Genomic DNA, 60,948 nt, shown 5'->3' on the forward strand with positions numbered 1-60,948 from the left:
GTCATTTTGTGGTTTAAATGAGGTATAAATTAAATACTTACTGGCTCCTACTGATTCTATAGACACAGCAGAACTAGAATGGCCCAAAAGTCGCCTTAAATTGAATCAAGCTGCACCAAATTTCATACATTCATCGATATCAGTTCCCTAAATGTGGCTAATTTATTTAATCAAGATCCATTCATTATTTTCCAAGAAAGAGGGCAAATGAATAAAAAAGGAAAAATTATGAAAAACGCCCTATCTCACAATGTTAAAGAAAGCAATAAAATTGAAAATGGGTTTCCCTGACCCAGGCCACGTCCTTTTACTGAGTTTCGTGGAAATCAATCCAGTGGTTTTTGCATAATCCTGGTTCCAAACAAACGAACAGGGGTGAAAACATAACCTCCTTGGCAGAGTAATAAGGGAGTAACAACATTATTACATTACAGGAAAGGACAACTAAGTTCTACTCAAAGCATTTTTGTTAATACTTATAGAACAGACGTTTGTGAAAAACTGTGTTAAAAACCTTGTTCCTAATATAATTAAAAGAGGAGAAGAGTAAGGAGGATGAAATATACATTTAAATACATTATTATTAAATATTATTTGTTTAACTACTTCCAACTAGAAAGTTATTTAAAAAAAGGTTGCAACAAAATGGGAGTAACAGAGAATGAATGATATCTCCCAGAGTAGACAGAAGTATCAGCAGTAAAATGTTTATATGACAATATTAAGTAAATAAGAGCTATTGTTTAAAATAGATAATAAAGTATAATAATTCAACCTCATTTAAGGCCAAGTGAAATAGGTTTGCTGGGGAATATGTGGTTAAACATGTTGTCAGGCACTATATTGAACAATGCTTAATGAGATGCAAAACCACCACGGGCTATATTACATGACTTTCGTTAAAACCTGAACTCTGCAATCCTCGGTAACCACAACACGACATTGTGGGGCGCACTTCGACACCTCTGACACTAAACAAATAGCAGAACAAGCACTGAGACAATACAGACGATAACCTCTTCACCTTTCTCCCGGCTGCACCCACCTTCAATATCAGAAACATCTACCAACGCCCAAGGAGTGACTAATTCACAGTCATCGCTCCTGTACGCACTGCCAAGTGTCTGATGAGTCAAAGCGTGGACAACGTCCAGGCGAATGCAGTGAGAGTGAGTCTGTGAGCCATTACAGGGGTGGATGCATCACCTAAAGAAAACAGAAAGTGTGTTGTTCAGACAAAAAAGAAAGGTGGGGAGAGAAATGTTTCATTAGAGAACAGATACGTTTTCCATTTGATTTCAACAATTGAAAGTATATTAAGAAATAAAACAGAGAGAGTTTATCCATCTATGTATCTATCTATCTATCTATCTATCTATCTATCTATCTATCTATCTATCTATCTATCTATCTATCTATCTATCTATCTATCTATCTATCTATCCATCTATCTACCTACCTTCCTAACTACGTATCTGCCTTCCTACCTTCCTACCTATCTTCCTACCTTTCTACCTGCCTTCCTACCTACCTTCCTTCCTACCTACCTTTCTACCCTCCTACCTTCCTACCTTCATATCCCTACCTACCTGCCTGCCTTCCTACCTATACCTACCTGCCGATACCTACCTACCTACCTATCTTTAGGTTTCGTAGACTAGTCCATATGTATGATGTACAGATGTGTATAATCTTGATAATATATTGACAGCAAGTCCTCCTGGGAAAAAGAAAAGCAATGAGAAGCCTGTTAACCAGTCAAAGTGAGACACGTTTCTTTAGTAATGCTCTGATCTCGTCTGAAACATGCTCTTACAGCTCCCTTTACTTCTCCAACATACACAGATCAGCTGACAGTGTGACTGTCAAGACAAGTCAAATACAGTCAGTGTCACAGCTTTATGAATGTGAGTGATCGATGGCTTATAATATCTCATGTTCTTCTCTCATAGAGGGGAATGGGTTCAACCAGCTATGGCAAACATCCAACAGTAGATGTCACTATATAACACAAAATAAATTCATATGAAACGCTTGAACTTGCAATTAATACAGAGTGAAAATGATCATAGTTTAGTGCGTGCGTGACATCGAGTCATTATTGTTCATGTCATTAGTAGCTGTAGTATCATTATTCATATTCCAGTTAAATTGGTTTATCGTTTGCTGTATTATCAGTATTGTTTTCAGGTTTTACTCCCTCAGTCTATTTGCAACTTCAGATCTCAGTCAGTCCATCTTTAATGAGGCCAAAAAACAAAATCAAAGTTTCACTGAAAAGTTTGATGCTTTTATTTCATCGGCTCTGCTCTGGTTTGGATCTCCATGCCCACTCCCACACACATAAACCCATGCACGCACACAGAATGAGAAAGAGAAAAAGATTAGCAGACATGCCAATTACTGTGTGGCCACTGGTGATGTGCAGCAGGGCAGAGCTGCACAGCCACAACTGAGGTTTTGATTCGTCTTTATCCATATGAGCCTCTGTCTTTATTCCTCGCTGGTCACTGTAGCACCAGACTGTGTCATCCTCTTCTCATGCACACGCATGTGTTCACTTATGAGTGCAGAAACAAAGGATTGCAAACGACAACAGATGTAAGAAAGATGGCAAAGCCGCCTTTCAACTGTTTCTCTGACTCACATTACATTATCTCCCTCAACAATGACTCATTGAGGGCAACGATTTAGAAAGAGAAGTACGAAATGAAAAAAATGAATGGGCCATTTTCTGCTGTTTTAAAAAAAAATAAAAATAAAGTCGACTTTTCAATTATTAAAAATGTGATTGCTAGTCCTGGTAGGGTCGTCACAACATGTTCTTATGGCTTGATCATTACTGATGATTTTTAAAAAAACAGCACAGCAACAGGCTGTGCAGGGAAAATGACAAGAAAAGTCCTGATCAGCTACTTTCACGTGTCTTTGACTGTTGTTCATCGATTCACAGAGACAAAAAAAACAATAATTCTTCATCACCAAAATGATGTATGGTGTTAGAACAGGTCTGAGAAAATGAGTCTTCCATAACGATCCATAGGAGCGCAGTCGACTGTGAGACAAATGATAATGCTTTACTGGCACCGCTGCACGCCTGACCTAAAAAACACTGAAATAAAGATCTGTACAGACTGCAGTGTCAGGGTCTTCCTTAGATACAATGGAATAAGGTGAGGAAACTCAGTAAATATATTAATTGATACTGAGTCATTGCTCTAAGTGAAGTGTACGATGACACGTCTGACAGTTGATATGTATGAGTTCAACCAAAGGTTAAGATCTGATCTGTCTGGTTGAATAATTCAGATCAGTGATTCCTAATGAGGGCTTCTTGTATCTGCACTGTCTGGTGCATAAAAAGACTGTGTAGAATATGTGTAGAAGAAGATTATGATTTAATTTTGAAAAAATAAATGTATGCCCATAAATTGTGTCTGTTGTAAAACCAGAACACCTGTTGCAAGTGAGAGTCCATTAAAAATAGTTGGCATTACCTAAAAATAGGTTTTGTAGATTCTCCTACATGCTGTTATTCAACTGATTGTAAAATGCAACTTCACCACTAGATGGCACTAAATCCTACAGAGTGAACCTTTAAAATGTCCAGCTTCTGCTGCTCCAAGTGGTCTAAATTAATGTAAATCAAACCAATGAAATCAGTGGTTGCTCAACTATATAAATATGGAACATAAAATGTCCATCAAATAGTATCCAGTTAATATATGGTCACTTTTATCCATTTGCTCTCATTCAAATTTTCTAATCTGTATATTTGTCTCTTTCTTTCTTCTCTCTGTTTATTATTTTACGGTCAAATTAAAGACTAAAAGACAAGATATTATTCTAAGAGACTCACAGAAACAATATAGCACATATATTTAATTTAATTTGATGTTTTCTCTCGAGACTTAATCAATATAGTAACATATTATATGACCTGTATGAATTATCCTGATTCTGTCTGAGGAAGAGTTGATGCTACATTGCTGTTCGTGTGGAATCCATCACATCCTTTAAATGAGGCGGTGCGCTGCTGCCTCGCCACCGCCTCACACTGAGCCTGGATATCACCAGCACAGACAGTAATGAGCCTGCTCGTGCTCCGTAGCTCGTGATAAATGGCGCGGGGCCGTAACGACTCTGGTCCCAGGCATGTGACTGACAGTACGGCGATGGCAGGACTCGGCCCAGTGATGCTCTGAACACTCAAACACAAAACTAAATGGTGTTTTGATGCAATTGAAAGATACTGATTTCAACCCTCCAATCAGAGCATGATGTTCATGATGTTCTGCGTTGTCATTCATCTTTGCATTTAATTGAACATTTTCCCTCTGTGAGCAATTTAAGCTTTTATTTAAAGACAAAACCATTCGAAATGTCCTTGAGTAAAATTCTGCTGTCACCCTGAAGAGGATCCGCTCTAATAAAAAGTCTCTATTGAGGTGATTACTGTGTAATTTGTGCTTGTTTTGTTTGTTAATCACAGGTTAGGTTTCGGTCTCTGGTGATCCAATGGCCTCCCACTGAAACAGCTCTCATTATGTCGTGAAATCAGAGACTAAAAGCTGGTGGTTTTGCAGCTGAGCCTGCGTTCCTGACCTCACTGAGGAAGAAGTAGCGAGTCTCTTAAGACCGGGGACGAATACGAGCATCAAACCATGACAAGCAACAATGGAGAGAAATCACTGCCAGTGTCTGTGAGGAGGATGGTGTGGATGGTGATTCAGAGGCAGAAAACGTAGCAACAGACAGCGGGGACGTGGAGTGGGGGGGGACGAGTAGAAACCTACAGAGCAGTGGCGGAGGAGAAACTTTGAGGCCATCTGGTTTCCCAAAGAGGAGATGACAACTCCAGCACTGAGGCTCAATGAGTAATGCTCAGAGTGACTTCTCAGTGCTTTTCACCAGCATTTATCATCGGGGGGGGGGCTATTTAACTTCTCACATTTATGAAATACAGTATTTCTGGCCTTTTTCAGGTATTTTCAGTATATTTATTAAGGAATAATCCATGTGCTGCAGACAATCTGAACCAAAATCCCAAATTAACATTTATAGCAGCAGTTTTGATATTAAACGGATGATTTATTGTTGATTATAACTGGTACCACTTTAGAATAAAGTACATTTAAAGGCTTTCAACTGTTAGTAAATCATTCAGTATTGCTTTATAGATCTGTTTCATTTGAATCCCGTGAGCACTGGTGGTGAAGCGATGGAGTATCAGCGTTTACAGCTGCATTCGTGACGATGAATAATCCAAACAATAATCAAAAAGCTGTCAGTGTGAATAATGAGTGTATAAAATCTGATTCAGCATGAGTCACTTCTAACATGGCCTTTTAATTTACAATACAAAAAAACGGAGAAAAAAGCCGGCTGTGCATCTGTTGTTAACGTCTCGCTCACATGTGGGAGCTCTGAACAGTCCAGTGGTGTTGTGTTGTGTAATTACTCTGCCACTAATTAGCAGTTCGGCAGCAGATGCATTCAGCCCACGATGATTGTAAAGATCCTGCTGCACCTACACACTGTGGGCGACCCACATACACGCAGAGAGAGAGAGAGAGAGAGAGAGAGAGAGAGAGAGAGAGAGAGAGAGAGAGAGAGAGAGAGAGAGTGAGAGTGTGTGTGTGTGTGTGTGTGTGTGTGTGTGTGTGTGTGTGTGTGTGTGTGTGTGTGTGTGTGTGTGTGTGTGTGTGTGTGTGTGTGTGTGTGTGTGTGTGTGTGTGTGTGTGTGTGTGTGTGTGTGCGTGCTCGTTTTTTGTTACCTCTTCAGGACCTTTTTTTAGCATCAACACTCACCCTGTCAGGACCAGTAGACCTCACAGGGACCAAAGCCTGGTCCTAATGAGGCATAACTTCATTTCTGAGCTGCTGGTGAAGGTCATGGAGACATGCTGACTGTCTAAACAGTCACATCATGGGGACTTGTCTTCCTTATGGGGACTTAAAGCAAGTCCTCTGTGACATAAATCACTACATCTCAGGTGAAGACATGGTATAAGGTTAGGTTTAGATTTAGGCAAGGTTTAGGTAAAGGGCTTAAGACGAAGCACCCCAAATGAGTGTTACGGGTTAAGGTTCAGGTTAAGGTTAGGGGCTGGGGAATGCATTATGTCCTCACAACTATAGAGAGACGTGCATGTGTGTGCGTGTGCGTGCGTGCCTGCGCGTGTGATTGTGTTGCAGACACACGCACACACACAGAGAGACAGCAGAGCATCTCTTCTTCTTCTCTCGCATCAGCAGCATCACGGAGTATCATCGCTCCTTCTCCATCACAGAGGCGTGGGAGGCGTCTGTCAAACCTGTGGAGCGTCTTTCTGTCTGTGTGTCTGTGTCTCTCTCTGTGTGTGTGTGTCTCCCTCTGTCTCCCTCTGTGTGTGTTTAGAGGACATCACACACACACACACACACACCCTCTGTAGTAGTTTGGTGACAATAAACCGGTTGTGCAGCTCCTCAGGGTGAGAATCTCCGCTGTCATCCCGGCGCACTCTCGGTCTGCGGGCTCAGAGGAAGTTGAAGCAAACAGGTGCGTGGTTCGTTCTTGTTCCTTCCATTTCTCATCATTTCCTCATTTTTACATCTCTTCGTTCCACAGGATCAGCGGCTGCCGGGTTTTATTTCCCTCGTCGTGATAGGTGCGCTTCTTTTTATAACCTGGATATACTAGTAAATCCATTCATTGGCTGCGGGCTGTACGCACAGTTCCTACAGGTGGATGATCAGAGCAGGGTTCTTACAAACATGTCAGGGCGGTGCCATGCTTTATTTCTGCCATCGTTTTTAACACCGTGAGCGCGTTTTCTATTTCTACTCAGTGCCTCCGTGTGACCGTGCGTGTGTGTGTGCGTGTGCGTGTGTGTGTCTCGAGCAGCCATGGACGCGTTCATGAAGGGTATCTCCAAAGCCAGGGACGGGGTCGCGCTGGCGGCGGAGAAGACCAAGCAGGGAGTGTCCGGAGCGGCTGAGAAGACGAAAGACGGGGTCATGTTCGTCGGTGGGTGCTGGATGTTTATTTGTGATTTTCATTTTTATTTGAAGATTAGACAGAAAGATTTAAAGATGTTGTAATAATATAATGTAATATAACATAATATAATGTAATATGATGTAATATAAATCTATCTATCTATCTATCTATCTATCTATCTATCTATCTATCTATCTATCTATCTATCTATCTATCTATCTATCTATCTATCTATCTATCTATTTATCTATCTATCTATCTGCATAACCACATATCCACCCATCATCCATCCACTGTATTTATCCATCGATCTATCCACCTATACATCCATCTGTCCACCCATCTATCTGTCCATCTATCCACCAATGCATCTATCCATCCATCATCCATTCACTGTATCCATCTATCTATCCACATATGTATTTATCCATCCGTCCACCTATACATCCATCTCTCCATCTCTCCATCTCTCCAACTATCAATCCAACTATCTATCCATCCATCCATACTCTGATTATTATCATGACCTATTGAGTTTGAGTCTGAATGTATCTTGGTGTTTTCAGCTGTTACTGTTGTCTTTTGGAAGCCTATTCATATTTTGGACTAATGAGCTTCGTCTACATTTTCTTTCAGGTACCAAAACAAAGGATGGCGTCACAACAGGTATCAGCATACACACATTAATGCACACCTAAGTGAATCTGTAACATTGGTTCCATTGAGAACTAGAGGGACACTCTATAGAGTGCATACTGTACCTCCGCCAAGGATCCCCTAATGAAAACTAATTTAAATTCACCAGATCCAGATTTTTTGTTTTTGCGTCATCCTGCTAACTATCAAATGAACAAACAAATAAACACAGAGGAAAACATAACCAGCTCGAGGGAGGTAAAAACTAACATGTATTTACATGTACAAGCTCATCTTGTTACCATCCAAGAAATACTTTGACAGTAATAAAGGCAAAAAGAGTATAATCCATGGTTTAACGTCACTGGGTCCTCTGGTGTGCAGTAAGAGAGTTGTATATCGTAACGCTGCAGGTGAGTAAGTGTCATATTTCACCGCCCAACTCAACACGAGCGGTCTAATCCCCCGTGGGCCAGGCAGGGCTCGCCATTCTTCACACATAACAAGCAGAGAAACCAAGGGACACCGCCTGCTGTAGGCATCCAGGGACAGTGCTGTATCCTGGTATCCTATTCATCACTGCAAGTGCAGTCAATGTTTTGGAAACTGGAGTTATGAGACAAACACAGGATGTCTTATTAAAACCTCAAAATAATGGAGAACAGATATCATCTTTTCTCTCAGTGGGACGAATTGGCCCACGTTAGATCCTTGATCTGTCGCTGCTTTCAGGACATAAATTATTATGTGTAACACTGATGGACTCAATTACCTATGTTGAGCATTTCTTACCAACCATTTAGGGTAAAAGAAAATAAAGTAATGTCTTATCATGTCCCCCATATCATCAGTTGTATATATCTACCAATATTTCCAGATGACAAATGTTGAAATATTGTATCAGAGGCTTGAAATTATCGTATTTTGGGGGAAATAATTGTGTGCCAGTTGTATTCAAGAACAATGATAACAACACATGAACAATAAATAAATTATTATTCTTATAAACAAATTATTCTTTTATAAAACAAATAGCAAATGTTAAGAATTGTCTGGGAAGACAACATGTGAGAAGAAATGCAGAAAAAACGCATGATCCACATTCACATACATCATCAAGCGTAGCAGCTGTAAGATCAATATTTCTCAAACTGATTGTTACAACTCCTAACACTATGAGAATTTTGCTATAATTACATCACACAGATGGGGAAGATTATTGTACAAATATTATCTACCAGTCATGAGGACACTTATATTTTATCCAGGATTATTTTGGGCCGACCTGGAGGTTAGTAATCACTGTTGGAGAAGACACCATCACAAGACATCACAGCACAGTAGTTTTTAGCAGAAGCAGAATGTGATAAAGCGCTTGTAAAAGAATCAGAGGAATGCTATGAATGTGAATGTTGATTGACTTCAAGAATCTTATTAACACAACATGAGAAAGTTGACAGCTAAAAATTCACAGTAGACAAATGTAAAACCTGAAATGCAAAACCACACTGGGCATTGTTCATTAGATAATTAAAGGTGGGGTGAAACTGTAGGAGAGTTCTGAAAGTAAAACACCTGCAGGCTGTTACTGGGGTTTCCCAGGTAACTCGATGACATTAGAGCTGATGAACCTGTTTATCGACTCAAACAGGCAAAACAACAACAAACAGTTAAAAGCTCTTTATTGTGTTTTGATATTTCAGATCTATTTTCAAGTGAGGGTATTAAAAAAGAAGAAATACAGATGATTACAGTGTTGACTCATGACGATCTCCAAGTTTTTTTTTTTACTTTAACCATCATAATTTGAAACCCTGTATGAAGACGAGTGTAAAAGAAACACAGAGTAGTAAATAGTCATTTGTATTTCCTGTTAAAAATAAAATCGCTGACAACTTGAAACAAGTCACTAAAGGGCAGCACCACTCAAATTACATTTTCTTCACCGTGGAAACCTGCTAGTCCTCACGGGTATTGAGACTCTGAATTACCTTCCCTCTTTTCTTCTGTTGTTCATTCAGTCGCAGGTAAAACTGTGTCTGGGGTGTCTCAGGTGGGTGGAGCGATGGTTACCGGGGTTACGGCTGTGGCTCAGAAAACTGTGGAGGGAGCAGGCAACATTGTCGCTGCCACAGGATTGGTCAAGAAGGACCCGGCCAAACAGGTAAGAAAGATACCTTTGATTCAAAGTCAAATATTATACATTTTTGTCAGAAGCTTAAATACATGTTTTTACTTGAATTGAAATTTTTTGTGTCAATTAGGAAATTGTCCTATTGTGATAGCACCCCCTAGTGTTCTCTTGTTGACAATAACAGTTTTGATTGGTGCAATATTTTTTGTGGGCAGACATTAATAATAGTTCTTAACTGGCAGGTTTGGCAGCTTGTTATTGTTACCCTTTGCTAATATCGTGTCGGCCTACTTCATAATGAACGTTATTACTTTGTGTAATCTAAATCGCAAGGTCATGCTGCATTCAAGTAGCAGTTATACCTCGTGAAATACAAACAAAAAGCTTATAGTTCCTAAAGAAGAAGCTAAATAAAATGTTATGGTCTAATATCAGCCATTCTGCTAATGCTCACCAAAATTGGAGCCAGGAGGTTATGAACCCTGTCTCCTCCATATTAGCAGATGGGACACAGAACAAACTAAAAAGTCAAAGGAGATGTCAGGCAGATTTTAAGTAGTTCTTTTTATGCTGATGTTTTTTAGTGTTAAGTGTTAATTTTTCTGGTGTGTTTGGTTTTGATTAGTTGTTTATGATATAAGAACGGGGTGAAATGTCATGATTGACGGCTGAGCTTGACTCGTAATTGGTTGAGCGTGTGTATGGGCGGGACCTCAATACCGCGGCGCCACACCACCATCACTACTGCACTCCAAGTGACATCAAATGTGCAAAATGGCGGCACCCATATCTGGGATGTTCTAGCTTCACTTTTGTACGATGGGAGGAAGTGGAGAGGCGTTGTCCATCTTTATATAAAGTCTATGACGTGTTCTATTCAGTAGCATCAACTGACAACGCCAACCCTCAACTGTTGCCATGGTAATGACAACCCAAAGGCTCGATGACTTTTCCCACAAATATATGTTCATAAAAATATTTTGTTCAGATTTAGAAATAGAGATATATGTAGGCGTATACACAAAGGCTGCCGTATCATTATGCTTAATATTAGTTTCTTCCCATAAAGTGTCAAGAATTCAAATTTCAGATTGACTCACAACATGCACACATTCAAAGGCATCTTTACAAAGGGCAGTTTACAGCACAGCGCATCAATCCATTTCATGCCGCTGGCTGCCGGCTGTAACTCTTCACTGTATCAAAATGGCCTCCTGACCTTGAGTCATTTGTCATCACTTCTCGTTTCTGATGTGTGTCTTTCTTCTCTGAAATGAAAGCCATTATATATTGTTAGCTTTTCCTGCATTGTTCATCAGTCAGTCTCGCCTTTGTTTGTCCAAAGGTGGAAAGGAACGCATTTCACCATCGCAAACAATTTACCGATGCGATGCAACACACACACACACACACACACACACACACACACACACACACACACACACACACACACACACGTTTCTATTCCCATCAGGGTCTATTCACGGTCAGGATCTTCAGTTTCTTACTTTTCTGGAAATTTGGGGTTTATACAGTTACAGTCCACAATTTAAAAGAAAATCTAGATTACAGATTAGTTACCTGATAAAATGTAGGGAATCATTATATTTAATATTGTATCTTTAAAATCACAATAACATAAATGTTTTCAACTAAACCACAAATAGTATTGTACATATTAAATAACGTGTGGAGTGGGTTTTCACATTAAAACACTAGGCACAACTAACGTTTAACATCACATGTGCAATAATATTGAACATGTAATTAATTCACATGAAAAACCAAATGTGAAACCTCATATAAAAGTGTTTTTTGAACATGAATTCACAAAGTTTGCAATGGGTAAGGGTACATTTTTAAAACTACTAGTTCAATTTATCTGTGATTATTCTCGGCCATCCAGGTCATAATATCATTAGGAGTTATACAAGTGTACATAGATAACAGGACTTGCTTGTGTTTCTTGAGGATGTTTCACCTCTCATCCAAGAGGCTTCAACAAAATTAAAAATTAAATAAAAGAGTAGAAGTTCCCACAGTTTTAGCATTGTGGAGCAATTATTTTACAAGTAGGTCTACTTTGTTTGTATCTCATGAGCCTACTTGGGGGCACAGATGAGGCGATACACACTGTTCATACTTTTTTGGTGGGAGTAATGCAAGTTTTTCAATATTCACAATAATCTGCCCAATGCTTTATGAGGAAGGAAATGCATTCATGCTTACAAGAAAACCTTGTGGGGCGCCTTTATTTACAACTGGCAGAAAGATCCTCACCTTTGATCCATGCTACAATTGCATTTACAGTATTAACTTGGTACGTGAACTCATCATTCAAACAAGACAAAAAAACGCAGCAATCCCTGTTTTTCTTTTGTCGAACCACACTGCGATACATCCGGATTAATAAAGTGTAATTTGATTTCTGGAATCACCGTCGCCTCTCGTATCGTCCCTGTGAGTCGCAGGAGATAAGTCAATCAAACATTTCCTTTCGGCAGCGTGAACCTCGTTGTCTAATGTTTGTTGTGGTGCTCAATCTCCCGTCCCTTAATTAGAGGTGAAACACGGGGGAATCCATAACAGCAAATTTAGACATCAACCAGCCGCAGCAGCAGCAAGCAGCACACACACACACACACACACACACACACACACACACACACACACACACACACACACACACACACACACACACACACACACACACACACACACACACACACACACACACACACACACACACACACACACACACAGCTCTGTTTTAATTGGCTGAGATCAGGGAAAAGTACCCTAAGACACCAAAGAAATTATATTTTCCACAAACATCGACTCTCTTTGTTGTGTTTTTCTCGACAACTAATCATAGTCCCCCTGAGAGATTAAACAGAGAGGGAGCTCCACCTGTGGATGTGATCAGCCTCATCGTGAGGAATCCTGACAAGCCAAACTGGCAAACACAACAAACAGATGGACAAACAGACACACAGCTGACTGACTGAAAGGAGGATGATGGGCTGACTGATTGAGGAATGAAAATCCTGGCATTCCCAGCGCGAGATTGACGTGCAGACAGCGGCGGATTGACCTCATTTAACCGCCGTCTCCGGGCGGCTCGGTCATTAAACGTCATTAATATTGATTTGGTTTGAAAAATTGATGCCAGGTTGAGAGAGAGCCCATCAAAGATCGTCTCCCACGTCTGACGCACACACATAAACGGTGGATGGTCGGACGCTGAGCCTTGATTAATCCCCTCATCTGGTTGTTTCACTAATTCATCAGCTGCTGGTGACTCACACCCGCAGACACAAAGGCCAGAAAGGTAGAAGGAAAACACAAAGTGGCCTCATACAAACACGTCTTATTGCCCAGGTCTTTTCAGAGACATGCAATAAAAGAGGCCACTGTAACTCACGTCCCCAGGAGGTGATTCCTGCTTGAAAGTTGCTCTCAAACAACACAGTCGTTGTAGGAAGAGGCTCTATTTGATTTTGCTTTGAAGAGATTGTGGTTTACACAGATCTTTATGTTGGATTTGTCTTTAAAAATGGCCGAACAAATCTTAAACTTCTGGCCAAAGTTTAATCGGACCACGGTAAATAGAAATGGCGGCGTTTATTGGCGTCTCACTGGCTCTGCTGAGAGAACAGATGGAGGCGGCGAATGCGACAGCAGGAGGAAAAGGTGCAACAACTGGTTTCAGGTTATGTCGGCCGCCGCATGCACACGTCAGCGCTCTGTGACCGCTCGCCATTAAGGAAGGTCATTTCAATGGCACGGTGTAATCAAGGCATCCTTTGTGCTAGACACGGGAGACGTCGCCTCGCCACCGCCCTTCATTAGCGCCTCGTTTCTTCCACAGCAGCCCACTCACTCAATATGACCAATAATCATAATGACTGCAATGAAAACGAGTGCAAGAGCTGGGGGGGATCCTGTGCATTGTTTAGATTACGTCTTCTTCTGTCGCTCCGACATATGTTGTCCTTCTGCACGCTCTTCTGAACGTTTTCTCTCAAGTATGACAAAAGAAAGCATCCAAACCAGTCCCACGTTACAGATACTGTGCACACTTTTTGTCTTTTTCCAGAGTGATGAGGCCTCAGCAGCACAGAACATGGCAGAGTCACCGGTGGATACCGACCCTGCTGACGCTACAGAGGTGAGATGGTGATCTCAAGCTGCAGGAACAGTTGATAGACTGAGCCGATTGTCAAATAGTTTATGCAACATTCAGTTGGTTATTTATCAGACCACCTTAAATCCCCTTTAGCTTCTGTATTGTCACATATTTTCACATCAAATGATTATTAGCTGTGGTTTTTTTTGGGGGGGGTGGACGAATTCAAGCAAGGGTTTTTGCAGCTAAATGTTAAATGTTAAACACTAGCTCACGGTGAAGTGCAGTTTTGTGATGTTACTTCAATTCCCATCAGACTGAATCATTTTTAAGATAAATTCATTAAAATGTAATCATCAACAATAAATAGATAATAAATAATTATTAATAAATAATTAAGAGGCATTATGGTGTAAAAAATCTATTTTTTGTGCACAGTAACAATACATAAATGCACAAAGGGATACAGGATTAAAAGTAGGAAAATGTATTTTTCAAACCAATAAAGCATAAAAGGTTCCATACTCATACCTGAAGACCCTGGTTTTGTTCTGGTTTAGCCTTAAACTGAACAACTGTACAAAGGTTAAGGATTAAGGGGAATAGAGGAACATTAATATTTAAATTACTTCAAACTGTTTAAACGTTTAAAAAATATATAAGCAATAACATCTTAAAGGTTGTTTTGACATTATTTGGTTGATACAGTTTCTGAGGTTTCTATCATTACGCTGTCTGGAGATGTTTGATTCAAGGTTAAACTGCTCCCATCACAGGACGGTGAACTCACAGCCCACCTCTTGTCCCTCTTCTCTCTCAGGAGGACTCTGATGACTAAACTGACTGAGAGCTTCACAATCAAAGATCGATAATCAATACATTCCATGTCGCTCTGCCAAGTCCCGTCGTGCCTCGTTTTGGTCCTTTATGGAGTCTGTGCCCAATGTCTGTGTGTGTGTGTTTTGTAACGTATGTCTGTACAGCAGTAAATGTGTAAGTGTTGTAGAGAAAGTGAGATGTTGTGTGTGTGTGTGTGTGTGTGCCTTTTGCACATCAGTCCTGAGACGGAGCTCGAGTGGGTGTCGTCTGTGACCAGCTGTCATTAACAGTGAATCCCTCCCACTGAGAAGGCCACCTGGTCAGTGTGTGTGTGTGTGTGTCTGTGTGTGTGCGTGTGATTGTGTGTGTGTGTGTTTTCCGTCAACTGTGTGGTCAATAACTCAAACATGGAAATATACCACGACGTACCACTTCAAGCACCTAAGTGTCTCTATATGAATCAATGACTTGCAGTGATGTGGTTGAGATGAAAGCATAATGATATCCTCTATTTTTGCCTGTCACTGTTTTTTGCGGTGGACTTTAAAGTGCTGAGCTATTTGTGCATTCGTATCTTTTAGTTTATTGCTGCTATAACAAGTATATCTCATACTGAATGGACTTTTGAAAACCAAGAGCATGTAAACTATTGTTCCGCTTCATCGCTGTGATATGAATTTATTTGGGTTTTAAATGTGGAATAAAATACGTGGAAAGTGGTTGTTTTTGTCATGTATCATGTGTGTTAACATGTTTTTAATCCATCGCTTTGAGGAGCAATGACGACAAACGTGTATTTATCGACCAAAGGATGTTAATGGAATGAGGTAAAACAAATGATCATGGATTAAGTTTTATCACATAATAATAGCAACAACAAAAACATTAACTCGCATGGAAATAGCAAATAGGACTAAAGTCGCCCTGAGGCAATGGAAACTGTTTTCATCCCTCATACCCCATGCCACTCAGCCATGTTGTAAACTCTTACACATTAAAATATAATGACATGTTTCTGCTGAGTCGAGTGAGGAGAAGAAGCCTGTGAATTCTTTCAAGAAGCAAAATCACATGTGGCAAAAAGCCAGAAAAAGATAGATGAGATGATTTATCTCTAAAGAGCCATAATTATTGGTTTAAAGTACGGTGGCCCCTGAGGACAAACCAGCGGTTAAGCAAAAGCACAAACAGAAACATCGCTCCTCTTTCAAAAATGCTTCAAACTGTGAAACATATACGTACAGTGATGTATATGTGGATTAGTGTTGTGTACGTGCAGCCACTTCCTGTTTCCCTTAATGATTGTGTTGTAACCATCGTCTGTGTTTGAGTGTTTGTTGCATTTCCCCCTAATTATTGTGTTTTGAATATTTCTTGTGTTTTACAGTTTGCAGCACTTTTGTCTCTGCCAAGGAAATTATATTTTCACCCCTGGTGGTTTGTTTGTTTGATTGGTATGTGTCCGCAAAGACATGGAAACATTTACTTTGACAATTCTATAACTGGAGACAATAACTTCATTATTTAGCATCTTAGAAACCCATTCGGTTTAATTTGTCTTTTTCAGGGTGGTGTGTGATTGTGGTTTCCTTAAAGTCTGTTAATCTGCACCATGACATAACTCACCGTATATAAATATACAAAGCAACATTTACATAATCTTTTCAGAGTAGTTGCCATGACAACTTTCTATATTTCTAAAATAATTGATTTCTAAAAGAGTGCTACTTATGTTAATAATCAACACAAACTAAGCACCAATAATCTGAGAGCGGTAAGAATTTCATCAAGATATCAATGTATGTACATTTCTGTGTAACCACACTGGTGTTATTTCAGACTTCAGAGGGTTAATGAGTTACAAAATGCACATAATGCTTCAAGTAATTTTCAAACCTTTTCAACACATTCAATCCTCTTTACACAGGACATTCAAACCTCTTCATTCTCTTTGGTATGTATAGAGAATCTTCACTATGATTTCATGATAATTAAAAGAGGTTATTGATGTCACGGAAGGAGCATGTGTTAATGTGTTTTAATTTTCATACACTGTGTCAAACACGGCGAGCAACTCCCCCTAGAATCAACACGAGTAAATGAAGTTGATGTAAACACAGTGACGCCTGAACTCAGTCATCTGATCCTCCTGGTTATTATCTCATGAGCCGGTGGAACAACAGAACCGCCAGTCAATCCCCTGACAACAGCAGCAATAACGTGTGTGTCTGTGTGTGTGTGTCAGTTGTGAAACAATCATCTGGGACACAACAGAAGTGTTTGTGAACCAATCACAAGCTGCTGTTTTCAGGAGTTCATTATGTTACAATGTTTCATAAGAGGAAATGTTTTTAGTATTTGTTGTAAAGGGGAATAATAATCCTGTCTGTAGCCACTAAACCAACCAGTGTTATATTATAATAAAGCATGTTGGCCTTGGCTGAGCGCTGCACCCAGCTGCAGGCTCTACAGTGTGGAACAAGAAAGACAGAGGCAGACATGTTACCAAGGTCCGTCCTCGCAGGCGGCTCTGATTCTTTTCCTCCAGGAGACAGTTCTGCTCCATTAACACCACAACCACTAAATGTGTCTTCTTGAGAAACGTCTGCCTTTTCTTTTAGTCCCATGCACAGCATCTCTGTGGTATGTTGTTTACTGACGTCCCAGAGTTGGTTTGTTTTACCTCCAACAAGACGGTTTATTTTCTGTCCATGTGTTGGTTTGTTGGTTGATTTTTCAGCTACAAAACTACAAAATGGATTTCCACAAAACGTAGTCGTAGGATTGGACATGGGTGAAGAAAAAAAACAATAAATCATAAAAAGATTCATCAAAAAAGATTCAAAAGAAGCATATCTAGGATTTTTTCACTTTCTTTATCATGGTGAGGTTTATGGGGATTATTCATTTTTGGGATCTGTTTCGAGGACTGATATCTTTTGTAGGTTTATGTTTCATCCTGAGTAAGTCGCACAGATCGTTCACCACTGAAAACCAGACCAACCAAACTTTAACCAGCTCTTCCTGTCAGACAAGTCAGACTATAGGTGTGACTAGTGGGAACCAGTCAACCTTTGAGTGACTGCTTCCTGTTTGAATTCTTTGTGTCAGGTGAACAGCAGGTGTGATCACGTGTTTCTCACTGGCATCATCCGGAAGATGAACAGCTAAAGATCGTTTGAGTCATAAACGACTTTAAACACAAAACACTGCTCCTGGTATTCTCTGTTCAGAGCAACTTTAATTTTACACATTCCTGCAATCGTTCGTGTGTGTGTGTGTGTGTGTGTGTGTGTGTGTGTGTGTGTGTGTGTGTGTGTGTGTGTGTATTCTCATTTAAAGTAGGAAAACTCTCTTCTCTCTGTGAGGACACGCACTGAACAAAAACGTTTTTGTGTAACAGAACTACCAGTTTCACATATTGAAACATGTAAGAAGGACAAATGAGGATTTGAACTTAAATGTTCCTTATGTACACAAGTGATGAGGTTTGCATTATTGATTCCTCCTCCACCACGGTATTGGACAGTTACAGTACATATATTTGTATTCCTCTGGGAGAGGGATCCCTCACTTGCGACTCCCAGGTTTTCCCCCTGTTAGAAGGTGTTTCTTAGTTTTTCTTCACTGGTTGAGGGTGAAGGACAGAGGATGTCGCACCTTGTGCAGATTGTTGTTGTTGCCCTAGGATGCGCAATGATTTTGATTTGTGAAATTTGGCTTTACAGATCAAATTGAATCTGGCTTAGAGTGCCTAGCCTTACTCAGCTTGAAGGGAACCCCTTGTTTACTGATACCAAACATAAGACACCATTAAAGATAAGGTTTTATTTTTCCGGTGTAGCAAATTCTAGCGATGGATTCTCGTGCAAATAAAGAGAATAGAAACAAAATAACTGCGGCTTTGTTGAGTGATACTTCCAACAACATCCAACGTCAGAGGACATGTCTTCTTCAGAATATTTGGCAACTCTGTGAGCAATCCGGATTTCTCAAACAGTATAAAATGTGTGTGATAATCAGGTGAATTTGTCCTTATGATAAAAAAAATGGATCTAAACAGTTCAGAGTTCCTGAAATTCAAAACTTGCACACAGGTTATTATGAACAGGAGGCGTCCATATGAACAGGAACTGAAGGTGGAGACTGAAATTCTACACTTCACTTCTTCTTCCTCCTCTTCAGGGCCTTCCACTCTCCCTCCTGAGTGGCCAAGCTGCCAAAGAGTTCCCTCACCTTCCTCTTCCTCTCTGCGTCTCTGGAATTAAAAAAATGTGGAAACGGTTAAGAGGCTTTCACAAGAAACATTTGTTTTTCACTTTCACATGGCGGTTTCAGTTTTATCCGCACCTGGTCATGACTTCGTTGAGCTTCTCTTTGGCCAGGAAACGCGAGTCCTTCCTGATCTCCCTCAAAGCTCCTTTAAACTCCTTCTTGTATTTGTGTATCAGTCGCTCCTTCTCTCGTTCCTCTTTGGTGCCACCACGTTTCTTTCCATAGTCCAGCCTGACAAATTTTTCAAATGCAAGTGAGATGTGTAAATTAGATGCACTACCAGAACATTCGTGTGTTTAATCCTTGCTTCATTCCTGCTTACACTTCAACAATCTTGGGCGTGAGCAGCTTCAGAGGAATCGGTTTCTTCTTGTCAAACACCAGTCGACTGTTGGTCACAGGGGCACTGCTGACGGCCTCCAGGATCATACTGTGGAGCTCCTGCAACAAAAACAACAAATATTACAAACATCAAATTTAATTTAAATAAATTCCTTTAAGGCATTCTTGAGATATCATGTTCACGAAAATGCTGATGTTCCCAAAATATAATACCTCCGGCCACCGTCGCCGGAGCAGAGGTATCGGAGGATTCCGCATGCAATGAGCGAAACTTAGAAACTGAAAGAGAGTGAGAGAGAAACTTTGACACCAACCTGTAGAGGCTCTGGTAACGTTTGGGTTGAGAGGTGTTTGGAAAGCAGCGTTCGGATTGGCTGGAAGATGTTAGGAAATGACGCCAGGTCTTTGTAGAGGAGGCAGCAGCGCTTCACCAAGTCCAGGCAGGTTGACAAACACATCAACCTGTGGAGAGACGCACAAACATGAACTGCTGCTCACTGTTACTGCATGACTCCAAATACATGTACTCATCTTTACACATTTAGACAGCACAGCACTCTGTTCCCTGCTGCATCACCCGGGCGGTAATTAACCACAGCTACTACACTCTTCACACACCCCTGCTGTTGGTGTGTGTGTGTGTCAGCGTGCGGCCTGAAGGAACGCACAGAATTAGAAAATGACTGGGCACCAGGTGTGAGGAGCAGGAGGCACATGCAGCGCTGTGTATGAGACAGTGCGGAGGAGACTGGACTGGATCAGACCACTTCAAGATTATTTACTGAACAATAAATCAATTACAGTAAATATCTGTTACTAAACAGATACAGTAAAACCCAGTCTGAAAACATATGAATTAAAATACTGTGTAATAAGTGCTGCTTTCAAATAAAGACATTAGATAATTTAGGGGGCTTTTAGTCGATGATCAGAGACAGACATTTTTAATAATTCTAAATCTTTTAGCAGATATAAGGTATATAAACATTTAAATGTTGTTAGTTTAATCTTTGTGACTCCTAATTTATTCATTTATATTGAGAAAAATATCAAATAAATGAAAATAGACATTTTCTAGCATTTTTTTTTTTGTTTTATGGTATGTTATGGTATTAATAGTCGGTGAGTAAATGAACAAATAAAATGTACATTTTCCCAAGCTGTGCAGAGCCATGCTCTTCTGCAGCCCGTTTGGAAGCTGAGCTTCGTGCCCACACAGCAGCTGCTGTGTGAAACTGGGCTTGCGACACATCACAACCACACAAGTGATACGTTATCGGCTCCGAGCCACACAATCTGTACAGGTACAGGGTATAGGAGAGGCGTGTGTATTAGTGTGCTTCAGGTCTGCATTTATTTTTTTATAGAAAAATAAATGATCTTGTATTTTCTTAGTTGTGTAAATTAATAAATCTGACTTCTTCTCTTCCTACTTGTCTCGCCGTTTCGTTCTTCATGGTCACTGAACACGAGAGGATCCGCGAAGACAAATGATTTTCTCACACCTCATCTCTTCCTACTGTGCCTATAATTGTTTTCAGGCAAGTGTTTACTCATCTTATTCCCTATTATTAATTTTTTTTACATAGATGGATCTGAGATCTGATGTTTCTGAGGTCAGCTGTATATATAGATACAGACTTCAAGCTTAGGAATCACTTTGGATCAGTGAACTGGTAGTAGTAGTTCTGACAAGTCTGGTTAAAAGATCATAAACCTTTTGTCTGGAGGGTTAGATGAGGAGATGAGGGACAAAAATGTGTTTAAAAAATCAGATGAAGCTAATCTGAAACTAGAGCAGCCTGCAACAAAATATGTTGTGTCTTTTCAGGAGAAAGTTTCTGTGAACATTAATTCATTGCTGAGCTCCAATGCCGGGTAAAACTAGGAAGTGTGAAACGCATTCTACCAAGCATTAGTTAACATACGTGTCATATTTATGGAGGATAAATGAACCGTTTCAATATTGTGGTTAAACAGGGGGGAATGTGTGGGACTATTTCTTGGCTTACATTTTTCCTGGATCAAACAAACAAGATATAATATATTAATTAAAGATTTTATCACTGCAGATGTTTCATGCCCACACTCCGACCTGTGTTGGTCTCTGTCCTGGTCAGTTGTGAGCTCCAGGTGTTGGGTGGCGGACAGCGGCAGGCTCTTCTTGCTCCAGTTCTTGCAGGACTCAGAGTCTGACAACACCAGCAGATCGCTGTTCTTCCCCGATGGTCTAAAAGGCGGCACCATTGTGTAACCTGCAACACAAGCTAGAGTCTGTCAGCGCTGTTTTATGTTGTTTCATGCTGGCATCGAAGCATACATGACACATACATGTGGAAATGTGCATCTACCTAGAGAGGTCTTGTCCTGCACTGCCAGGTGAAGTGTTCCAGCCAGGAAGTTGATGAGCTCGGGGAGGAAGCGCTTTGAGAAAGAGACGTACTCCACTGCCAGACAGCACAGCACCAAACCTGATGTCACGTCCTGTAACGATCTGACTGGACACTGAGGACAGAAACACACAGAGGTGTGATGATGGCAAAGTGAAATACTGAAAACCAAACAGCCACTCGCCCACAGAAGGTTGTGTTATGATTAAATTCACTATCATGAAAACAATGTTTTGTTTCAGCTGCGGCTCTGGGAATTCGGGAAATTCTAAAATTAATAATTAATACTAAACATCTGAGGCGTATATATGAAAACAAAACAAAATAGAATGTAGGATAGGATAATAATAATAGGATGAGGGCTGGACTCTAACAGAAGGAGACATGGTGAAATCCCATAAGAAATAACAATCACACAAATAGGCCTGAACAATCACAGAACAAAATCCTCTCTAACAACACAGACAATAACAATCACACTGAAGGTGCTGTATACCTTGGTGAGAGCCTGGCTAATGTAAAGCAGAGCTGGAGTCGTTACTGGGTGCCTGAAGTCCGAGGTAGGGAACAGCAGGGCCGTCACCTTCAGGTAGATCAGCTTCAGACACATAGGAAAAGAATAAGCAACAGATACCTTTCATGTGATATACAGAAAGCAAGGGGTGGAATTTCCATTGGGGTGAGGGAGAACGGTCACCTCGACAACTATGATGCAACTGTACCAACATCTCTCTAAAAAAAAAAAATAACCCTAACCCATTTACAGTGGATAATCTCAAAAAGAAAAACTGCTAGAATCGAACATCAGACAGTAACGCTCAGTATCTTTGTGATAAGGGAGCAGACATAGAACTATTTATAATTATATAATTATATTAATAAAAAGCAGTGAATGCGTTAGAAAGTCTAAACCCCAGAAATATTTTGTTCACTATCAGGAGTTATAGAAAATTCATGATGATTCTCATATTTGAGAAACAGAAAAAAACAAATACTTAACTCAAACCCCTATAATTGATCAAAATCTAATTAAAATACTTAAGAAATCTCAATTCACTTGATCATTTATACAGTTCATTTTATTCAAAGTAACTATCCATACCATGTCTAGGGCTGGGAAGGTAACATGCCCTTTGACCTCAAGCACCTCCTCCATGCTGTGAGCAGCATCTCCGAGGACTCTCTGCATCGCCTTACAGGCAGCGTCCGGGAAAATCTGACACAGACCGTACAACTCTCTGCAGAGAATAAAAGAAAACAACAAGGAAAGAGGTGAAGAAACAGTTGAATTTAACATTTCTTTTCAGATGTGAGAAAGAAAAGACATTTTGTGAACTCACGGTATGAGTTTATCTACGGTGGTGAGTTCAGGTGGACTCAGAGACGCCAGTTCTCCGATGTGCTCCAGCAGAAAGCCGACCAGTTTCTGAGACAAACACAGATCACAAGTTTAAGTCATACGACAGTGAAAGTACCACAATCATCTGCATAAATGAAGCTCCTTTCATGTTGTACCTGCAGCTTGAGCTTGTTGCCTACAGCCAAGCTTGGGTGGTTGCACTTCTGAGTCCTGGCCACAATGAGGCGCTGGTTGTCAGGGGTGTGGCCATGGAGCAAATCTTTCAGATCACTGTAGCTCTCTGGAGCTGAAGGAAAACATACACATACAATGCTTTGTTGAGGGAGAATGGTGAGAAAATGAAAAATAATCTCTGCTTCATTGATGGTATTTATCTCGCTACGCAGTCTTTATTTCAGATTAAAAACTCTGAAGTAACTCCATTACAAAAGACCTGTTAAGAAATGTATCTGGAAAAGAAACCATCTTCTTTCTTTTTTTAAATCTACTTATGTGTGTATTTACCGGTAAATGTGTATGGCAGCTCTGCTTTAGCTGCCTCCTGCTGGCCCTTCATCTCCTCTTCGCTCAGACTCTTCTTCTGTTCGGCACTGGTCTCTTCATCATCCTGTTCTCTCCCCTCATCCTCGCTTTCTTGCTCAGAGTCCAGGTCCGAGTGGCCTTCTTCTTCGCTGCTGCCGTCCTCCACCTCCACCTCTCCCTCTCCCTCCTCGTCTTCATCTTCACCTTCATTGCCATCATCCTCTTGCTCCTCTTCCTCTGATTCATCCACCTCAGCGCTCTCTCCCTCTTCTTCATCTCCCTCCTCATCTTCCCCAGACTGCTCTCCAATGTTCCATTTTCCATCCTAGGAATACAAAAGATCAATGAAATGAAACACACTCTGTATTCAAGTAAAAATCATTTAAAAAAGCGAAAAAAGTATTCCAGTGAAAAACTAACACACAAACCCCACATGTTGTGTTGTTGTGTTGTCTCGTACCTGATAAGCCAGGGTCTTCTTGTCGTCTTTATCCAGGATGAAGCCGTCGTTGAGGTCATCAGCAGACAAGTGGCTCCGACTCTGCACACTGTCCCCAGCTTCTTCTCCCATCATCCTCCTCAGACGGTCAGCCTGAAGGAAGCAGAGCAAAAGAACTCTAGTATCACACACAGAATTAAAACAACTTATGTTTTATGCAATCATGACAAGAAGATAAAGATTCTCTGTCAACGTACCTCTAGTTTCTGCAGCTTGTCCCTCCCCTCCCTGGCGATCTCCTCTGGAGTTTTCAGCTTCTCTGAGGGCATAGCCTTCATCTCGAAGCCGAGCTCTCTGACCATCATGTCGTACGGGTCCAGCTGGAACCCACAGAGGAAGCAGGAGGAGAACAAGGACATATCAGGCTCTGCCAGTGATGAAAACACAGCAACATTCCGCTAATTGATTGGTGTGTCCCTACCTTGGGCATCTCCTCCGGTCTGTCAGCTTGTTCTGCTTTGGGGGTATTTTTCACCATCAGCGCATGGATGTTCTTCCAGTCCAGATCCAGCTTCTCTGTGAGCTCCTGCGCCTCCTCTCGCTGCACCTGCCGCTCCCGCTGAGAAAGAACCCAAAAGTTAATCACCTGGACCAAACCACCATTTCCTCCACAACATCACTACAATCACGGTCAGTGAGGATCCAAATCCAGGAGACAAAAAAGTCTCCATCAACGGGAGTAAGTGACCAGCTCACCTTCTCCTGCTTGGACTTTTGGATGAGATCTTCAATGAGTTCCTGCCTGGATTTGGCCCTATGGCCTCCCTCCTCTTCATGCTGCTCCCCTGATGTTTTCTTTCGAAGGAGACCCCCTCCTCCGAAGTGAGCCGCTGTCAACTCAGCTAGATGAGGAACAGAAATACTGTCACTATAATGCAACAGATCTACAATATGACTTGTAAAATCCTGCTCAATATTTGGAATAGTTGTACACCCAAGCAAAAAGCCACTGGTTTGCGAAAAATTGTGTTTTGATTATATAAAGTTGGTAAATTTGTGAATTCCACGTTACTTTTCTTTATTTTCTTGTGATCACTCACAAAAGGACTACAAAGTTACCCTGCTCCCGTAAATGTGAGTTGATTTAGGTAAAAACATTGATATCTTTAAACCATGATAAGCTGATAAATCCCAAAGACATGAAAACAGTGTTTTACAAATGAAAGAAACAATCTGAAGTGGCCACATCAATACACATCCATCAAATTAAACATCTGCATGCAAAAACATTAATGTGGCATTTAGATTTGAACAATTCTCACCTGACAGAAGTCCTTTCTCTTCTGTTTCATCATCGCTATTCACCATGTCATTGAATTTCTCCATTTCAGCCAGTGACTGACCATAATGAGTCAACTCTTCTTCCTCGTTCAGGTTGTACATATCCTTCTTGTCATGGACACGCTGAGAGACAATGCAAAGTTTATAATACAAGCTGAGAACTGATCAGAGATTTTAGTGACAGATCAAAATTAACAACCTAATGTCTCAGATTTAAACATTCCCATATGTTTGCTCTTATTTCATAATTTTTACTGAAGTTTGAGTGAAGCAGGATAAACAGAGCATCAGACAGTGATTATAAATTCTGCGTTCATGTCAGGACTTGATGTCTGTTATGCATCATCACACCACTGACCTGTCTTTCCATCGCAAACCTCTGCAGGATTTTGTCTTCTGGTGCAATCTTGTTGTCATACTCTCCAAGTCGTTTGTCAATGAATTTGCTGGACTTGTTCTTCAGTTTGTATTCCTTCAGGAGGGTCTCTTTCCTCTGCAGATCAAACATTAACAACACTGCTTGTGATTCCGGTACAACCCCGATGTCACACAAACCCACACTCACAGAGATCCAACATGATGCAAAAACATTGATTATTTATCAGTTACAGTTATATTTCCTTTGAGTGTAACAAGAGTTACGTTAAGGCTGCTGAACTGATCAATCAAGACCTCTCAACACATCTCATATTTACATACGGTACATACGTAGTCCTAAAATCACAAGATGAATTATAGAGGAAATATTTAGTCGTGTGTGCAGATTCTTCCTGTGTCCTCACTTGAACGTTGCTCATGGTTCTCTCTGTCCTTACAAAGCTGCAAAAAATCTCTCTCACAGTATGATTCTGTGAGCATGAGGCTTCACAGCACAGATAGTGTTAAGTAAGTGGTGAGCTGAGACCCATGGCTGCCAGATATAGTGCAACAGTAGAAGAGCTAATCTCTTGTTTTAGTTTTTCTCATTTCATCAGACTGTATAATCTTTTTTATCTTATTCATGGGCCCATTTTCTTTTCTTTACTCTGCCATATTGCCCAGATTTGCCTCAAGGTTGGTAAGTACCAAGTATGACATTTTCTCTTACCTTAGTATTGGCTTTGGATCGAGACACACCAGGCAGACCCACATCATGCTTGGTTTTTCTCCCCAGAACTTCAAATTTCTTCCTGTTAATTTTCACTTCAAACGGGTTGTTTTTGATCTCAATGGAGGTCTTGGTCTTTCGAACCTTGTCAGCAAGGCTCCTCTTCTTAGGTACCTTCCCCATCTGTGGCAGAGCAACGGACTGATGAGCCAACATCACTATCATAAGAGTGTCACTGTATAATTTGTTATTATGCAAGGACTGATCTGTGTCGGGAGAGGGGACTCCTCTTATATCAGACAGGTTGCTCAATTGGGCTTTCATTCATTGACAAACCTTAAATAACTGCTTGTATATAATGATTCTAGTATATACACTCAGTTGGCAGATGAATGAAAACATATAGATCAAACTTATACGGTCTAATACAACAGTCCGTGGAAGTTAATAATGTTCAGCTTGCCTTATACAGACAGATGTTACTTTGATCACTCAATTTCAATTAAAGATGAGAGAATAAATAACAGAAACAAATCTCTCTGTAATGCACATAGACTGAATAAAACGATGGATGACTGCTCCCAAAAGGAGAAGCCAAAGTGTCTCCATCGCTTGTTAGTACATTGCTATGGTGTTCAATATACAGTCAATTCTCCTTAACATAGATAAACAGTCCTTCATATTACTGTACAAATTTATTAGAATATCCACCTGATTTGCTTTGTACCATGTATAAAGGTTTATTACTATCACTGTATTTTAAGCAAATACTACAGCAGAATTATGACTTAATTTTTAGTCACTAATCCAGTTGTATATGAATATTTAGTGACTGTATATAGTTCATTCTTTAACTGTGTTGTTTGTTACCTCTCTCCTGTGACACTATCATTTCCCTTTGGCATTATAAGGATATATTTATTACAGACACTGGTTAAATAAGTCAGTTTATAATTTAAACCTCTTATTTAAAACAGCATATGAATCAAATGAGCTCTAAATATCAACAATCCTGGCTAATATTAGCCAAGTTAGCATTTTATGAACGGACAAATACTGTAATTATCAAAAACAAAGTACCAAATGTAATGACACATGAGCTACTTCACAGCTAACTACCTTCTCCGAACAGTGTGTAAACAAGCTAACATTAGCTAAGTTAGCATTGTTTAAAATATGTGACTCTAATGTAATTATCAAAGGTAGAGAACCAAACATATATATAAAGTAGAAGACAGATGTGAAGAAGTGGAGCTACCCTCCAGCTAACTCCCTTCACCACACAGACAACAGAGTGTAAACAAGCTAACATTAGCTCTCAGGCTGTGTTTACCTTCTAGCGGCGTTCAGGGGTCCACTTATTCAATCCAGAACTAAAACATGAGACACTGAGGCTCTGTCTGAATGTAACTCATTCACTAGATTTTATATCTTTCACCATCCACGTTGGGTCTCTGAGTTACATTTCCAGCGTGCACCGCCTGAGGTCAAAGTTGAAAACCAAAAAGAGCAGTCAACAGCTACTTCCGGTGTGACGTAGCCTGCAGCGCCTCTAGCGGTCACCCTCCATTATTACTCAGAAAATGAGGGAGAGCACAAATAAATGAGAACTGATATTTAACTTGTACCATAAATGGGATAAGTGTTTTTTAGCTACATTGTATAGTTTTTGTGTGTTGGACTGAGATTATTATTATTTAATCATCATTATTATTATTAATTTTGTATATTCTTTATACAATATGTATTTGTGTAAATATTTGTGTTTATTTGATAGTACCATGCTTATCATACACCCCGATGACTCAGCAGTAAAAAAACAAGATAAGATAATTTCTTATTAGTCCCACAATGGGAAAATTTGCAATAGCACAGCAGCAAGAGTCAAAATAGATGAGTAAATGAGGGAGAGCACAAATAAATGAGAACGGATTTTTGACTTGTACCATAAATAACATTAGAAAAAAAGTTGTTTTTTATTAGCTACATTGTATAGTGTCTCTGTGTTGGGGTGAAATGAGGACATTTTTATTATTTAATCATCAATATTATTGTTGTTATTTTTGTATATGGATAAAAAAAGCAGTCACATGCTGTTGACTCAGTAGTAATCATCTAATGTCTGTAGTTTTCTCAATTGTGCAATATTCACTGGGCCATATTCATCTGTCTGTGCAATATAAATGGTTCATGTGCAATCCATTCACTGTACATATTGTCACATAATATATTTCTTTACAATGTATATTAGTTAAATTCCATTCATATTTTTCTATATTTCTATATATTTCTTTTATATCTCTACTTCTTATTCCTATTATTTATAATAATAATGTGTCAGTCAGAGGGACTTAATCAGTACTTGTACTGCAATGCTTTAAATCTATCTGATATCTGAAAATGACCTCAGTCCATGGAGTTACAATGGAACTGGGATTGTCTCAGCCATAGGATGATTTTAAGGAATAAAGCTCTGATATAAAACCAAACTTTGAGGACTCCGCATGAGAGTAACTCTCACAAAGACTCATACATGATTGTGTAAAACTAAACTGAATGCTATCAAGTATTTAAAATCGAACTTGTTACAATAGCTTTAGATCAAAACTCAGACCAGGACGTGATTAGAGGAATCATTTAATTTTATTATTTATACGTGCAGATATTAAAAACAACATGAGTGGAGCCAAAGTGCTTTACAATAATAATAAGTAGAACAACACCAATATAGATAAAAACCATGATATGTACAATCTTAGAGGTAAACATTATAAAAAAATTAATTGTAAAATATAAACAACTTTAAAAAACACCAAGAGTGACTGAGATTCATTGACAGTCACAAGGTAAATTGTATAAAAGTGGAGTAAAATCAAAACAAAGAGCAAGAGTCAGTGGAGAGGAGCACAGCTGCAGATGTGCTGTGAGGGGAGGAGGCTCAAACTGCTCCGTATGACTTGTTCCGTGGATTTCTCCATGAAGGAGCAAAGCGGGGAGGACGGCCACTTCCTGGAGAGACCCCATTGACAGTCTTAGCTGAAGCTTTCCTCGGGCTCCTCTTCCTCTTTTTTCCCTGTAAACAAAAAATAAATACTTTAAACATTCTATCTGACGTCAGCTGATAAAACCTCAGTGTTGCATCATGTAGAGCAGGGGTCACTAACAGGCGGACCGCGGTCCGGGTCAGGACCCAGAAGCCGTCCCGTACGGACCCGGACCTACAGCCAAAACAGAAGGTTATGATTTAAAACCTGACGGGGCGCTTCTATTTGTAACCGGCGCAGCTTTTGTAGTCTTTACGGTAGTGGTTTAGCGGATGAGGAAACGCAAAGACCAATTGCATGCGAGTTAAGCCATCCCACGTGATACCACTCAGCCAATCAAGTCTGTGCATTCCAGGCGGTAAACATTGCGACTCTACAGTGCAGACAGATGAGAGAGTTAGAGGCAAGTTACACACGAAAAGACGGTAGAAAGAAAAAGACAGATAGAGATACAGGTAGAGAAAACAAAGGGAGAGATACAGAGGAGTGAGACGGAGAAAGTTGAGAAACAGAGGAGTGAGACGGAGAAAGTTGAGAAACAGGAGTGAGACGGAGAAAGGGAGAGAAACAGAGGAGTGAGACGGAGAAAGGGAGAGAAACAGAGGAGTGAGACGGAGAAAGTTGAGAAACAGAGGAGTGAGACGGAGAAAGTTGAGAAACAGGAGTGAGACGGAGAAAGGGAGAGAAACAGAGGAGTGAGACGGAGAAAGGGAGAGAAACAGAGGAGTGAGACGGAGAAAAGGGAGAGAAACAGGAGTGAGACGGAGAAAGGGACAGAAACAGAGGAGTGAGATGGAGAAAGGGAGAGAAACAGACGACTGTGCCGGAGAAAGTGGAGAAACAGGAGTGAGACGGAGAAAGGGAGAGAAACAGAGGAGTGAGACGGAGAAAGTTGAGAAACAGGAGTGAGACGGAGAAAGGGAGAGAAACAGAGGAGTGAGACGGAGAAAGTTGAGAAACAGGAGTGAGACGGAGAAAGGGAGAGAAACAGACGAACAAAGTGGGGGAGTGGGATATAAGAGGGGAAGAAAGTGATTCTAAAACTGTTCAATTGTTAAGATGTGTTGAGATTTATTATCTGTAAAATTGGTTGAGACTTTTGAGTCAAGATGTGAAACAGAAAAAGGGAAATTCAAGCTTTTGCTCCTTTATTTTATTTTTCTGAAGTTAAGCCCTTTATTTGAACATGCACAATTTTCACATTTTATTTATTTTCTCTTATTTTGAAATGCAGCCCTACTTTTATTTAGTTAATGAGAGAACATTATACATATCTGCAATCATACATATATGTTCAGTTCTTTGTTACGTGACAATAAATATTGTCCAATAGTTTTTGATACTGAATTCATTTGATTTGACAGTCAGGTATTTAGTACATGCAGATGTTAATACAACTACTAGGCTACTTAAATATATATCACACTAAATAGTTAGACATTATGATCTTCCGGACCTTTGCTTCAAGAAATGTTCTCTAACTGGACCTCTTTAAATTTTAGTTGAATACCCCTGATGTAGAGTAACAACGTGAACATGTATGAGTTGTATGGGAGCAGTGAACGTACATAATTGTCCCTTGTTGACCAGTCAGGGTACAGCTGGTTGTGGATCCGCTTCAGCCTCCTATATTCTTCACAATATTTCTCCTGCTGCTTTTTAGAGAGCGCCTTCCACTGTGGACACACAACATGTCAGTTAACAGTGCACACAGCAACACACAACTACACGTAACTGCAGGCTGACAAGTGGACAAACACAATTTGAACAGATCCAGAGGTTTAAGAAGTGTTGTCTTAGACGCTGCTTGGTGAGGTGAAGTTTGAGTGACACAGAGTCTCAAATACACCTACCATCTGTCCAATGATGGTGTTGACGGCCGCAGAGTCAGAGTTTCTGAGTTCGGCCAAAACCTTCGGCCTCTGCTCCTTCCTGTACAGCATGAAGGCGTTGGGCGGCTTCTTGACGTACTGCGTGTCGTCATCCTCCTCGATCACACGCTTTCTCTTTCTGTGGGGAAACAGAACAAAACAGACAGAGAGCATGAATTACCACTGTGAGGAAAGAAACTAACATGTTAACTGGGACCTTGGTGCACAAGTCAATATAAATATATGAAATGTAAGACGAGAGGGAACCAGACTTACTGTGGAACGCAGACGTTCACTGGAGGAGGAACTTTGTCTCCTGGAGCCCCGTAAATCACCTTTCCATATCTACAGAAACACACCAGACACATTAGATGACAGAAAAAAGTGGGTTTGAAGATAAAAACAGAGGCTCGTAGGTGTGTGTGTGTGTGTGTGTGTACTTACAATACTCCAATAGGTCTCAGCTTCACCTCCAGGTGTTTAGTTTGAGTCACTGTTGGCTGATTGTCAAACTGGAGACGTGAAAACACAAAAAACAGGAGGTCAGACAAACTGCATCCTCTGTGTCATCAGTCAAAAACACAACATGCACATATTTATACCAGACCTTTGTATAGTCACTTCATCTTAACATTGTCAATGTGACTCCCCTCAGTTAAAACATGAACACAAGGCGTTCCTTTTGGTCACTGGCATTTATTTGCAGACAAGCATGTGGTAAGAAAAGTAAGTAAAACATATACAAAAACACATAATTACTCAGGTACAACACGAGCATTGCATAGCAAGTACAAACTTAACTTCACATATGACACATAGAAAGAATTCAAGTTTATAAACTTAAAGATACTCAGCCTTTAAACAATATTTGAAACATAAATAGGTTTTCACCTTGAAATTGTGTAAAGCCCACTAGTGTATTACCCCGCTAACATATTATACATTAGCATAGTCGCCCGCTAGCATTTTAGTCCGCTAGCATATTATCACATTAGCCCGCTAGCATATTAGCCGATTAGCATATTTGCCCGTTAGAATATTAGCCCGCTAGCATATTAGTCTTTACTTTTTTTCAATTTACATTGAACTAAATGTCTTAAATGAACTTTTAAACTTTAAAACTGACCCTGATGGAAGCTTCTTACTACAATTTAATGAAATAACGACGTCTTCGTGCATGTTATGGATGGTTGTTATGGATGGTGGAGGGGGGTCACAGGAGGGTTCTTCAAAAGTAAACATCTCTAAGAGAAGCTAAACCTAGAGTAATATGCTCTTTTAACAGATTTGGCAGAAAGTCTATTTCTGACACAGGTATTGATCCAGTTCCTGTGAATCTATCTCTAACCTGCAGTTAGGACCTTACCTGTGTCTGGCAGTGCATGGGGCTCGGCTGCAGGAAGCTCTGCTGCTGGTAAATCAGTGGAGCGACCAGGTCAGCGCGTAGATCCTCCAGCAGCTGCTCCGAGGTGAGGCTTGTAGCCACCAGGGGGGCGTATTCAGCAGGGGTCTCGTCCAGGGAGTAAAGCCAGTCATCAACCGGGATGGCCTGAGGATGTGTAGGGTCACTCATCTCTCCACAGATCGCCCTTACAATCGCCCAGGTCGCCTCCAGCTCATCGTACATCTCCGTATTCTCCACAAACCCGTAGACATGAGCGTTAAAATCCATTATCATCAGCTGAGTCTTTGAGATTTAAGTGAAGAAAGTTAGATTTTCTGTCCAGACGTTTCTCCGTGTGTTTCTTGCTGAGCTTCACAGGTGAAATGACCCAACTGATGCTAAACGTCACTTTATAGTCCAGCGAACGTTCTAATTGACTTTGATCTCTCCTTTAAATAAACTACACCAAGCTGTATTTTTTCAAACAGGATCACATATTATATATGTATTATAACACCTATCAGTACTTTTAGTGTCGTAAGTAGTAGTCAAATTAATGATCGCGGTACAATATATACATATATATAAATATTCCATATGCCTTTATAAAAAAAATAAACATAATATAAAAACATACTAAACTACAAGTTATACAACAAATAACTGTTACAGTAAATACTGATGTTTTTCTACAAGATTAACCTCACACATTCAATACATAAACTCAATACAATCACAACACAGCTATGATAATGAAGTGTTTTGTATTCATGGTTGTAAAACAGACAGAACCAAAAGAGAAGTGGAAGTTTTAAGTCTGTAGATGTTTAATGAGACATTTAAATTGGAAGTAGTTCCGACAGAACACAAATCAGCATATCTGAGGGGTAAAATAAAATCAACTTGTGGTTTACTCAGATGAAAACTATGAATACAAGGACTTTACTATAATCATCAGCACACGAAAGCTAAAATTAAATAGAAATCAATCAAAAGGGGTCATTAGTCAGGACAGTTCACGCTCTAAATACTCTACACATGCAGTCCTTCAGGAGCTCTCAGCTTATATGTAGCTCTGTAGGTAAAACACCTGCAGTGAACAAACACCGTGGTCTATAATCACCTCAGAGTAGGTGCAGTTTCCTGTTAGTGTTGTCTTTCACTTCACCATGAGTTAGACTGACTGATGACTAACCATTCGCTAACACAGGATGAATAAACAGGGTTAGGAAGCAATGCATGGAGGTGGCCTTGGTATTAACGCCCTGTAACCTCAAGCACAACTCAACTGCAGTCACAATAATGATTACACATCTGTGAGAAAATAAAAATGTGAACTGCTTTCTCCAGTGTGCATTTACTGCAACTGGAAACACACAGGTAGTCAGTGACAAAGTCCGTTTGCTCAGAGTCGAGCTGCACACAGGAAAGTCCAGTTCTGAAGTAGGATTAATCATGCAGCTTCGTAAACGGCCACACTGTCATTTATATGCTCCCCCACATCTGTATTTACGTCTATGATGGACTGTGACCATCTGTGTGACAGTGGTTTATGAACGAGCAGGTTCACAGTGCTCTCTCACAGCAAGTCGTTATGGCTCAATCTACTTTGTGAGACAAAACGCGAGAGGTTTAAAAGAAAGAAAAACAAAAGGATGTACTCAAGAACAAAGTAACATGTATTCTCACAATACAAAGCATATATGTCTTTTTCTGCCTTTCACAGAAACAGAGTGAAATCAGGGGGTCATTTTAAAACAAAGTCAAGAACCATTAATAGCAATAAATGAAGAAAAAAAAAAACTAAACTAAGATTTTCTTTACACATTCCTTCATACTAAAGACTTAAGAGCCAGAAGCAAATACATCATCAACCCCTGTGAATAATCGACAAGCACAACGCTCTCTTACACTTACAGGGATCATTCACACTGCAGATGTGGGTTTATAATGAAGTTGTTTGTGAAATATTCCACATCATCTTCAGACCTATATAACATGCCTCTTCTGTGCTGAGAAGTTTTTGAAAAAAGTTTTTTACATATTCGACAAACCTCTGATGTGACTCAGCTGGAATGCAGATCAAATACTGGATTATGAAGACGTTAATATGGATTCCGTGTGATTACATTTTCAATGGCTAAATGATCCGCTGAAAATATCTCAACCGAGTTTCCTGCTAACACGTGATTAAAATGGATGCACAGCTTCAGAGGTTAAATTAGCACAATGCAATTCGGAGTTCTCTCCATCAGCGTTAACCTCCAGTTACATGAGAGGGTACAAGCTTCTCTTTCAGTGTATTTTAAAGACACTTAGACATTTTGATACAATCCCAATACATTCTAGTGGTTACAACAGTTTAGTAATTCTCTGCTTTTCTTAAAAAAAAAATGAGGGTGATAAAACCCTGAAACCTCACATCAAGTCTGTGGGCCTGTAGTAAGAGACATGCGTGAAAGGCCAGACTGAAGACTGAATGCATCTCTCACAACTGAAAGCCTCTAATAATTAAAAACCTTTACGCAATCATTTTTACACTGTATACAAAATTGGCACGCGCTAACGAGGAAAAATAGGTTAATAAGCCAGCGACAAAAATGATATCAAAACAACAAAAAGCGTAACTGTGTGTAACTGTGGCTTGCTCGAAGGGTGATACCATAGTGGACAAAAAGCAGAAATGAAAAGAGGCAGAGGTCAGCCTTGAGGACTGCGCCAACGCTCCCCAATCTAGGACTCTGTCTTTTTTTTGTTTTTCTTTAGGAAGGAAGGAGTGCGGAACTTCTTTTTCTTTTTGGAGGGTGATTTGCTGGGAGACTCGTCCCCCTCCTGGTCGCCGGCGTCTGCGGCTTCCTCGCCCTCGGCTGCGTCCGCGTCTGCGGTAGCAGGGGCGGAGGCGAGCTCTTCGGCAGGAAGCGCTGGGGCGTCGGAGGGGTCGTCGGGCGTTAAATCTGGAAGGGTCTGTCTCAGGGTGGCTGCATCGCTCTCGTCTTTATAGGTTTGGTCAGGCAAGGAGTCTGGTGGAGGGGGAAATGGAGAGATATTGATTTTAGAGAACAAAGGGATGGAACTGTGCTGCTGAGCGTACACATCGGCGAGGCTAATACACTCTGACCACTGGATCAGCTGGAACATCCACAGGATTTTCTACCGAACAAGCCTCCATTTGTCCACACAACATGGCTTCTTTAGTTCAGAGCATCTATGAGACTGTTATACAGAAATCATTTAAAGACATCGGTTCTGAGCTACACAAAGATATAATTAAGTGCTCTTCAGTTTAAAAGAGTCTTAGAGCATGAGATTTGAACGTTTCCAGACGCAACCCTTCTACTAAAAGGACATTTCTAAAAACACACTCAACTAAATTAATCAACCTGACACCTCAAGCACCTTCAACTCAAAAGCCGAACCAAGATTCATTATTTCTATTACAAAGCAAACATTATTCTTTCACTGCATTTTGGTTTTACCTTCATTTTACCAGGGAAATCTTAATGAGTGCAGTTCCCTTGCTCATTTGCACCCTGTGTACAAACAAACACAAGGGAAAGTCTTCAAAACAATATCCAAAAACTGAAATGTTTTCTGTGATTGCAATTTTTAAAAAGCCACACAAGTGAGTTCACAGTTCAGAGAGGTGATAAAAGGTAAATGAAGTCAAAGCTGGCAAAGCCCAAAAGGAGCAATAACTTAATTTAATTTGGACACGTCTTTCCACAAACAAATATCCAAAAGCAAAAGTTTAAACATAAGTAGTTTCATTAACAAAAGAGCCCAAACAATATGGATTTTTGGGGGCCGATGCTGAAACCAATATTAGGGATTGGTAATGATATGATAAAGAAACATAATGGGTTGATATTACATTATTACACTTATATAGTTTAAATATACAGTACATAAATGCACATCTTTTCTGCATCGTTTATTCTGTGCTTAAAATAAAATAACGGCGCATATCGACAAACATAAACAGAGATACTAATATGTTTTTAAAAAGACTGAATTGGTCGGGCTCCGTTTAATAATATTGATTTTGTATATTAAATGCCAGACTTCAGATATCTGTAGTTTTGTACCAGCTTTGATTTAATGAGGCTTTTCTAGTCATTATCGACATCTAGTTATTAAAGTAATTGTCTCATCCTTTAAAACAAACTTCCAGTGCCAAAGCAGTGAGTTAAAGAAGCAACAGGTTCTAATCCAGCATGTCTGGATCAGTAGAGCTCCAGGGATCAGTTGCTCACACAGCATTCAAACCGCTGCTGAAGGCTCACACCGTGCTGTCATGTGCAACACAACTACAGCTCAGATCAGTTCTGATTTCGCTTACAAGACCTGAGACAACGCCACACACCAGTCTTCATTTTACATCTCTCATGTATGTCAGAGCAGAGATGAGGCCAAAAAAAACATACACAGATAAAATGGAGGCTGAACCTCACACAGCCAAGCTTCAGGCCTCAACCGTCTACAAAGCTAAACACCAACAGTGAGTCTGAGCAAAGCCAATGAAAAGCCACACTGACATAAAGCACTGATGTACCTGGTAAAGGACTCCTCTGAAAGACAAACATTCAAAACACATTTTACAAAACGTTACCTGTAATTTTCCACGAGACAGAAATATACATACAGTCATAGAACATTGATAGAATGTGCATATGTGCTAAAGAGGTTGGTTAATCTGACAGTGAATCGTTGGCGGGAAGAAAAGAGAGGTTATCTAACATAAAAAGTTTGGTGGGTTGTGAGGTTTACTTCAGAAACATCCTCCATTTATAGTTTAAATCAGAAAGGAAGGAATTCCATCCATAAAGTGTTTATAAAGATGGACGACATGACTGCTGTTCAACTGCTTATTGTTCCGGTAAGTTTGGTTTAATTGGTATTTGATGCTATAAAAACGGGATGAAATGTCATGATTGACAGCTGAGACTGACTCGTGATTAGTCAAGATCCTTTATCGCAGGACCACGAGACCATAGCTTCACTCCACAATCACTACTACGCAGACTTCAGCGGCGCAAGATGATAATGGTCGTATCCCTGGTCGATATTTTGGCTTCATTTCAGGACAGTGGCAGGATGTGAAGACATGTCATCCATCTTTATGTAAAGTCTATGATCAGGCCTCAAAAAAACTTATCAGTATCACTTCTTCTTGCAATTAATTTCCATTATCATTAAAACTAAGTATGAGAAATGGAGGAGCTCTGAAATAACCCCCATAAACACGAGACAGATTCAGAGGAGGTCAGACAATCGAGATAAGACCGACTGAACAGTCACAAACCCCGGCAAAGGGGTTAGTTGAGACCAGAGAACAGCTCTGCTACTGAAGCCATGCAAAGAAAAAAAGAGGGGTAAATGTTCAAACACAGGTGTGAGGGGTGACAGGTAGTTAGGAGGGTGGCGAGGAGGTGGAACTGTACGTACTTACTATGGCAATAGGTACTCTTTTGTATTTCCATCTCCTGATTGTAATCGCAGCCACAAAGAAGAAAAAGCACAAGTAGAAACAAATGTCTATGCAGGTCAAACCACAGGCACTGTGTTAAAATAAAAAAAGGGAAAATGAAATAATAAAAAAAAAAGAATGGTTGGGAACCATTCTTAGTAGACCCCAAAAGATGGAGAATGGAAGTGAAGGGGTAAAAGAGATATTGTACACAGAGAGACATGTTATAAAACAACAATTTTGCATATTCGATTACACCTGTGTTCAAAGCCACCCATCCCTTTCCTCCCTCTGACGATAACTTTGCCTTTTGCAGACTGTAGCTCGTATAAGAAAACTTGATGTATACTGATACCAATTATTCTTTCAATAAATGTATCTTCCGGGATGTTTTTGAGGCCAGTCTGAGTATCATCATCGACTATACTGCTGACATAGGTGTAATCCAATAGTAATAAAGACCAAGAGGAAAAAAAGTAAAAGAACAAAAACAGACAGAAATGTCTGCACTGGGGTCCATTTAAGTAGCAAAATATACTAGTTTTTCATATATATATATATAATTTATTATTTTCACTTGCAGCTGAAATCTTAATCTTAAATATTTCCTGACATTGAGACTGGAGCTTTGTTATGATTATGTTACCCTGAAGTGATCCATCTGTTATAGTATAAGTCTGATTAAATTCCCAAAACCTCTTGGCCTGTTATTACAGAAAACACAGCACAGCATCTGTAGTAGTATTATTAAAGACCACCACAACAACGACAGACCCCAAGACAGACAGGCAGGTGTATAGGCAGGAGCCTCTGCATTCCCTGTGTCGACCCTAGAAAGAATCAAACCACCCAGCCATGCTGAACCACACAGGACCAGGCCGGGTAAGTTGAATACATCAGGTCAACGTACCTTCATCTGCTCTGACTGGGGTGCTGGGGGGTGTGGAGGTGGTTTTCTGGCCTTTTGGCTCCTCCACAGGTTCAGCTAGTTGCTCTGGGTCTGCTTCTGGAAGGAAATCAGAAGAAATAAAATAGTAAGAATCTATAAGCTCAAATGAATAGGGAATATGAAATCAACAGGCAACATGATCTGGGTAGTTGCCTTCGCCAAAGGAGGTCATGTTTTCATCTGTCTTTGTTCGTTTGCTAGTTAGAAGGATTACGCAAAATCTACTAAACCGATTTCCATTAAAGGGGAGGGGTCGGGAATGACCCAAAGAAGAATTCATAAATTTTTTGTGTGGATCTGGATCAGGGGGCAGATCAATTTTTTCACTTTGATCAACAATGTGAGATTCATGGATCTTGATTATGATTGTGGGCAATATAATGTGGATCCAAATGTGGTTTCATAAGGGGACTGTTTGGCCTTGGCGGAGGTATGCGCCATACTTAGTGTGCCCTCTAGTTTAAAATTTATTTATAGTTTTTCTGGATACAATTGAATATTACTGATACTGGCTAAATGTATGATACATTTTTGACATAAGACAAAGAAAAGGGAAGACAGCACACAGGACCAAACCAGGAAGAAGCTATAATCCGGAGAACACTGCAAACTCTTTCAAACAAACCCCAGTAAAACCAACCATTAAATATCCCAAAAGCCAAACTATCGTTAATTTCAATGGAAATCAGTGAGAGGCACCAGAGGGGGAGTAAACACCAAGAGAGATATTTTCAGGACAGGTTAGCAGGAAAAGAAGGACCACACCATTATTCAAGTCCACACTTGGGATGCTCTGATTGGATGATTGTGCTCAGACACAGCTTTGACAAATGTTAGCACAACACTCCATGGCAATCATGTTTTTTTTAAACTTGAAAATTTAGCATCTTGAAAGAGAGGAGGATTTCAAATCTCAAAAACTAGCACCTCCTCTCTTCAGCTACTCCTCCAATCAAACTGCAGAAAGGTATCTGATCTGCCAGAGCTCTGATACCTTTGGACAAGACATCAAAAAGAGGGATCGGGGAGAAAAATAATCAAGCAGAGGCTTTAAGAGATTGAACTGTGGGTAGGGAGGGCGCTTGCAGATGTTAAAAAAAAAAAAAAATGACAACAAACTCCAAACCCCACGAAAAAGTAAAGGACACAGCAGGCGGGGGATGCCCTGACTCCCAGTGCAGCGGCATGTGGTGAGGTGGACCAGGACTGAGCAGGGGAGGAGGGAAGCAGAAGGCCAGAGTTTAGGCAGGACTCCGCTTCGTCTGGTGTACCTGGAGCCTGATCCTCCTTAGCTGCCTCTACCACTGACGGCTCCTTGCTGAGGGCTCGCAGCACAGCGCAGTGGAACTCCTTATGTGGGGAATCTGGAGCGGAAAAAACATCATCTGCTAGCGTCCCTGCAGATGAAGTGCCATCCCGAGTCGCCCCAGCCCCGCTGGAGAGGCCGAGGGAAAAAGAAGTCTGCTCAGAGGCCGGGGTAGCAGCTACGGCTGCCGTAGGCGGGGCTTTCTCTAAGCTGAGCGAGCAAGTTCCCGACTGTAGAGGTGTGGAGACGGAGGCTTGACCTCTCTGGGGTGTCTCAGCTTCAGGACAGGATGCGCCGTAGGCTGATCCCTCCCTACTAGCGTCTTGTCCCTGCACTGTGAATCCATGAGTATGTGTGTGTGGAGAGATAACATCACAGTTTGGCCAATTTCAAGTTTAATAGATTGTTGCATCATTCTCAAGGATTTATTCCCCTTTATGTCAAATAATGGCCCATGAAGATACAGTGAACCAGAAAGTATCACAGCTCAAATGACCCCTGTATCAATGCTTGCAGTGTAGATTTAGCACAGTGATATTGTTTTTCTCTGTGTAATTTACCCTCATCTGCCCCAATATAAATTAGAATAAGACCGATATATAGATACTCAATATCAGCTGATGCAAGTTTTTCACAAACAAATGTGTCACGTCATTTATGTTTGCCTAAAAACAACTCAGAGCCATGTCGTTACAAAGAGGAGGTGGAAGAAGTACATATGTTCCGTATTGAGTTTCTTTCATCCTGTCATGTTTACCTTCAGGCCCTTTCTGATTCTGTTCCACTTCCCTGCGGTACTCATCTAGCTCCCGGTCGGTGAGTTTGGTGAAGGGGTTGGGACCCTGCTTGCTGATGATGACCCTGGGCTGGTACTCCTTTTCGATGATGGCCTTGGACGCCGTCACGAGCTCCCCCTTCAGGGCACACAGAAGAAAGTTGGGAAAAAGATGAGACATCAACTTGGGATGGATTACAGCTACTCTAAGTCACACATGGAAGAATTTGATATGTTTATAAGATAGTCGCAGTGTAAAATGCTTTCTCTCACAGTTTTCACAAGTGTAAAACAACTTGATTATCAAGATTGCAGGCCCCCACACACAGCTACTACACAGCATGAGCAGAAGTACCAGCATGAGCACGAAATAGAGCAAACAGGCCATTTCAAAATTCAAGAAGCACATGCTATGATGTAATATCACCGGATAAATTCTTATTTTATTACGGAACAGTAGGGGTTTTCCCTTTTTTCGTTCCTCACAATAAAACCCAGGTAAAGACAAATTTAAATAAGGTTTATTGTACATCACCAGAATTATAGTAATGGCATAACTGCAGTAAACTAACAAAAAGCAATAATTATGCTTTTTAAACCAAAATCCTTTTTAAATTGTGTGTAAAACATGCAGTAAACCCCATATTTACTGCATCTAACACCTGCTCACCTCAACTTGTAACAATACTTTTTTTTTTTTAAATCGTGAAAATCAAATACAGGTCGCGATAGATTCATAGCTGCCACAAAAACACAAAAACATAAACTTAACAATCCAATGTATAGCAATAACAGTCTAGGTCACAACATTATTGCAACATAAGAAGCATAATATCCTCATCCTAGAACTATCATCCACTTCATCTGCACAGGCTCAGATATCAAGTATCTGCTGGCTCAGAGGAATGGATGACTGCAGGATGGTGTGAAGTACGGGTGAATGGTATTTGTGGCTGGAGCATTAAGTACCTTTCTAATTGATTTAGCAGGACTATAGGACCCCTCGGACACATCAAGGCCATCAATAGTATCAGTACAGTCAGACAGAGGGGCGTCCTGCAATAGTAAACCCAGTAAGGTGGGGGGGAAGGGGCACAACCCAGCTCTTAATCACCAGCACAGTCACATTAGCAGTCTGTCAGGCAGGCTTGTGTGTGTGCAGACGTTCACAAACATACCACCGTTCACACACTCACAGAGGTGGAAAGACATCGCTCAACAAAATCTGACTCAATTGCAAGTACTATAACCATACTTAAGTGTTACTTAAGCTGAAATTAGTCAAATATTATCTTTGTCACATAAATAGCAACTAGAGCCTGGATGATATTGATTATTTAAATATCCTAATTATTATTATATCTGACATTTTCTGATACGATATATTGGCCGATACATCGTTTAAAAAATATTTTCCATGATTCCTACGATGTCATTATCAAACCTTTATAATAAATAAATGTAATTGAGGTTTAATATTTTACAGTTTAACAATAAACTTAAAACACCACTAAAATCAAATATAAAGAACTTCAATAAAAAAAATAAACAATTTCATTAAATGAAAAAAGTTCACATTAATGCACATCTTTTATGAATGATTTATTCTGTAAAATAAATGTTTTCATATCTGTGCTTTTTAGCAAATATAAACTTTGGCAACAACGTCCATGAAAGCCTCGTATCGGCTGATTTTTTAAATCAGCCAAATGATATATCAGTCAGGCTCTAATAGCTACTTAGAGAAACATATCTATAATTATTGCAAAGAGCAAATTTGTCAAACTCATCATATCCCTTTACAATAAGAATACGCACAAAAACAAAATCACACATTTTAAGTTTGAGGTAGTATCCTAATAATGTCCCAAAGAAGACAAACTACTTTCCACCTCTGCATACACACATAACAGCATACAGGTTTATATGTACATAAACACTGGAAGGTACATGCAAAGAGAGATGGTTCTGGAAAAGCGGTGGGGCTGCAAAAAGCATAGCAGCATTGGAATAAACAGCCAGGAGCATGCATCGTAAAGAAACTATTCACAAGAGGTGAGAAGGCTGTGCGGCATGTGGTTCATATAGTCTGATCCTTAACCAAACATCAGATCGTCAAGGATTCCTTGGGTCTTGGCTCTGACAAGCCAGTATAGCTTAAAACTAAAACTAGATTAACACACTTTATATAAACTAGTGCAATGTCCTTACGAAGCCTGGCTGTTTGCTATTGCTAATTATTCCATGTCATTAGTGAGTCCTCCTCGAACAGTTCTACAATATACTGTCACCTTTTGTTGTTTGTGTGCTAGACGTTGTGTGCAGAGCTTTTTTTAAACAGTCTATGTTGCAGAGTGTTCATCTGACCTGCTTGATCTGAAGATATTATAGTCAATGCTTTTCATAAAATGAAATTGAATTAGCTTTATTACTTTTCACGTGTGCAATTTATATGTAGGTTTGATTAAATTATTTGGTGTTATTTTGTTTGTTAAGCAATAGACAACCTTTCGATGTAAAAGCTCTCTAATTCCACTCGGTATAAAAAATTACAGCACCGAAACTAACATTGTGCTTTTACTTTGAAGGCAGCTATTTTGACTCGTGACTGTACCGGCACACTTAATTTGCCCGTGTTCTGCTTTTCATGGTGTTTGTGTCCATCTTGCCGATTCGAAAAGATTGACTTCCCCAGCCAAGGTAGAGTAAATCATGCAAACCAAACTCAAACTCAAACTGACTAAGCAGTCATTCTGTGTTTTGCATTTGTACCTCTCAAAAAAGATAACGGATTCATGCACAGGAAACAAAACAGTAACAGGGGTTTTCTTGAACAAGTGCTGAGTATAAGTAACAGCCTAAACTCTGAATGATGCAACCCTGATGTATGAAAATGGAGACAACCTGAAGCTGGCAGGTCTGGAGAGCAGAGTGAGGTTACCTCTCCCACATGTTACTCACCTGCCACATTGACAATCTCTGTGGTTAGAAAATAATGTCAGAGTTACAAAGTCACTCCATGCTCCACAACATGGAGGACAAGTTCTTTTAGTATTCATAAAGAAGATTATCCTCGACAAAACTGATGTCGGATCAGATTCAATAATATTTTGAGTTGCAACCAATTGTATTTCATTACAGTTTAGTGTAGAGGGCATCTTAACACAAAATTCACAGATTGCAGCGTTTTGGTTTCAGGCGTGACGCCAGACCTGGAGAGACTGATTTGGAGTTTTAGGTGATTTTGTAGCTCAACACAGGAGACAAAATCTCAATTGTTTCATTAGCATGAGACAGATATTTCTCTCCAGGTCAGGATAGTTGTGGCAGTGATGGTTTTAATGTGGTGCCTTCACAGACTGACCTGGGTGAAGGTGCGATCCCCGACGGTGCTGGCACAGAGAACCTGAGACTGGGGTCCTGCTGTCTTAATGTCCTGCAGGTTCTGCTCCCGGATCTAAACAAAGCAACAACATTTCAAGTTATGAAGGAACGACAGGAACGAGTGTAACATCATTCTAATGCAATACTAATGACCAAAAAAGCATTGATGAGGAAATAAAAATGAAAAAAGGCTGCGATACCTTATTCCGCATTTCCAGGACGTCCTTTGGGTTGGTGTTCAACGGGATGAACTGATTGGCTGCTGCAGCCTGGCGGAGGCCGTCTTCCTTTGACCACTGTGAACACCAAATAACGTGTTTTAAAAAAACAACTAAAACCAAATCTAGTGACTGACATGAAAACCCAAGCCAGAAAATAGATCCAGACAAAATATTATGCAGGCTTCACAATACAAGAATCATGCTGAACTGAAATGGACAAAGTTGGATAACTGTTAAAAAACAAAACGCTGAAGGTAAAAAGTGAACCAATGATGATGAAGGAACACGGAAGAAAATAAGTTACATTTGTACCTTAGTTTACTTAGCGGTGGGCAGTTCTACATAAATTCCCACAAAACATATCCTCTCTAATGCTTATTCATCAGCCCATGATATTAGATTATTGTCCTGGCGGGATGATACAATCTAATTGAGTTTAGTGTGATCGATTTGTGAACAAAGACCAAATGAAATGGAGCCTAGATTATTTAAATCGAGAGCATTAGGACCGGCATAATACAAGATACAATTTTAGGTGTTTTTACTGTAAAGTTTGAGCTGAAACGTCACAAAAATGAAGGAATTTATCAAGAAAACTAAATAAACAATTGTCCTAGAGACAAGTGAAGAAATGTGTCAGCGCATTTAACAAAATACATTGAAATCTGATTTCAAATTTATAGATGATGCTACTCATTATACATAAAATTATAGTTAAAGTGTTTTTTTAAATATATATTCAGGCTTATGAATCAAGGTTGAAGAAGTTTTGAAAAGATGAACTTGCACATAGTGAGACATGTAATCACAGTTCAGACTGTGAAAGTTAACAAGAGAAACAGATTGTTTTTTTAAATTGTGCTTTTGCATCACTTTATATGCTGAGCGACAGTGACTTACATGTATGTCATAAAATGTATGAATTAGGAGTATAAATATGATACAGAAATTATCGCTGCTGTTGCAGGACTATTAACATTTCTAATCATTTGTTTTTTCCAGGTTTCATAATACCATACTGACACTGCTAAACTTTTAATCTTTTGTCAGCGTGTTTCTCCCAGCAGGACCTCCAGGTCCTCAGTATGGAAGTGTTAATTTTACTATTTGGGGACAATTTTTTCACATAAACACAAACTGAGTAGAACAGGCAGCTTTATAAAAGGTAACATTTAGGGGGGAAAAGTATGAATAATTTAGGGTAAGAAAGAAAATGTTCTTCCACAAGGGTCATTATCTTTTAAGCATCCTTCCGATGGTTTTACACTCCTTTGGTTATACTGCTTTTGGGATGGTCAGTGTCGGTAAAATGATGAAAACATTTTCTGCACGACAACAACCCTTTGTCATCATCATTGATGTACTGTTAGAGATTAAAATAAAAACAAATAAGGAGCACACAGAAAGAGACAACTGAAAACATCACAGAAAAACGGTGAAAGGGTAAGGGGGGGACAGGTGGTGAGAGGTGAGGGAGGGTGAGGGGTGGCTGGGTGACTTAGACGATGAGGCTGGCTTACGAAGCGAGAGTGGCAGTGAGGGGTGAGCTGGCATCACCAAAGTCATTTCCCAGGCTGATATACGACAACAAGGACGACAGAGAGAGAAACACACCCGAGCACACTCGCCCATGTTGGGTCAGAAATAATAACAGCTACTGTCACAGAGCTACAATGTAAGACAAGAGTGCATCTGTCCGGCAGAAACCTTTTGTTGTCTTGTTAAATATGCTCTTGTAAAATACCCCATCGACTTCTTTTAAACCTGGTAATGCTCAGCATGATTAAGGGGAAATAAGAACAAAATCTGCCCCCATTTCTTGCACCAAACTGAATGAGCAGCAGCGCATGAGTATACGAACAAAATCTTCAGCTTCCATGCAAAACGTTTTACTCGACTTTTATAAACTAAGCATGTAATTTGCAGTGGAAAGCGTAAGCTCATGACTTCATTCCTGTGTTTACTATAAGCTTGGCTGGTTATCTGCTGAAACCAGGGGGCTGGATGAGGAAGGGTTTCCTTGATGGAAGTAGCTGGGTTGGGTTGGTTGGGAATGGGATGAACATGTAAACATGATATACTCACTGAGAAAGAGTCTCACAACACAACATTTCCTACTTTCCCAACAGGAGATAATTGATTCAAAAGTCAGGTCAAATTTCATGGCTTTTTGTTCGTCATTGTTTTTCTCTATTCAGACAAAATCCACTCATGCAGGCTTTGAAGTTGAACTTTTTTCAGAATCAAAAATGAAATCAGAAATAAGAGGAAGCAAACATAATAGAGCAAACGGAAACAACTGGAAGCAGTTGCAGAAGTTTAGCTGGGCTCAGACTACAGGAGTTTTAAAAATCCGGTTGTGTCACAAACGTCTTCGCAGATATTGTTCTCTAGAGTCTTTTACAAACCCACACAACAATATTAGAAAATAATGGCAAATCACACGCTGTTATTAAGATTATTGCTTACTGCATCGACGCACCACCTCACATCTCATGTGAACTCATGGACAGGCACATAAACAAATGGAGGGTGGCATGGAGCGACAACTTGCTCTAATGTTAATAAACAAGAGCAGAAGGCGAAGCAATTCTAAATGAGAAAATGGTTGGAAAGACGCAGTCAATACGGGTTATCTATTCTTCTGGTTAGATTTTTACTGTCAACAATGGCACGCTAGCTGGCATTAACCTCTGAATGTTTCCCATCGCTTGGCAGCACCGGTCTTTCTCTTTAGCTGTTGTGGTCCTGATTTTAAATCCGAAATATGTTTGATATTCATCAGGGCAGCCCTCATGATTCTGCCTACAGTTCGGGAGGGTTATCAACGGCTCTGTAACCCATCACCTTACAGGATAATCTGGACCGGACAAGGTACCGACTAAGGTTTTAGGCATATTGGGGATAAATCAGCCCGACTGTCCTGTAGTCTGAGCTCAATTTAAGAACAATTTAAATCACAAAAGCAGGATGCATTAATCTTTTGCAAAGGAAGTTTTTGCTTTGTTTTGTGACCACAATTATTTTTTTCTTATCCAAAAATGCAATTTTCTGGAAGTGAATCACATGCCTCCTCCCTCCTTAATCCAGAGAATATTAATCTCCTGAGATGTTTAACCTCTTTTTTTTTTTTTTATCTGTTCTCCTGACTCATTTTGAGCAACAATACTTTGCCAACATCAAGATGCAGAGACAAGAAACTAAAAGAGTGTTTTACAGAGTGAGCAACAATGTGGTTTGCGGCAACACATCACAGCTTCTTTCCACATTCAACCGCCCACTCGAGGACTCATGCCACACCCCTGCTGCTCGCTCCTCTGGGGAAAAACATCAACACCAACAATGCACTTCACTACTACACATGCAGTGGGGCATGCTGTGGGGAGCTGGCCTTGCATCATGAGGCATTAGGAGACCAGGAGGGAGGAAAGAGCAAAGAGAGTCAGTAGATAATCACAGCTGTGCTACACAGCAATTAAAAGAGCAGAGGTAACTGCATTAGAAAGGTGGGTTAATAGGATGTCTGAAATCACAGTTTAAAAGAGCCTAAAAGAAGTGAAAGTTAAATTTTGTGAGCACATAAAAAAGGCTCAAGAGAAGATGTTAAAAAAAATACAGATTTCAGCTTTGTACTGTACTTTAAGTCCTCCCTGTCCCCAGGACCTCAGGATGCCAACCAACTACCCGTATCCATCAACAAGGTAGCTCTAAAATCTATACTATGAACAATAAGGTAGGCACAGACCAAGCAGTTGGTTATACAGCTTGGCACGCAGACACCGGACGAGAGAGACTGCAGCAAGGGTTTGACGTGATCGTGTGTTATGTTCGTCCACACCTTAGGCTTCGACTTGGGGCTGCTGGCGTCAGGCCCATCCTCGCAGGGCTCATCGGGCCGGCCACCGGCATTGAGCCAGTGGGTCTTGTCACGCTGGCCGCGCTGGAAGCTGTGTTTCAGCGGGGAGCGAGCGCCTGAGTCGCTGTCCTCCCCGTATGAGTAACCACCATGGGCAGAGGGAGTGCTCTCCACATCACTGTACTTTTTACCTCTGTCCCGCAATGCCGGGCAGCGGTAAGGATAGCCTGTCCTGTAGCCCTGGACAACAGGAAGACAGAAGAGAACAGCTTTAGAAAAGGGTTAATACACAATGGACTGGAATCATTTCAAAGCCTTCAAATAAGGGGAAGTGGGTGCGAGTTAATCCAGAGGCCAGGGTTCCTGGAAGTTTTCAGATCAGTTACTTTGCCTCCAAATGTTCAAAGAATTTTTGAAATGACATTAAAAAATTATATATTTTGAAAAAAACTGCCTCAAAGACTCTCAAAGCCAATTGGCTTTGAGAGTCATCTATTCACTCAAGGGTATATAGATTATCCTGGAGTGGCCTAAAATGCAGTCAAATTTATTTGTTTCGTTATAGTACGCCCCTTTTCCTCTTTTTTTGTACTTACCAAATTGTCGAGCATTCTCATAAACGCCTCAAACTCCTGCTCCCCGACTTGCCACTTGGGGTTTGAAGGGGACCCGTCGCCGACCGGCTCAGGGACCTTTGAACGTGACTTATATTTCCCTGGGTCCAGCATCACCAGATTATCTGGCCCTCCAGCGCTGGCCAGTGTTCGCACCTGGAAAAATGAATGGGGGAATACAGACAGACAAAGAAACCACAGACAGTTCCAGAAAACAGAAGGGAAAAAAATGTTGACATACACAGACACACCAACATCCAATGTAACGCACACACATACAGACATTAATGAAGAAAGTGAACATATATAAAGATGTGGAGAGACAAGAGACAAAGACAGTTGTTGTGATAAATGCAAACAAACAAAAGTATCATGACACCACATGAAAATACATGGTGGTCTATGTTATACTATAATACAAAGAAGCACAGTAGTAACCTGTCTTTTCAAAACGAAAATAAGGAAATATAGAAACAGCATTTTGTGATTAAAAAAGATGATAACGGACGTTCATGGTGAGAGTTTCAGAATGAACAGCACCAAATCAGTCCCAATAGCTTTTTGCTTAAATTAGATTTACAGAGCTCAGTGTGTGTCGTACCTGGATTTCACAGGCAGCGACCAAGTTGTGGATGTAAAAGAAAGCTTCCTCTACTGTTTCACCCACAGTCACCAATCCATGGTTCCTCAGGATGAGCACCTGGGACACAGGAAACATTCAAACTATTACTACTGGTCTAAAATAAAAAAAGGTACTAAATGAGACTTAAATGCGTTTTTTTCTTCTAATGACCACTTTTTCAGCAATGGAAGCAATATTTTTCTTATTTTCATTTGACATATACACAGAACTGTTACCTTGCTCGTAGGGCCTAGGTTTCTCTGTATAAGCTCACTCTCCTCCTTATCCACCAGTATACCGTGGTAGTCATGGTAGGCCACCTCGCCCAAAGACAGCGCCTCAGGTGAGATAGGCAACAGGCCACATTTCATGGCTGACACCTGCAACCAAAGAAATAAACAACGCCACACAACATAAGACTATAATGTACCTATGTCTGTTTACACTGCGTATTATTACGGTGTAGTCACTGTCCCTTACCGCAGCGCCTGCAGCTGTGTGTATATGTACGATACATTTGACATCGGGCCGTGCGGCATAGATGGAAGAGTGGAGAGTGAAGCCGGCCTGGTTGACTCCAAGGTTGGTGCTTCCCCGATCGACTACCTCACCTTGGATGTTTATCTTCACCTGGAAGGCAGGGGGTGTCAGACAATAGAGCATAAATATCAGCTTTGAGTTAACCTTTAAAATCGTACAACATATTTTATGATTTTCACCACACATTTTATGTTAATGTGTAATTTAAGGAGAAATAAGTTTTCATTTTCTGAAGGAAGACAAAGAGTTCTATTAGATTAGACAGATTCTCACCAGACTGGAGGCAGTGACTTCACTGAACAGGAGCCCAAAAGGGACAATAAGGAAACGCTCCTCATCTGAAGTCACCCTGACCTACAAGACAGGAAGAAAGTCGAGCTAGATTAGAGTGTTACACAGAAACTGGCTCAAATTAAGAGGAACCAATCGAGCAATTAATTAAGGATGTTTGCGACACAAAAACTTTTACATGAAACTAATAAAGAGTGCATCAAGAATATGAGAGAAAACTTCATATTTGCCAAGATCTGCATTTGTTATAAAGGTTACTATAATAAGACATTTGCTCAATGATGCCATTATGGTTAATTTCACAAACAAAACCCACAGCACCTTTAGAATATACAGGGATTACATCATTTAAGAAAAAAATTTTATGTAGAAAATGAAATATAAAGCTGAGCTTTGGTTATCTCCTGGTAATTAGTATTGGCTGATGATCCAGCATTTCCTCACCTGACAGACTTAAATTTAGCACCTGTAAATTATAGAATTAAATAGTACAACTATTAATGTATCAGCTGCAACAAGCCCATTCAAACTGGCTCCTCCAGATCTACTTCATAAAATTTTATAAAGTATACTTATACTAGTGCTTGGCTGAATACTTAGTTATAAGAGTCTAGAAAATGTTTGTCTTGTCATATGAACAAAGTTTATACATTTTTATTAAATGTATTTAAATTTGAAAAACAGATGTTTGTGTCAGAAAGCGTTTCATTTTGTGCGTGTGTATATGAATGCACGTTCACACGCGATAAGAGTGATCTTCTTTTGAGCCAGAGTTGATTAAACCATGTTGCCCTCTAGCATGTATCAGTTGACACGGTAAGTTGTGTTATCAAGAATCTCACTGTGAGGTGGTTGTAGATGAGCTCGGACCAGCTAAACAAGTCAGCAAGCCGATGAAAGGCGGCCAGCTTGCAGCGAAGTAGCTTCTCTCCTTTGTCATAGGAGATAGAGTCTGAGCCTCGCAGATCGTTCACGGGAGTCACCATACCCAAACCTGAGAGGAGGAGATGAAACAGACAGAAAGACTGTGTTAGAGACTGAAAAACTAAAATAACGCTGAGACAAGACACTACAATTGCAAAAATCTATAAAATACAGCTTGCTGTATAAATTGAAGTAAGAAACAATACTGATTACTGGACAGCAGGAAAGAAATAAATCCGACTGGACTCTTTGTCCAGACACCAACTCTGTCACATGCTGCATCACTCACTGTGAGCACAGACATAACGTGGCTGAGGTCAAAAAGACACACACACACACACACTCATTCTCTTCTGTGCTTACTCATGTTGAGCGCTGCCATGCCTCCTTGTGGTGCAGCGGGATACATGGAAGGCATGCTGGTGGTCATGAAGTCTGCGATCTGCTGCAGAGCCAAAAGGCTAGTGGGCGTCTTCCCCTTTTTCAGCTGGTCCTGGATCATTGTCTCCAGCTCCTCGCAGAATGCCTGTCGGTCATAAACACAGACACAGATACAGAAAAAGAAAAATATGTAAGGGCAAAAAACAAACAGAAGAGGGCACAGTGACCCCAAAAAGAACAGAAACAGAGAGGAAAGAATTTCACAGGATTGTTTTAGTTTATGTCTTGCAAGTACACCAAATCTAGGACTGTGTCGTGTGTTAACGGCCTGATCCATGATACAGAAACTACTGAATCTGAATATTAATATGTATAAACACAATGATTTAATATTTCTGTTCCACTGACCGGGCTCTGTAGTATCATGGAGACCCTCTTCCTCTGCTCCATCATGTTAAAGTCTTGCCGGAGGTCAGGCGCCATATTCCTCTCCCTCTGGTACTCCGGGCTACTCTCGTCCACCCGGTCAAAGTACCGCTCCTTGTGGGGGGCAGTGGTGGGAGGGGGGGCCGTCACCACTCCGGCACCTGAATCGCCGTTCATCCTGGCCTCCTGCAGAGGGAAAAGGAATTTGTTATACCTATGATCACTTTCTAACAAATATACCCAAACATCTATTTCCCTAAATCTGCATGATGTGCTGTTTTTCTTATGACGGCACAAACACATTTTCCTATTAAAACTAAAGTCAGTACTGATCAGAACTAAAGAATTATGAATGTTTAGTGCATAAAATGCCAGTAAACCATGAAATAAAATCTCTATCCAAGCCATCCATCCATCCATGTTGATGTCTTTAAACGTCTAGATTTGCCCAACTATCTGCTCAAAACCTGAAGATATTTGCTTTAGAACAATATAGAATAAATTCAAGAAACCGATGTTCAAATAGTAGAAGCTGAACCATATATATTTATATATGTAAAATTGTAACTTTGGATTTTGGTGAGCAACTTTGACCTGGGGTATTCTTTAGACTTCCAAATGATTAATCGGACAATCTTTTTTTCATGTTTCTTTTGTAGCCTTTGCTCATACAATACCACACTTTCCATTCAACTGTTGCCCTACAAGAGCTAACTGACAACAACAGGGGGGATTTGGAGCCATAAAGCAAAGTGATTGAAAGATTTCTTATAGATCTGTGTCCATCCGACTGGCTGGGTGCATGTGAGGATAAATAGCTTCCACCAGTCAGTCACAGCACAGACAACTCAAGCTTTGACTCTGGAGGAAATGGGCAGGCTTCTGAGCACAGGGAAATGTTAGTGTGTGCAAGCATGCATGGGTAATGGAGGGGTGCTCTTGCTGAAACCGATGCAGCCCATTAGTCCGCATCAATACAAATGTTCAGCCAAAACTGCCATGACAACAGCAGACCAAACCCAAAGCATCCAGTATCACACTGAGACCTCACAAACCCTCCCTCTGTTCCTGCCAACTTTCACTGGTGTTCTGAGACTTTTTCACAAAAATCAAACACAGAGTTTTCACTAATCTCAGGTCACCTGTCAACATTTCCGTGTCTATCTGTGCTGATTCATTAAAAGTAGAAATGGATAATTTTTTTGCTATATTTCCACCTTTGGAAACACTTAACACATAAAGACATAACAATAATATAGAGAACTAGACAAACACTATTAGGATGACTGGTTAAACTCAGATTGAAAGGATGTATGCTATTCATCTCATGTGATTATGGGTTGTTCTGCTATAAAAAATGACATGGCACATAAATAGGACCTACAAATGGTTCTCTACATAAGTAATTATTTGTTGATATGGTATTTTTTTCCATGTATTACAGTTGCATACTCCTAGCTCTCATTGCTGAAGGAAAGCTCTGTTTTTGTGTTTCTCTCGTGTGATTAGGACATCAGTTATTGACAGAACAATAAAAACATTCACTCCTTAAGAAGCAAGTCAAAGTCCAATTTTCCTGTTTATACAACTGTGCCTCCAAAAATGTATTTTTAAAAATCTACTTGGACCTTTTTCATGATGCAAATGCAGCAAAAAAAATGATGTACATTGAAATCCCCCCAAAAAACACTACGGATGTTTCCTTTATGTTCGGTTCGTCTGGCAAAGTACGTGACAACCCTGCTGTTTGCAGTTTTAGAGTGACTGGCCCTTGTCAGCCTGGTTTACAAGAGAAAAGTCCTAATGCCTCAAGACTGACCGTCAGGTCTCATTCCCTTAGGTTTGACTCACTTATGCTTTGTTTGCTGCCTGTTGTTGGTGTTGGTTTTTAATGGTAACAGCACGAGGGGAAACAAACATGACTGCAGAAAAGAGGCGATGCGAAAACAAACGACAAAACCCTGAGGGATTAAACAATTGCACTTCCTTCTGTGGTGGAAATCTGCAAATAAAGAGCATACAATGAAATTGTCTTTGTATATTTATTAAGAAGAAGCATTTGCAAAAGGATCAACCCAGATCTCTGCGCTGTCAGTGTCAAGAGTCGATAAGAAACAGTCATTATTACTGACTTATAATGAGAGAAATGAAGGACAAAGACAAAAGAGCAGCAGCTGTCAAATATTCTTGTTTTTTTACTCTGTAGTTCCATTCTGATGCCAGGAATGGTTACTGGTTAAAAAATACTGGCTGTATGACCAAAATGATCAGGTAAAAGAAACCAATCTAGCACTGGCAATAGCAATGGCCGCAGATGCACAAAGTTTTCTCCGTCAGTGCAGAATACTCCCGCCTCAGCAGTACCCCCCTACTTCTCTCCTCAGAAATGTAGGTGCGGGGGGCTCGGCTAGCCTCCACTCCTGTTACAGAGTGCGATCGCTATGGAAACCAAACACATTGCCATGGCAACTCTGGGAAAGCCTTTAAAAGATTAGTGTTATGTAAGAACAGCTGTGGGCTCGAATCATACTGCAAGCCAGTCAGTGTCACAAAGCGCACGTCTTCAGACTGGTGATATAATGATTAAATTTAAATACTGCTGAGTTCCCAGGGTTATAAACAATCTCATTCAAATTACATGACCTGGTTATAATCGGAGCACATGGACTGTCACTGGCGTGCAGGAAAACCAAGACGCCCTGCTGTTTTAAAAATGCACTTGATCTGATTCAAACTGAAAACTCAAGTCCAGAAATGTCCCTGTATACAGAGGCAAGTGTCATTTTGCATCAGTGAGTTAGTGAAAAGCAGCAAGTGCAAGTTCTCAACTTGAACCATCTTCAAATGTTGTACATCATATGCAAAACCTCTCGTGTGACACGGGTTGAAATTAACCTGCAGGATGCACTGAAATCACAAAACTAGACTTAACAGCGCTAGTATTTTTTAACCTAAAAGGAAACATTCCATCATCGGAAGAAAAAGTTGAATGGAGTCTAAAGCATCATGAGGGAGTGAATTATATCCCCAAAAATTCAAATTTAACCTTTGATAACGTCTAGGTTTAACTTTTTAAAAAAATGCCAAATCTTGGGGGGATCTGGCCCTGGGTCTGTTCTGATCAGAGCCTGTAGCCCTGTAGGTTTGGCAAATTATTTAATCTTCTCCAAACCTGGAAAGGAGTGAAAAATGATTTTAAATAGTTGTTTTTGTTTTAAATCACCTCTTTAATTAAAGCCAGTCGTCAGAGCAGCAGACGAAAGTAACAACAAATTCACCTTGTTTGAGATTCTGTCTATAGCAGCAGTGTAATGCTTTAAAGACCTATTGCAGAGTTAACACAGGGAGGACTGTCTTTGTACTTGAGGTGACATAATATGTAACAGCATGTGCACATTTAAAGCTGCTATTTCTGCCACCGTTTTCACTATGAATGTGGGAAACTCTGCATAAGACGCTTTTCCCCCTCTCTCTCTTAGCAACAGGAAAACATTGGGATGACGGATCAAGGATCACATTCATGAATTACAGTATAAACCACCTTCTATTGTGTGAGAAATCAGAGAAGACACTTTGTTTTGTCATTATAAGATTTAAGTGTTTTTACATTTCATGCTTTAAAAGTATCAAAAGGGAAACTGCAGCCTAATAATAAAAACATTTGAGTCTGTTACACCATCTCCCACAGGACCCTTAATGTGCTCATTGTACTGCCTGCTATAAACTTGGTGGCAGACGACAGCCATTAAAATTGCTTTACTTCGACTAAAGGTTGCATTCACAGGAAACGAATGGCTTCACTGAAAGGGCCAGGGGCCGAACCCAAGAGGATGTCTCAACATGGAGAACATCATATATCTCACTGTCAGGAAACTGATTGTGCAACTCCTGTTTCCTATGTTCTCATTATTCCTTAGTCATGTTCGTTTGTACGACTATCTGCACCATCATAATCAAAGTAAAGACATCTTACATTATCACTATGCGTGTTTGTGTTGCTTTAATTCTCTAATGTAAAGAATGTGTAATAGTGTAGGAAAATATTTAAATTCCCGCCAACATTCATACTCTAGAGCAGGAGCTACAGAAATGGATTATATAACAACATTGTGCCAAGTCAATAATCAAGAAGAGGTAAACAAATTAGACATTAACTATGTATACATTCATTCAGTGTATTATAAACAACAACAGCCAGTGTAAATAAGACAAACCTATCTAAAGTAGTGGAACTACTGACCCAACACTTACTTCCATCTGTGAATTTAACACAATTTAGATGTTCACACCTGACATTAGCATGTGTCTTCAGTAATCACAAGTTTAGAGCACTGAGTATTTCAGTTCGCACCAGGTGTTAGAATGTGTCTCCACATGCGTCTTGAGAGACTACGTGTAAACAGATCTAACTTCCCCAAATATGCAAACAAGCACATAGATCATTTCCATTTGTAAGGACCAACTGTGTTCAAAAGTAACAATACACTCCCAGTGTCTAGTGTGATAATTAAAAGAAGAAATCCAAACAATACAAACTGAGTCTATTTGTTGTTGTGTTTCAGGCAAATCAAATCACACAATATATTAAAACATCCCCATAATATAGCTCCACAGCCATTTCAAAATTTCAGACATCGTTGACAAAGCCAGCTTCCGTGATTTGAGAACCAGCTGATTATGAATGTGTACAAAATTCAGATGTGGCCTAGAACACTTTTGGATACTCACTCCTATGTGGCCTAGACCATTTTGGAATGTGGTCAGACCAATAGGTCCTCAATGCCCTTTGGAAGCACTCACATTTGTACTTATAACTGTATAATCGGATCACCCAAGACCACGGCCTACAAGGTTGATAGACATCAATACACCCAAAGAGGAAAATGAACAGGACACTGTTGCATTAAACAAGGAGAGGATTTCCTCCACATGACTGACTCAGACTCATGTGTTGACCTTTAAATGACACCACTCAATACAGATGTTTCCATTCTCTGTGGAGGCAGCAATGAGGTAATGAGAAAGAGAGAATAAAAACAAGAGATGCACTGTAGAGAGGAGCACCAGACTCCCTGCTCTTCCGTGTTGCATGGCTTTTAGTCGACTTTACACTGCTCTGCATACTTTGTGAATGTTCCAATTTTAGCATAATTCTCTTTTGAAAGACGGAAGCTTGCATTAAAAAATCTTTTCAGCATGACTAAGCTCTATAATAAAGATCCATTTAGTTCTTTCCAATAATATGCCAATCAAACAATCGCTAATGAAAAGATCATTGTGTGTGAAAAGTCTGCATTGGTCTCTCTGTAAGTGTGTAAGTGTGTAAGTGTGTGCGCGCGCGCGCGAACAGCTGGTGTTTCAAGCATTTAGCAGACATTAAAGAGAAGCACTCAAACAGGGCTCTTTATATATCTGAGCTGGATGCCTGTCATTACTGGGGATCCACAAGCAACTGCTCCTTAGTGTGTGTGTGTGCGTGCGCGTGTGCGTGTGTGTGTGTGTGTGTGTGTGTGTGTGTGAGACAAACCACCGACTACCATGACCGTTAGGAATGGTTTAGGTGTCATTTTAGCACTGCCCCATGTATGGCCCTGCACACTAGACAGTAATTTGTGCTGTTATTTACAACATGACCAATCGATGTGCATGTTACCGACTCCACACCGCTTTAAGAAGACAAGGACATTAGGTCCTGTAGCAACATTACTTATACTCTGCATACATTTTTGTGCCATTATATTTATATTAGTTTGTAAAGTAAAACGACAACGTCCAGGTTGATTTCAAACCAAAAATGTAATTGATGATCGGAGGAATGATTACAGCCAACTAAAATCAAATGCTGTTTATTTGTGAAACAAGAAAAATACGGTAGCTCTCAAAAAATCCTCTAAAATGTAAAGTAAGTAAGCTTCACCGCTGATGACAGTCAGAATGGAAAAAGCATTATCTGACGCTGCCTGCCAGGGCCAGGCGAGACGCTGTGTTGTGTTAGCAGGCAAGTGCAGTGGCCTGAGGTTTATCTGGCTGTCGCATGTCATATGGGACATAGTGGAGGGAGATGGCTCTCTGAAACAACACACCCCTCCCTGTACAGTTTCCCTTCTCTCACACTCCGGCCTGCACTATCATTTGCACATCTGTGAAACCTTCTGCTGGATAAATATCTGACCCAAACATAGCAGCATACACCGACATTATCTTTACTGACCTCTGTACTGTGAATGCAAGCTCGAGAATGATTGTTTTAAATTTTTAACGGAAAAAGAACCTTCCTGAAACGCTGCTAAGTGATCACATATGGAGAGGAAGGAGGGGAAGAGTGAAATAGTGAGAGGACTTAAAATGAGAAACACATTTTCAGCTGCACTGCAGTCAAGGGTGTGGGCGTGGGGAGTGGGAGTAAAACAAACATAGAGCTCTGTATCTCGAGTGAGTGTGTATGTGTGTGTGTAGTAGTGTGCAAGTGTGTCGAGGGTGGCAACATGGAGCCAGACTGACAGAGCTAGGCTGTCTCCTTTGGGAGTTTCACTCATTCTAAGAGAATTACCAAAAGCAGGGAGTTAACATCCATCTAACTCACATACACACACACACACACACTTACACTTTATCTTGGCAGTTTGGCTTTGTTAATCCTTATACTAGTATGAATGTGAAGGGACTTCACTGTGCACTTTCGAAGAAGCTAGAGACGGGAAGAGCTTAGCGGTTATCTTCTTCAGTTTGGGCCTAATAACAAACAGCTGACTGTCAGTCAACAAGACACATTAATCCATTAACAACAGCTTAAACAACAGCCAGGTTGAATACCAGTTTTCATTTTAAAAAGGTCTTTAAGTGCATGGGTTCTCAAAGTGGGGTGCGAGGACCACCAAAGGGTCCTTGAGGGGATCCCTCGGAAAAAAGGGGAATCATTTATTTTCACTATAATTTCATCCATATGTAAAACACTGATGGAATGTATGACAAGAATGAATATTTTGGTGCTGAATTACATACACATCCTATAACAAAAACATATAAAAACAAAGATCTTGTCAAATCGGGGTCCGCGGTGTGTGAGAACAATCACAAGTTCCCAGAGCCCAAGGTGATTCTATCAAATCGCATGATTAATCCAAATCATGAAGATAGTAAATGTACTATTGTAAAAGCATTGAAGAAGCTTGATGCAGCAGTTTGTTTTAACTTAGCTAAACGAAGGACTAATACAACTGATAGAATTGTTACTGACAAGTCTACCAATGCATTATCATTGAATATGTACAACGTGGCCAATGTTGGATCTTGTCTTAACATGGATAACGAACTCAAAGTGGTTTCTGTTTTGTTTTCAGCATTGCATTTTGTTATAGACGGTTTGGCAATTCCCCAAGGGGGTTACTAATGCACCATACTCTATCTAATGCAGTGTTGCATGATCCCATTTCCTTTGTGCCGACTTGCAAAACCTTCTCACACTTTAAAACCGTACGTCCACGCGTGTCACTCTGCAGGACATGGTGCCTGTTGTCTGACCTCACACGGGAAACTGCTCCATCACCCCCACTCCACCGAGCACAGACTCGATCGCCCTGCTCCAGCAACAACAACAACACGCCCAGTTTAGAAACACGGTGTGTGTGTAAGTGTAGCGGCCTGAGCAGCACAACAGTTAAATGACTCCGATGTAAAACAATGCAAACACGGGCCCTGCTCGGGCAGCGGGCTAACGACACCCGGGTCGAGTGAAGACACACCCGTGTGCACAACCGACCGTGCCAGTGTCCCGTGGCCGTTTTTGCTCCTACACAAGAAACCGTGTACAACTCTATAAAACACGGAAATAGTCGTGTTTACGGCTTAAAGCCAGCTGGAGCAAATACAACGCGTTAGCATCACAGTGAGCGGCTCGTCACTTTGAAACCACACGGCACTAATACTGAACCACACAGATGGGCCATGTTGTTTCCGACAACATGCGTCTGTTTCCGGGCTTACCCTCTCTGTGAAGACGCGGTGAAATAGAAGCAAGGCTCGGTGAAAGCAGGACGGTGGTCTTCTCCGTCTCGGTGTGTTTTTCTATCCGCTGCCCGGTGGGTTCAGAGCGGGTTTATCTCTCTGCGCTGCTCGGCTCGGCGTCGTCGCTCCGCCCATCCGCCATCATCCCGCTTGGGTGCGGCCAAACGGGATGATCTGTCGCTCGCCATTGGCCACCACCGAGGCACGTGACAACGCCTTTGCCGAGAGCGGAGAGAAGTGATTGGTGGATGAGTTGGGAGCCCGCCCACCACCCGCAGCAGAAAGGGGGGGCTTTAGGTTTAATGCTAAAAGCTAATTAGCTTAGCACAGGAGCTGAAGCATGGTGGAGATACACAGTAGATAATCATAGTTTCTATTATATTATACATCATATTTATATTCTACTGTCATATACCTGTCTTATGTGTTG

At 40.5% G+C, this 60,948-nt stretch overlaps 4 protein-coding genes across 5 annotated transcripts; 1 reads left to right on the plus strand and 3 right to left on the minus strand.

Moving 5' to 3' along the window:
- The first annotated feature begins 6,220 nt into the window (after window positions 1-6,220).
- LOC118098104 (alpha-synuclein) lies at window positions 6,221-15,422 on the plus strand. 2 transcript variants are annotated; one of them, XM_035141569.2, is made up of 6 exons: window positions 6,221-6,653; window positions 6,890-7,012; window positions 7,622-7,651; window positions 9,643-9,785; window positions 13,855-13,926; window positions 14,705-15,422. In XM_035141569.2, exons 2-6 carry the CDS (start codon window positions 6,892-6,894, stop codon window positions 14,720-14,722), a joined length of 384 nt encoding a protein of 127 aa, XP_034997460.1. In that variant the 5' UTR covers window positions 6,221-6,653; window positions 6,890-6,891; the 3' UTR covers window positions 14,723-15,422. The 2 variants fall into 2 exon arrangements, with proteins under 2 accessions (XP_034997460.1, XP_034997459.1); XM_035141568.2 differs by having other exon boundaries at window positions 6,227-6,544.
- A 3,094-nt stretch (window positions 15,423-18,516) lies between these two features.
- nop14 (NOP14 nucleolar protein homolog (yeast)) lies at window positions 18,517-27,975 on the minus strand. The gene is made up of 19 exons (XM_035141566.2): window positions 27,793-27,975; window positions 26,460-26,642; window positions 25,731-25,865; window positions 25,354-25,495; window positions 24,788-24,933; window positions 24,513-24,650; window positions 24,289-24,411; window positions 24,053-24,184; window positions 23,575-23,917; window positions 23,226-23,356; window positions 23,051-23,136; window positions 22,813-22,948; window positions 22,207-22,308; window positions 21,672-21,825; window positions 21,416-21,575; window positions 19,635-19,782; window positions 19,301-19,419; window positions 19,054-19,209; window positions 18,517-18,961 (listed from the first exon to the last, which is right to left on the minus strand). The coding sequence occupies exons 2-19, from the start codon at window positions 26,640-26,642 to the stop codon at window positions 18,865-18,867; spliced, it is 2,631 nt and encodes an 876-aa protein (XP_034997457.2). The 5' UTR covers window positions 27,793-27,975; the 3' UTR covers window positions 18,517-18,864.
- Window positions 27,976-29,083: 1,108 nt separating this feature from the next.
- LOC118098103 (transcription factor Sox-10) lies at window positions 29,084-33,473 on the minus strand. Its single transcript, XM_035141567.2, has 6 exons — window positions 32,741-33,473; window positions 31,819-31,886; window positions 31,651-31,719; window positions 31,357-31,513; window positions 31,072-31,179; window positions 29,084-29,532 (listed from the first exon to the last, which is right to left on the minus strand). The coding sequence occupies exons 1-6, from the start codon at window positions 33,050-33,052 to the stop codon at window positions 29,398-29,400; spliced, it is 849 nt and encodes a 282-aa protein (XP_034997458.2). The 5' UTR covers window positions 33,053-33,473; the 3' UTR covers window positions 29,084-29,397.
- A 90-nt stretch (window positions 33,474-33,563) lies between these two features.
- add1 (adducin 1 (alpha)) lies at window positions 33,564-60,682 on the minus strand. Its single transcript, XM_047344370.1, is given in 18 exon segments — window positions 33,564-35,555; window positions 35,558-35,778; window positions 39,136-39,231; window positions 40,446-40,814; window positions 41,238-41,394; window positions 42,225-42,311; window positions 44,620-44,712; window positions 44,840-44,935; window positions 48,699-48,956; window positions 49,313-49,486; window positions 49,932-50,030; window positions 50,189-50,332; window positions 50,433-50,582; window positions 50,766-50,846; window positions 51,626-51,777; window positions 52,071-52,233; window positions 52,497-52,700; window positions 60,498-60,682. Coding segments are annotated over 17 exon segments (2,811 nt in total). The 5' UTR covers window positions 52,692-52,700; window positions 60,498-60,682; the 3' UTR covers window positions 33,564-35,279.
- Window positions 60,683-60,948: the final 266 nt, after the last annotated feature.

Source organism: Hippoglossus stenolepis, chromosome 18, assembly GCF_022539355.2.
Source record: "Hippoglossus stenolepis isolate QCI-W04-F060 chromosome 18, HSTE1.2, whole genome shotgun sequence".
In the NCBI taxonomy this organism is placed as follows: Eukaryota; Metazoa; Chordata; class Actinopteri; order Pleuronectiformes; family Pleuronectidae; genus Hippoglossus; species Hippoglossus stenolepis.

Excerpts from the sequence above, each read along its gene's own strand:
- LOC118098104 (XM_035141569.2), top strand. The coding sequence starts at position 6,892 with ATGGACGCGTTCATGAAGGGTATCTCCAAAGCCAGGGACGGGGTCGCG. Across the intron at positions 7,013-7,621 it reads AGACGGGGTCATGTTCGTCG|GTACCAAAACAAAGGATGGC; the intron begins GTGGGTGCTGGA and ends ATTTTCTTTCAG. Across the intron at positions 9,786-13,854 it reads AGAAGGACCCGGCCAAACAG|AGTGATGAGGCCTCAGCAGC; the intron begins GTAAGAAAGATA and ends GTCTTTTTCCAG.
- nop14 (XM_035141566.2), bottom strand. The coding sequence starts at position 26,642 with ATGGGGAAGGTACCTAAGAAGAGGAGCCTTGCTGACAAGGTTCGAAAG. Across the intron at positions 24,651-24,787 it reads AAAAGTCCAAGCAGGAGAAG|CGGGAGCGGCAGGTGCAGCG; the intron begins GTGAGCTGGTCA and ends GTTCTTTCTCAG. Across the intron at positions 23,357-23,574 it reads GCTGCCATACACATTTACCG|CTCCAGAGAGCTACAGTGAT; the intron begins GTAAATACACAC and ends GTTTTCCTTCAG.
- LOC118098103 (XM_035141567.2), bottom strand. The coding sequence starts at position 33,052 with ATGATAATGGATTTTAACGCTCATGTCTACGGGTTTGTGGAGAATACG. Across the intron at positions 31,720-31,818 it reads CTGAGACCTATTGGAGTATT|ATATGGAAAGGTGATTTACG; the intron begins GTAAGTACACAC and ends GTGTTTCTGTAG. Across the intron at positions 31,514-31,650 it reads GTGAACGTCTGCGTTCCACA|AAAGAGAAAGCGTGTGATCG; the intron begins GTAAGTCTGGTT and ends GTTTCCCCACAG.